Below are 72089 nucleotides of genomic sequence, written 5' to 3'. Positions count from 1 at the left end.
ATGCTGTTGAAGTGCAGTTCGTTATTAGTTAATGTTAACTATTGTAGTTAACTAATGAAACCTTATTGTAAAGTGTTTACAGTATTATACATAGTTATAAATAGTATATTTTTATGCCACAACAAAATTTATAATATTTAGGTAATTGTGGTTTTATATATAGCATTAAAACATTTGTAGAATTTCTATAATTAATATAAATTGTGTGTGTGTGTGTGTGTGTGTGTGTGTGTGTGTGTGTGTGTGTGTATATATATATAAATTAAAATGCTTAATATGTAATCATATCAAAAAACCCTAAATCTTTAATACAAATGAAAAAGCATCATTTGATATACATTGTTAATATATAATAAATTCATATTTTTTTTAATATCTAAATTGTACAAATATAAATGTTATTTAATTAAATTGTTATTATAATTTAGGTAACTATTAATCAAAAATAAAGCATTAAAACATTTTGTAAAATTTATCTCAAAACAGCCTAAAATTATTATATAGGCTATATATATATATATATATATGTATATATGCATTTACATTAAAAAAAACTAAAGCATAAATGAATACAAATTATATAAAACAAAATATAAATATATATTGATTAATTTGTTATTTTAGGTAATTATTAATTATTGTTAAATAAAGCATTCTGTCTGTCTGTCTGTCTGTCTAATTAATATATCTCTATATGTATTTGTTTTTGCGTGCATTTAAATTAAGTTATGGTAACGGCAAACTAAAAGTTTTTCTATCAGCACAGAGACTGTGTTTAATATTCCATTATAGAGATAGTTGTTATATTTCAAGTGGCTCAGACATGTGTCATACCTGTTTGAAGGCTTCATACACCGATGCTCACTTTGCTCTAGTTATTTTTGCTTGAAGGCACCTACCACAGGAAGAGGTGCTCAGTCAAATCCGAAGGTCACACAAAAGGGGCCCCACGTTCCCAGGGTCAGATGATGTCACCAGGCTGAGACAAAGGGAGGTGTTGGGCAGGTGGCGGCCTCGGAGATCTCTGTGTCATTTTCATTCACCACAGGGGCGAATGGTGGCCGTGAGAAAGCAAGGAAGATCAATACCGTTCAGCCCGAGGGGGCCGCAGGCAGACCCCCAAAAATGATGTACACATGTGAGAGGAGCTGCTTTTTTTTAAAGATATTTTTAAGATACAGTCCTTTTATTTTATTTTAAATACATCAACTAGAGAGAGAGAGTATATACAAGAATTGTATATCATTGATGATTTTTCCATTAGATGTATTTATTATTTTCAGCAGCTAGACATGAAACCTTTGCTGCTTGCGGGGGAGTGTTTTTTTTTTTTTTTTTTGAGTGAGCAGTGGAAAGATTTTTTTTAAGACACCTGTTTCTAAGTGAAGATCTTTTCTCAGCCTACACGCATACACAAAGACGTAAACAAGAATACAAACTTGCATAGAAACAAGATGATGTCCAAAAAATTCCACCACATTCTCCTCAAAATTCCTCACATTCCATCCACAAAAATGTTATATTTTTTTCCCATCTTTATTGTTGCATTCTCATAGTGTCATTTTATCTTTGTTTTCGTTTAATAGCCAAAGTATAGGCATATTTATATTTTGCGATTCATCTTTCTGCCACTGCACCTTCCATGTTTTGACAATGGCTGAACAATTGTCATGCTAAAGAGGTCTCTACATATGAAAATAGCATCTAATTATGGGTGAGGGGCCTCGGATGCATCATAATGACAGAACGCCTCCCTGTAGCAAAGGGCTAGTTTTATAGCAACCGGGTCGTAGCGCTATTAGCCCTTTTACGCGACAATGAAGCAGCTAACAATAGAAGGTCCATTATTGCACTTGTATGTTTGAGTTGGCTGTCGAGCCCTCTCTCTCTCTCTCTCTCTCTCTCTCTCTGCGCTCTAAGTAAGGGGAGGCGAGGCGTACTGCTCACAAAGACACAGGGCCTGGTGGGAATAAGGGGGTTGGCTGGTTAATCACTGGCCTTAAACTACAGGAAGTTGTCTATTCAAAGAGCCCCTCGGGCAGCAGCGCAAACCTTTAATCAATGCTGGGATGAGCCCAGCCTGGTGCCGAAGGCTGGGACGGGAAGCTGGCGTGGTGCTTGGTTACTCCCAAAAGAGAAATTGAAACCCCCTTTTTAAAGATCTATATTTGAACGACATGAAGTATTAGCGATTTATCGTGTCAAGTGTTACACACACTAAACGTAGGGTTACAGATTTGGACCGCAAGTGTTAGGGGTGCATTTATGCTATGGACATGAGTGTTTGCTGAAATTATGCGACTTGTTAAGGAAAGGTGTGTTGTTGTTGTTTTTCTAAGCACTTTTTTTGTTTTTAGCCTAGCGGATTATTAAACACGCAAAAAGACTTTCATTTTGAGGAAGGAACAGATTAGAATAACAGTCACTTGAAGATGGTTCGTTTTACTGTTATTCTGAATTTTTTTGTGGCAAAATCCATTTTTTCAGTGGGAATCCATGCTATCTTTGTATGCGGGCGAAAGATTTCATCCACAGAGATTTCGCAATGTTGCTTACGTGGATTGGTCATGTTGACCAATAGAGAGATGCTTGGTTTGAAAAAGACTTCATACATTGCTACACTATTCACAATTGACAATGGTCTTTTATATTTATGAATTTTTGCCATCATTTTTCAAATGTGACTGCATCTTTAAAGGGATAATACACAAAAAAATCTAATTTGGTCAACATTTACTCACCCACGTTCATTCCAGATCTACATGACTAGCCCTCTGGTGCAGTTCGGTTATTTTTTTACTGAAAATTTTTACGTTTAGTTAGCTTTTTCTTCGATTTTTACTTCATCGGAATGGTATGAAAGTTGGTAAAGGTTTTGACACTTTCAATCATGGATATGATTCGAAAAGGTTAAATGGTCCTGAAAATATAAGTCACACTTGTACTGTTCTTGGTCAAAAATGACCGCATTGGAAATGAATGGGGGTTAAACGTTTGGTACTGCGCACAAACAAAATCTTGCTGAAAGCTCATTTTTTGAGATATCAACTTCAAATTTGGAACACAGCTTGTTTAGATTTATGTCTTTGATTTTCTCACAGTTTTAGAGTAAAATGTGTTTTGGAAAATATATATTTCAAATAAAAATTTAAAATGGTATTTTTGTGCATTTTTCATAACAATAAATGGAAATGGAAATGGAGTTCACTTTTTTTCACTTCAGCAATAATTTTCCAAGTGTCGTCTTTAAAAAGACACCAAACTCAAGTCTTTGGGCAAAAGCATTCAAGATTTATGACCGTTTAAATTGGAAATTTAATTTTCAGGTCTATGCTCATAAAGTTAATACATGGATTTGAACTACTGCATAAATATAATTTAGTACCTTAAAATCCCCTAAAATATAAAATTAAAAATATCTTCGAGCTAAAATATAGTACAATCATTTCATTGAACATAAAAAAGAGATTGGTCAATTTTGAACGCCACGTGAACAGTACCAGAGGGCTAGGCTACTTCTTCATTAATCTAGATTCTTTTAAACAATGTTTTCACTTCAAAACGCTCTACATCCACACTAGCGTTTTCAAGCATTTTCCAAGTTTCCTTGTCCACACTGAAACATCGAAAATTGCTAAAATCATCTTACTGCGCATGCGTGAAACGTAATAAAAGCTCATTGAGATGATCTGGGCCAACACTATGTTGCTGTATGGGACCGGTATTAACATAGATATCAATTGGTACAATATGTGTCACATGACTAAACATGCATCGTTGTTTTCAAATACTGTTTTTCACAATCAACAATACAATGCAAAAACAGTGTCTCAGTATGGACCAAAGGCCAAAACGTACAGAAAAAGATGTTTTGAAATATATCCAGATTAGTGTAGCCTTAATTTCGTGTGAAACTGTTTTCAACTGTTACTGTAATGAAAGTCAGTGGGGTCCAATGTACGGACAAACAACATGAGGAAAGAAGAACTATCCTTTTAGGTTTGCACAGCTCTTTGTCAAAGGCTTTTCCTAATTATGACTGTCTGTGACCCTTTCTTCAGACCACATAAGAAACCGAAGAAGTCTTAAAAGCAAAGCAACAAAATGAAACAGACTCTGCCACTCTTGTTCTGTGGGACAAGAGAAAAGATGTTTCTGACGTTACTGTTCCCCCAAACGTCCACGTGGAGACCCTTTTAGTGTCGGTAAAGATCATTTGAGCAAGCATTTTTTGAAAGTCCTGCTGGGTAAAACGGTTTTATTCTCGCATTAAAAAATTACGAGCATGTGGGAGAACTGGGCTCGAATCCAAAAGCTTTTCCATAAAGACTATAAATACATTCCATACATTTTCTGTGGTAAACATGTTAAATGCACATGTATAATTTGACCTGGTATATATAGAAAATCATACAGTACGTGAGTCAGGAAAGACCACCAACTGAAGTCTTATAGGAGACCCTTGTGTACTGAACACCTAACCCAAGAGTATATTTATTAAAAATATATAAATACTGTGCAGTGATTTACTGTAGATTATATTATCAGCATAACAAAGTGACAGAAAAGTTAGATTAAATTGAAATTTGAACATGGGATTAGTTACCTTATGTAGAAATACTGTGGAATCTTTACGATTTTTTTTCATAATTTCTCAGAATCCCAGTTAAAAAAAAGTATTCTCTAGGAAGTTTCGCCATTAAGTTATGAAAGCGTTATTTCTGACGTTTTCGTTTTTCAATGTTTTTTGTTTATTGGTTTTGCTAACATTACAGAAAGCATTATGGGAACGTTCCATTTCGTCATTTTTCAAACATTAAATGAGCGTTACTTTTGAATGTTCTCTGAACGTTCTGAAACAAGTAGTTAGTAACGTTTAAAAAACATTACACAAACGTCTAACTGAACCATTTCAGAAAAACGTCGTATAAACAGTTTTGAGGACTTTTTCAAACGCCAGATAACTTTGAATGAACGTTCTATTGGCGTTACTTTTCATAATTTTGACGTTCTGAGAACGTTCCCTGTTAGATTAATTAATTTATTATTTAAAAAAAAACATTAAGCTTATACATCCTATCCTATACCATGTTCTTGCCTTATTTTGTTCATTTAAAAAATCAAACGCCTATCTCCTCCTGACTAACCCCTGCCATAATGGGTGGTATGAGATGAGACCGCCCAGAGGCCTGAGAGCCAACAGAACAGGAAGTGAGTTTCAGGACGACTGGGTCCGTTGGCCCCGGAGCCTCTGAGCGAGCACATGAAAGCAGGCAGCCATGAGAGGCATCGACCCAAAGCGAGATCTGTGCAGTAGCCAACATCTGAGGGCTGCTGGGAACAGCGAGAGGTGTTCAGCTTTTCAGGATACGCTATATAAAGGTCATAAAAACCTGAATCTGAAGGGTTTTTGCTGGCTTGTTTTTTCTACAATCAATATTTTGTATGTCAATTAAACAACAATTTACTGGTATGTCAATCAATTACAGAATTTAAAGTGACTCTATAGACTCTAGTGGTGCCGGTATGATGCTTTTTTGTAGGCCAAAACCCAGAAAGGAGTTAGCATTTTAGCCCTTCTGATTCCATCTGATCGTCAAGACGATCTGTTGAAGCTTAAACTGATTATCAGAATGGGGAAGAAAGGTGATTTCAGTGACTTTGAACGTGGCACTGTTGTTGGTGTCAGACGGGCTGGTCTGAGTATTTCAGAAACTGCTGATCTACTGGGATTTTCACTCACACAACCATATAGGATTTACAGAGAATGGTCTGAAAAAGAGAAAATATCCAGTGAGTGTCAGTTCTGTGATCTGGCGAAAATGCCTTGTTGATGTCAGAGATCAGAGGAGAATGACTGATTCAAGCTGATAGAAAGACCACAGTAACTCAAATAAGCACTGGTTACAACCAAGGTCTGCAGAAGAGCATCTCTGAACACACAACACGTCCAACCTTGAAGCAGATACAGGGCTACAGCAGCAGAAGACACACCGGTGACACTCCTGTCAGATAAGAACTGGAAACTGAGGCTACAGTTCACACGGGCTCACCAAAACTGGACAATATAAGATTGGAGAAGATTGGAAGTTTTGATTTCTGCTGCAACATTCAGACAACATGAAGTAACCAACATGAAAGCATGGCTCCATCCCGCCTTGTATCAACGGTTCAGGCTGGTGGTGTAATGGTCTGAGGGATATTTTCTTAGCACACATTTTGAGCCTCTTAATACCAACTGAGCATCGTTTAAACGCCACAGTCTACCTGAGTATTGTTGCTGACCATGTTTATCCCTTAATGACCACAATGTATAATCTTCTGATAGCTTACTTCCAGCAGGAAAACGCGCCATGTCACAAAGCTCAAATAATCTCAAACTGGTTTCATGACAGTGAGTTCACCAATGGCCTCCACAGTCACCAGATCTCAATCAAATAGAGCACGTTTGGGATGTGGAGGAACAGGAGATTCACATCATGGATGTGCAGCCGACAAATCTGCAGCTACTGCGTGATGCTATCATGTCAATATGGACCAAAATCTCTGAGGAATGTTTACACTTACAGCACTTTGTTCAATCTATTCCATGAAGAATTCAGGCAATTCTGAAGGCAAAAGAGACTCGGTACTAGCAAGGTGTACCTAAAGTGGGCGGTAAGTGTATGTATAAGGATTAGTTTTTTTTTTCCTACAGAGGCAGTTTTTCTCTCCATACATTTATGAAGATATGCAATAAATACTGGCACATTTAGCAAATCCTAAACACTCTTAGCACTGTCTTGAGGCAACAATGTGCTTTGCTGGTGAAGCCAAATATTGAGCTTCAGCACAGAGAGAATTCTGTTCTCATTCTGGCAGCTGGCAGAGTATAACCACAGTTGGATCATCCGATTACTCTGATGATAAGTCTGCCATTGACTGTCTATAGGCCCTTGTACACTGCTTTGAATTGTTGGTGTAAAGTGGGAGATGGCACAGATATATCCGCCTCGTCCTGACGGAGTGACTTTTGTGCAGAATGTGGACTATGCAATGGGATTTAAAAGAAATATTGTTGCATCCTTTTTACTTTAGTGTATACAATCAAGAACTTTTTAAAATGCTTTTTAAATGAATGGAATTATGGCATCTAATCCACTAATAATCCTTTTAATTAGTGAACTACTCCATTGCAGGCATGGCTTCCCAATTATTTCACTGCACTACAGTTTTTTAATTGAATGTAGAATGTAGAAATGTAATGAAAGGCTTCTTGCAATCCATCCGAATAATTGGCAGTACCCAAACTCTGATTCATAAACTGATTAGTTGGCTGAAATTAATGTCTAAATATCATTAAAGCACAAACTTGTCATGACCAGGGCATGTAATTTAATCAGTCCATCAGGATTTTACAAAAATTCTTAGTGTTCATTCTTAAAATTCTTAAAAGTGTCTTTTTTTCACTTAAAGTAAAGGATACAAAGAAAGCGAGGGGAAATAAAGTGAGATAAAAAAGGAATTTTTAAGTACAATCAACTTGGGTGTTTAAGTCATTTCAACTTAAATTACATTAAACTGACTTAAAAAAAGTGGCTGAATCTTGTAGAACTTAAAAAAAGTTAAAATTGCTTAACTCATTTTGATGAGTTAAACCAATGTAGCATATGTTGTCATAACTTATTGATCATATAATTTTTTACAGTGTACAAAACTAAATATACTAAAATAATGAAACCAACAACCCTTTGACAATAAATATGTATCTGTTTGAGCAAAAAAAAAAGAGAAATGTTAATCAATATAAAGGTTAAATATGTTTAGTGATTGTTATGTTCAGAATGAAATACTTGCATCCTGCACAGAGTATAGAATACTGTAGTATGTGAAACTATGTATTATGCAATGCTAAATATTTTGGTTGTTGTCACAGGACCTTTTAGTCTGATCAAATAAGAAAAAAAAAGATATTAAAAAGTTACTTCCAGTTATTTGAAACACATTGCATTGTGGTATACATGCAGAATAGCCAACTCTGCATGCTATGTTTTATACAGTATGGATCCTATGCACAGTACACATACTATATAATGCAGAATTAGTAATAGTAGCATGCTAGTTTGAATAAATTCGCCCTTCTTGTTACTGGTTGGGAACCTTGAACCGGTTTATCTGAACACATATAGCCTATTTAAACATTTGAAGGAAACTGCACATGATAGTCAGTGGATGAATGCTAAGCTTACTGAGCTTGTGGCTAAAGAGGGTGGTTTTCCAGTGTACATGACTCAGGTACGAAATGAAGCTCCGCCGTGGGCTAAGCTGTCACTCAGACCTGGGGTTAAAATAGAAAGATCTCCTACCCAAGGCAAGGACAACAGCGAGAGGATTCAATGTGTTATGTCATGCCTCCCAGACGGAGAATTACGGCAATGTTATTTAAAGAGTAAATATGATTCATTTTGAGACCTTCAGCAATTGTTGTACGTGCTGACTATTTAAACCAGTAATCTCCCTTGCAAATATTTACAGTGGTAGCTAGTTTACACCAAAAATACTATTATGATTATTATTATTATAGCTATCACTAATAAGTTAAATGGTTAGTTCACCTATAAATGAAATTTCTGTCATAATTTACTCAACCTCATGTCTTTCCAAACCTGTAAGACCTTCGTTCATCTTCGGAACACAAACATATATTTGATCAAATCCAAGAGCTTTCATCCTTTCTGACCCCCCCATAGACTGCAACGTTATTACCATTTTACCATATTACCATATATTCAAGGCCCAGAAAGGTAGTAAAGACATTGTTAAAATAGTCCATGTGACTGAAATGGTTCAACCTTAAAGGAGAACTCCGGTCAATTTTAACATGATGTTAATTCAGCCAGCGCTCATACCTGTATTTTCTTCCTGTTTTCGGTCGAAGTCCACAGTAGTCGATTGTCAAGTTCACGCGCATAGGTTATCATGCGCATGAACTCGACAATCGACTACTGTGGACTTCAACTGAAAACAGGATGTAAATACAGGTATGTGCGCTGGCTGAATTAACATCATTTTTATTCATATCTTTCACATCTACTGCAGTCAGATTAACCCGTGTTCACTCTGAAGGAATCACTCACATTAGCTGTGCACTTGTAATGACACATCAAGGATGTTAAGAGGCTAAAAGCAGGTTTAAAACTTGCCCCATTGAAGTCAACAGGGTGCACATTTTAAAAAGAGGATAACACGGTGTAGGCAACACCGATTTTTGTCGTTGTTCTCTGTATTGACAGCACTCCAAATTTACAAAAAAATGAGCTCAATGTTAAAATTGACCGGAGTTCTCCTTTAATGTTATGAAGTGACGAGAATACTTTTTATGAAAAAAAAAAAAAAAAAAAGACTTTATTCAATGATTTCTTCTCTTCCGTGTGAGTCTCTGGCGTAGAAAGTAAGTGCTGCACTGCATGTGTTTAGAATGTGAACAGCGCTCGGATTTCATCAAAAATATCTTAATTTGTCTTCTGAAGATGAACAAAGGTCTTACAAGTTTGGAACAACATGAGGGTGAACTAACCCTTTAATACAATATTGCCTTTAAACCAGGGTTATTATAGTTAACAAAGACACTTTTGTCACTTGAAATAAATTAAATCGACAACTATAATAGTGTAACAATTTCAGCTAGTTGCCAATAAAGCCATTCTCATTTTCTTTTAGGTTAACTAACTAAAAAAAAAAATAATCAAATAGTAGTATCTCACTAATATTAAAATAACACTGCTTTACACAGTATAAGAGTCATTCGGTATGTTTGTCCTTTGGTTTAATTTATTAAATTAAATTAAATGTATTATAATTTACACGTTTGACTGTAAAAAGTATATATATATCCTCATTTAATTTAATTTTAATTTAATATTTTTTAAAATATTATATTTCATCGTTTACTAATTAAAGGAGAACTCCGGTCAATTTTAACATTTAGCTAATTTTTTTGTACATTTGGAGTGCTGTCAATACAGAGAACAACGACAAAAATCGGTGTTGCCTACACCGTGTTATCCTATTTTTAAAATTTGCACCCTGTTGACTTCAATGGGGCAAGTACTAAACCTGCTTTTAGCCTCTTAACATCCTTGATGTGTCATTACAAGTGCACAGCCATGTGAGTGATTCCTTCAGAGTGAACACGGTGAATCTGACTGCAGTAGATGTGAAAGATATGTATAAAAATGATGTTATTTAAGCCAGCGCACATACCTGTGTTTACATCCTGTTTTCGGTTGAAGTCCAAAGTAGTCAATTGCCGAGTTCACGCGCGTGATCATAGGTAACTAAACCTATGCGCGTGAACTCGGCAATCAACTACTTTGGACTTCAACCGAAAACAGGATGTAAACACAGGTATTTGCGCTGGCTTAAATAACATCATTTTTCAATTATTGAATCATTTCATTCATCATTATTTTTCATTTTTCAATCTGTATTGACAGCACTCCAAATGTACAAAAAAAAGAGCTCAATGTTAAAATTGACCGGAGTTCTCCTTTAAGTGTAGTACTTTAATACAATACAGTTTTCCATTAAAATATTTCAATTTCAATATATCAATTATTTATTTATTTGTTTGTTTGTTTGTTTATTTATTTACTAGTAATAAAAATGTTACCACAATTTTATTGTTGTAACAATATCTATACATTCTAATTTAGTGGGAACTGTGGTTCATTTGGTTGTCTAGTTTATATATCCTGTGTGACTTCATAGATACGGTTTTCCTTTAGGAACACTCTAAAACCTCAGACAATTCCCAAGTTCTGCACAAAGCAAGGGAAATGTATATATGAGAGGCCGGACAGTTGCAGAGAGGCAAGGTTGTATCCACGCTGCAGTGTGCTTGAGCGAGCATGTAGGCCATGCACGACTGCTGATGCGTCGCTCGCCCCCAGGAGCGAGAGGGGGGAGTTCGTACACACGAGTCAAACAAGCCTCCCTGCATTCATGTGACATCCTCTGCCCCAGAGAAAGATAATGCTGGTTCCACAGTAAATAAAGTCATATTCAAGAAGACAGGTTCGGTTTTGTAGGATTAATGGTTCATTATTTCTGAAAATAATTTCAGTCTGGGTGATTTTGTCATGCATGAAATGAAACAAGTTATATAATGCGCCAATTTGCGTATTTTGGGCCAATGGCGAGTGGGCTGGGATTTTAAGGTAACAGAAATGACACATTTGACCTTTAAATTGACTGCTATCGAAGGTCAGAGAAATATGGATACAAAAGCGACGTGTGAGAGAAAACATTAAGGAGGCGAATTCTTATCCATCAATCAGGCGTCGCAACGTTAAGGACTGTGTTTCTTCAACGTTGGATTAACATACATCAGAAAGGCCAATTACCCTCGATATCTTAAGCTTAAGACGAGAGGCCTGAGGTGGTTTCGAATATGGAAGGACGTGGGTCTAATTATACAGTATGATCCCTCTCACTTGTCGGTGATGAATGGCTTCCTGCAAAATCAAAATCTGTGAGGGAGTCATGGATCAATCCGAGCTTTGGATTAAGAGTTCTCTGATAGCCCCCTGTCGAGATCAGGTTTAGAGAAGTAGGCTCTTACGGTTCTCGTTTTAATCGTCTCCTTTACGCAATCATCCTACTTTTATTCGTGAGCCTGTGATGGTCTTCAAATGAGCTTATCCAACGCCTCAGACAAGCAAGCACCTTCCCTCTGTCGATGTGACTAACCCTGAAGCCGCAAGGAAGGTGGAGGTGTGAAATTATCTTTAAATAAAAGTGCAAGAGCTTGCGCCTACTGTACTTTTCGCTTTATGTTAATCGTTGGTGTAATGTACTCTATGAATCAATTTATTGTTCGTTTGCTCCCTTCTTTTTGGCACTTTCCACAAATGAGCTACGCTTTGGTGTCCGATTACTTTATTAGAATTGTTCGATTTTAAACTATTGTCTGAAATAAAATTAGCCTAACATGAGAAGAGGTCAGTTTTAAACTGTGAATGCCTCTCCTATTGAAGTGGATTTTGGCCGGTCCCTCCTTAGAGGTCTTGTCCGTCGCGACTTTTAACTATTAAAATCACGTGTCATAATTGCAACACTTTCAACCCTGTTACCCAAATTATTGCAATAAAAATAGAAACACTTTTTTAGAAACATTTTTTATAGGAATTATAATTCCATCAGTTACTTCAAGCTAACATTGGATCCCAATCTCGCTTACTTCTTTGCAACCCTATACCTGCAACTGCGTTACTGTTCTGGCATAGTTTTTTTTTTTTTTTTTTTTATAGGTAAATGTAATTTTTATCACTATGAAGTTGCACAATCACCAAATCAAGAGTTTCAAACTATTCAAAATATGTCTTAAATTGTGGTAACAGGGTTGCAAAAACACATAAAATGAATAGAAAATGCATATAAAAGAACACATATAATATATAGTTTGGATTATTTAGAGATTTAAACGCATCAAATGCCTGAATCAAAATTTTGACGTCATCAACCCTGTTACCCTTTTTTTGTAATAAAATGGTCTAACAAACTTTTAATTCCTATAATTAATCACTAAAAACTACAACATTGAACCCCAAACTAGCTTACTTCAGGCTAAATTTGCAACCTTGCTACCCCGATACTTTTCTGGTTTGTATTCAGTTATTTTTTAGATAAATAAATGTAATTTTGATGTTTATTTAATGTTTGTCAAAGTCACATAAATCATAATAATGAATAGCAAATACAACATTTATAATATTTACCTGTAATCGCTTCTTTTCAATTTTAACTTGTTAAAAAAAATCTATGTAAACAGAATACAAAATTAAAATATATAAATATATATTTTTGAATTCTTCACCCTTGTTGGTAAAAAAATTTGTTTGAGAATCAAGAGTGTCTGCTATTGTGAGTGTGATGTGTCATTCCAGGCCGTATTTTGTAAAGTAAAACATGTATGTGAACCATTTAGCACGTTTTCAGAATGAACCTCCAGTCTTTCTCACCACCGGCTGGCTAAAAGAATATGGCCTGTATAGTTCTCCGTCTCATCTCTGTTTTGTTATGAACGAAATAGTGACTTTTACACCCAGTTAACGACTGTTTCCCAGCAGTGGCCGCATGACACTACCTCCTCAACCACGGTCTCAACGGTTTTTAACCACTTCCACATCCTCTCTGCATGCTCTACCTCCCCCCCCAGCCTTCGTGTTTTGGATGGCGCCTGCTAGCACAACGCAGCTGCCAGGACTGATAGCATCGTGCTGGGTAAAAAATCGCTGCCAGCGTTTATGCTAGGTGGCTTACGCTTCACGTGCTAGAATGTGTTTGGGGGTTTGTCGAGTTTTAATAATAGTAGACAGGCGGCAAACCAAGATGAGGACTTGCGTGTGGACTTACAAATAATCTGGTTGTCTTCTTAAACATCTAGCGCTAGTGAAAGTGAGGGCTAACATTAAAGTGAATTGTAACATTTCGATTGACGTAGTAATACAATAAAGAAGCCCTCACAGTAACAGCTAATAACACCTAAACAACTGTTTTCATGAAACACGGGGACGTAAAATGAGCTAGCAAATCAACACCACCTCTGTTTATCCAAGAGAACCCTGCAGTTATCTCAGTTATCTACAGCTACAAGTATATACTTTCATTGTCATGCGAAGCAGACATTTCTTCATCATGCATTTCTGAGTAAGCAAGTTTGGAAAGATGACTAAGTTCAACTTTACTGTAATGAATGATTCACCATCTTGTCTCATCTGAGAGTGTAAAGCAGGAACGAAACACTGATATTTTTTATCCGAATCTAAATTCTCTTTGTTACTGGAAACATTGGTGTAAGAATTAAATGGATTATTTAAAAATACAGTTTATGTTCTATGTCAATACAAGTTAAGCTCAATCGAGGTTACGATAACGGCGAGGTCACGGTGACGCAGTTACAATAGTCAATTAGGCCAATTTTAGGAAATTTAAATTAAGAAGTATGAAGTTCATTATTTTATAAAAGCACTTGCTTTAATTATTCTATTAAAACTTTGGAAGCTAGGAAGTTGTTCTCAACAATTTTACACGTTTTAGACGTTATGTTGTCATGACACTGAAGCAAAATCAAATATAACTACACAGAAAAGCTTTGTAGGCATTCTTTTTTCATGTTAACACACATATTGTTTACATCTCGTGACTGTACTATTGAAACACTGAGTATTTTAACGTTTATAGTTTGGCCCCTTTTATTTCCATTATAAGTGCTTCACAGTAAAACAGATTTTGCGGTAAAAAGTCACAAATAAATTTGACCACATTTTACTACAAATGTTGCTGTGCTACATTGTGCACTGTGCTACATTGTGCACTGTGCTAATTAATGGCTATTACTTTACCACATAATTAAAATATTAGAACTTTTTCATTTCATTTTTCATTCACAACTCTATTTTATCAGGAAAATTCATTAAGTACAAGCCTTATGCTAGAAAATATATAGTTTCTGACATGTTTGGCTAAAAGTACATTTACACAACAACAATGTAGTAAAACAGAAACGTTTTTCCTTTGCATTCTTGAAAAGTTTGCATACAGACGACAACGCTCCCAAAACAATCCCGTTCCCACAGATTTGCGAAAACGATTAAAAAAGCTGTATTATTCATGCCAGGCCAGTAGATGGCAATGTTAATTTGTAAAGAAACACTATGCGCCTATAGACCGAACACTTAAAATGCATGCTGTCACCGTTTTCACAAATGAGCATTTTTGTAGTTTACACAGAGACATTAACGGTACCTTTTTTTTTTTTTTTTATTGCTCTTTTAAACCCATTTTCAGCCTGCAAAATGCTATTGTCGGGTAAAAGAATAGACAAGATGCATAAAAAGTTTTCCGTTTTTAGTTGAAACGATGTAGTGTAAATGGCCCCTATGGTTAATAACACATGAATTTAGCATTATAGCTGTTACCATATTACATTTTTAGCATATCCACTTTATTTTTAATGTAAGAGCGGGCGTGGATGATTTTAACTTCAATGCTTTCGATTTCAGTCGCTTACAGTTATTTAATCTGTACAAACACAGTCAGTTATGCTGACAGATGTTGCAAACAGTATGTAGTATGTGTTATAGGATTTTTCATTTATTATCATAATCATAAACGCACTGGTTTGCAGTGCACATATTTTTTTTATAACAATAGCTTTGTTATTCTTCTAGTTATTTAGCAATATCGGCTAATGAAGTCTCGCACATTCACAGGAAATCGCTTACTTCCGCTTTGAAAGATAAGGTGGATTTAACTGAAATGCTAAACCAAACAGCATTTAGAAGCAGAATTACACATTTTGTAATTCATAATATTGTCAAATCCACTTGAATATCTCTAAAAATGTACAGATAAAGATTACTGTAATGCATCATGCTTGACAATGAGTATATTTTTCTGCACGACATGTGATTTTAATTTCTTCGGGGCGCAGCAGACTGAAATATTACATTACTCTGAATTTCTCAACTTCCCTTTATTGCCTCCTCTCTCTTTCTCTACTTTTTTTCTGTGGTGCTTCCTAAAGACCGCAGATTCTATTTTTGCCCACCTATTTACTTTCATATATTTTAAATGGAGGCGCCCAGAGCCCCTCCCTGTTAAAGACCCAGCCCTGGTTACCAAACCGGAGGCCGTGACACAGTGCTTCCATTCTTCAGGGGAACTGTGTGTGTGTGTGTGTGTGTGTGTGTGTGTGTGTGTGTGTGTGTGTGTGTGTGCGCCACGACCCCTCCCTAACCCAAACCCCAAAACCAGCACTGACTGTATCCAGGGTACGCTGTCATTTCCTGTCACGGGAGCCTGTCGTTCAGTTGGTTAGGGTTGGGATAAGTGTGATCTTACTTCAATATTGATGTGGATCTGAAACAAATGAGTTCCATCATTAAATTACTTGTACTGTGTGATTAATTATACAGTATGAAGGAGCTGTTTTTTTTTTGTTTTCATTTTTGATCAGCCTCTTAATTTATTCACCTAATGGTAGAGACATACTGAAAATTCATGAAAAGGAGTCTTTGATGGTCAGGTCATTAAAAGTGCATGTACTTGTATTCTATCCAAATCGACATCTTTATTCATTTTCATGAATTGGTTAAACACTATCAGCTCAAATAACGTTTCGGCAAACCACTTTAGCTGCAGGTGCTATTTGCTAAACATTGTGATTATTCCATTGCTAAACAGCGCAGTCTGTCGCTCACGCTAAAAAACATAATGTTTAGTCTCACATGTCTACGTTATATAAAAATGCTATATTTTATCTGTATTTCAGACTGACTAAAGGTAATCATAGATATGGCATCACGACAGGAATTCATGACTATCACTGTTTCCTCATATTTCTTAGACTGTCATCGTTTCACACCAGAACTTTTTGTTTGCACAGAGGGGGGCAAGAGAAATGGTGAAATGAAATAACAACATGGACTTGAGTCACATAGCGCCTTGTATATGGAAAGTAATTGCAAAACAATAGTTGAGAAGAAGACTATCTGTATGAACACTATTTTGAACTGCTCTCAGCTTGTGGTGAAATCAATTAAAACTCACGCTGTTTATTACCAATTGACTGAAATTAAGTGTTCTTGCAGTCGGAATGCGAGTCGATTCAATTTTTGGGGAATGAACATGTGAAATGAGGCATTACTTTTACAGCCATCTGATGCGAAGGAGGCATCTGGCTCCTTCAGAAAAGAGATTTAACCAGAGTAATAATCTGCCATTTATCTACTCCTCCACTTTTACCATCAACATTATGCTAATAGGACGACTTATTAGCTCGTTACACACTCCTCGTGAAAATCCGTGCCGCGAAATCCATAGGATTCGTCGAGTTCCTATTCTCCGGATTGCCTGCTCACTCTTGGACGTATAGATCTGCTTTGAGGTTCTTATCTGACTCTCCCAGCTCCCGGCGTAATGCGTTCACTTACCAACCGCACACACTCGTTCTTCAGGGGGAAAAGACAGAAAAGAAGGACTGACACTACAGTCTTAACTTCACAGTCAGCTCAGAGGAAAGCACACAGCTCTAAGCCGCCCCTGTTGCTGCCTGCAAGGTGGAGATATTACAACTCTGTGTAGGACAGATGCAAAGATCTGAGCAGCACTAGATAACCTGCGTCTGTCGCGCTTGTTTCCGCGCTTCCAAAATATTGGGAACATAGGCTTGATTTGAAACCAAAGAGAGACATATTTTGCAAATGTTGGTTATTGTGACATACGGATTTAATGTCATTCAATGTCTTGACAAAAAATTTGTAACATTGGCCCAAGAAGAGAAGACAAACCTTCTGATATCCGTGGCCATTAGTTTACAGTGTTAGCTTTAAAGATGTCTATATGCTAGTCTATAACTTTAAGCAGATATGCAGACTTTATTTTCTGGGAAAATATTCCAAAAGTATTAATGACTCACCACAAATCTTTTGTCCAATCAAATGCTTTCTATAATGAAAAGGTCCCTCCCCCTAATAAGGCCTTCTCCCACTTGAAATAGTTAACAGTGGTTCATTGTAAACTTCAGGTAAATCAGTGGAATCCTGGGTTATCTTCACGTTTCACACAGTAATCCTGGGATATTCAAAACTAACGTTTCACACCGGACATTCCTAAACCACTGGTTAATGCACTTATTTGCATATATGCTGTGTCATTGTCACTGATTGGACGAACGGCGTACATCATGTTTACATACTGGCTCTAGCATTGCACATCCTCATATATTGCCGACTACTATCAAATTTATTCTGAACTGACTTTTCTGACTAGGCTATAAAGGTAAGAATGAAAATGATACTTAATTCAAATTGTCGTGTTTTCAATCACCATTTTAAATTTTTCTCCTCAAACGCTAAAAACTACGGTTTATTCAATGTGCGGTGTTTCCGTGACTTCAAAGCATGTGAAAACGAGGCACGCGATTGGTTTCGGTTGCTAAGCATCTGCCGTAACATTCTAACACCGCATCGTTTCACATAGCCTACATTGTTCAGCAAGGTTACCAGTGCAAACGAGGTGCAAAAACCCTGCAGGGTTTCATAACCCCAGGTAAAAAGCGGCACTAACCCTGCTTCTAAATGAGTGTGAAGTGTGAAACATTCCTTTCCCCCGGGGTTAAAAGCGGGGTTTAGAACGACAATAACCTGGGCTTAAACACACTGTGAAAAGCTCTATAGAGTGCAATGGTCGCTGTGATTTTGCCAAGTATATATTGCATATATCGCTGATCCTGAAATGACATTCCTGTCCAAAAACATGGCCCCAACCCTATCCCTAATTTATCCATAGAATCAGAGGAAATTGATTGGTGAATAAGAATGGTGTAGAAGCCCCTAACCCTGGTTGTAAGCCTAAACTTGACATTAACAAAAAATATATATACCTCAAATCTGATTGGTTGATTGGAATGTTGTACAAGGATGTTGATCCAGGAACATGTTCTACTTGGGAAATCATCTTAGATGCAACAGTCGGGTTTCCAGAAGTAAAAACTCTGAACTAAAACTTAACTAAAACTTAACTCTTACCTTATTATTAACCTCTAAAGACAGACCTACTGTGAGGTTGTTAATCAATGCTATATGCTTTTGTTGAAGTCGTCAGTATGCATTACTTCAACAGATGTTTTAAATCGTGTTTAACAGTGGAATTCCTAGTGAAGAAACCATGATTCTGCAGAATAATCTCCACTAATCAGAGAACCAAAACAAGCAAACTACGCCAGATTCACCAATAAAAGCGTTAAGTACACAGTCTTGTACTTTTTTCCTTTTGGTCTGGGTTTCAAATACTTTTTTAGTTCAAATCAAAGTTTGTAATGTGATTCACCTCAACTGGTTGGTCTGGTTCATGGCTTATAACTTTTTGATGAAGACTTTTTAACAATCCTAATGGAAAAAACTTTGGGAACCACTTGGGAACCAGTGTGAGGGCACTGTTGCAGTCTATATCACCTGCTGATGACTAACATCAGCATGTAGCAAACGGCTTAATTCAAAATTCAATATTACTTTTACTTTCTTGTATACTATATGTATGGCAGAGATGGTGAGAGTAGTATGTCAGTATGCTCATTTGAATTCAGCCTATGTGCTACTTGCTAATTTTAGCAACAACAAAAAAACTTAGATATGCCTCATCAAACATTGTCAACACAGTAAACAAACTTCTCTTGAGTTTAAGAATAAAAGTAATCAAATGACTTGGCAAGCATCATCAACAATTTTTACTTGCATTTCTGAATGAATCTACTAGGCAAAATAAATCAAACATTCCAGGTGGTGCCATTATAGTTCCGGCAGGCTGAATCTATAAGGAGATCATGACTTGATTTCATATGCACTTTCATGTGGCTTGCCATTTAATAATACATTAGTTTAGGGCCTCGGAATGAGACCCCGTCACTTCACAGGTACAAACAGTTGAATTATTGAGCAGCGTACATGCTGGAAATGCAGCAGCGTAGCTGTTTCGGTTCAAAAACGGGAAAGACTGCAGGGTGATGTATCCCTTTATTCTTACACTCCCAGAGTTACTCTCAGCTCTTTGAGTCAACTGAGCCGCTTTTCTATCACATTCGGCTCTGGAGGGGTGCGATTAAACTTGGTCAGACAGCCTCGCGTGGATTTTTGTCGTTTGCATTTTGGTCTTGTTCTGTGTTGCCTGAATATCCATGAATTTTCAAAGCACTGAAGCAGAGACTTCGAAAATGTAAGACAAAGCCTTTTGACAGATCAATTATGAGGGTACAGCTTGAAGTGGCTAAATGTGCCACTGACTCTAGCAAAATGAGGTTTAATTCAGTTCCACGGTACTATGTGAGTGTACAGCTAAACCTACAGTAAATACAATTAAATACCCTGGGTATATATCTTATTGGATACAGACCTCAAGGAACTGTATGCAGAAAGCGTTGACATGGAATTTAAGGAGATGAAATGTGGAATGTAAATGTGAAATTTAAAGCTGAAGTGTGGAATTATTTTTTTATGTTTAATACTTACTCATATCCATGCTTCATATGTAGATACAACTATAAGTAAGCCATTTGTAGGTTGATTCACACTAAAAGTGTAAACGCTGCAGTGTTATCAAAACATTGCACTGTTTGTTTCAGCATCCCAATCAGCCTGGCATAGCAACTGTGGCTGGACCAATTACATGAGCTTGGGGCGTGGCCTTTTGTTTGCAGACCCATTTTGCAATTCCTTTTATAAATTCTGTGATAGTGGAGCTGAAATTACATACCGTTAACTTTAGAATTTAATTTTTTTTTAATTTTAAGTAAGTTTGAAAATGACATTTTAACTTCTTAAATTGTAATTCTTTCAAATTGCCATGAAAATTCCAACGTAAATGTTTGCATGCATCTATCAGAAATTGTCTATTGAGAAAATGCACTCTGAAGCCATTTGTGGAATGTAGCCATCGAGAATGCATGTCTTGTATGCTTGTCAAGGCCATTTTAAATTGCCAATATACAGTGCATGTGCAAATGTGATTTTAAAGTCCCTGTGAACCAGAAGTTGCAACCAACTTTACTTTATTTTAGCACACCTCCTCTCCATTCCTTGCTCATAGCCAAGCGGCAACCTTCCGGTCTCTCCCTTGAAACCAACACGGAAGTGAATTAAAATGCAATTCATCGACTGGCTGCTAGAGACAGGCTCCAAAAGAGAGTCAATCCCATAGACCCCCATTTTAAAATGGCCAACTTTACAGCGGGAAAAATATGTTTACAGCCTGGACTGGTACAAAAAGTGGTTTTGGTCTATATAGCTAATATTGCGCTTCATGACAACTGTGAGGGGGATGAATTTTTTTATAACTTATATTATATTAAGCCTTAAAGTTCTGCATAATTAAGGGCGTGGCCACTTGAGTGACAGCTGGATTGCCGCTGCTTCACTACTAGCCGTTTGTAGCCGTCTCGTCACCTCAGCTAATCCCACCTCTTTGCCCATTTTTGGTTATCCGGAGTGACGCGTGGTAATGCGCTGCCAAGATGTCGACGGCCAGCTCCTCCCACTTTCTGTGCTCATAGAATGATGGAGGGGAGTGATTAAGGATATTCAACCCAAGCATTCAAACTGACGTCATCAGAGAAGAAGCAAATTTTCAGATTTCAATCAAAGATTATAAACAAGAGTAATTAAACAAAGAGTATAAACATGGGGTCCATTTAGATTTCATGCCGACTTTAAATCACTTAAATTTTGTTGTAATGTTTTAATATGTGACGTTATTTTGCATTGTGCATAACTTTTAAGACTGAAATTTTACATTTAAATTGTAACCTCTTAGAAAAAGAATTATGTCAAATTTAAAAAATGTACTCAGTTGACTGAAGACATTTTTTTGGAAGGCAGCCACCCAGGACACATCACTGTCTTTAATTTACACCTCCCGGGCTTCAGATGTGCGATATACAGCTGATTGGGTGAGGGGAAAAAGAGAGAGTGAGAGAAATAGAAGGGTGTAACAGAAGCTGACAGACTGAGTGTTTTTCGAAGCCGGATACGCATGAGTGGGCTGGTTAAGTTGATATCTACTGGGGGTGGTGGGTGAGGGGCGTGCGTGTGCCAGGCAGGAGGCCTTATGCCCCATGACAGGTGAAGCCTATTACTACAGCTGAGACCTCGCAGCTGACCTGGATCTACTGTGGATCCTCTCTGCAGAACACATGCCATGTTCCCAGGATTACTACGAGCCCTTTGAGACAACAGTATGCAGCTCATGCTTTAAGAATGATGGCAAATTGAAGTGTGCGTGGTCAGCCCCAGAGCTTAGTTTTAGCATGATGCAATCATTAATAAAACTACAACTTACTTTGAAGTCAAAAAGTCAGCCCTGAAGCTTTGCATCAAGTAGGTCGGCTTTGAGGTGCTTAAAATCTGGAACGTGACATCTTCTTGCACTCATTTCTCTCGAGCACTGCTCAGTGTTACATAAATGAGCACATGAACACCTTTCTATCGTTGACGTACTGTAAGTGCTTTTGAAGGTTTATCCCTTTCAACTGTACCTATCCTCTGACTGTACGACTACAGGTTTAACCTTCTTGGAAATATTCAAGACTTCTCCACAAGGCATTAAAAAGGAGAACACCGAAAGTTCTGCAGAGCAACTAAATATTGAATAAGCTCTAAAATCTGATTGTATGAGACAGTTCTAAATTGCCATTATAGTCACAGCAGGGATCACACCTCAAATACATTTTATAGTAATGTGTCAAGTTGCGATATCTCTTTGTACTGTGCTTAACTTTCCTGGAAATCTTCAGGGCTTCTCAGCAAGACACCAATAGATAAAAATAGCAGAACAATCCAACCTTACAACTGGTTTTGCAATGTATTAAAGAGTCTCTTGAATGCGGTCTCAAAAATATGATTGTGTGTTCGAAGCCATTGTAAATTGTCAATACAGGGTAGGTGCAAACGTGACCTTAAATTACTATTAAATTAAATTGTATAGTAATGTGCCAAGTTGCAACATAATTTTGCATTGTGCCTAACTTTCATGCAGATCTTCTCTGCAAGGCATCAAGTGACAAAAGAAGACCACCAAAAGTTCTGAAAGCAACCCAACCTTATGACTGGTTTTGCTAAAGGTTTTGAAGGGTCTCTCGAACACTGTGTCGAAAAGATTATTATATGTTCGAAGCCATTGTAAATTGCCAATATACATAAACAACAGCTTGGAACGTGCATGCAAATGTGACCTAAAAGGGGACATATCATGAAAATCTGACTTTTAAGTGCTATAATCCGGTCCCCGTTGCATCTGACAACCCAGAAAACGTGAAAAGAGACAACCCAGTAACTTTGTTTTAGTAAGCCTTTGGGCCCTATCTTACACCTGGCGCAATGAAGCGCCAAGCGCGACGCAAGTGTTTTTTGCTAGTTTCAGCCCGACGCAGTTATCATTTTCACATCCTGTGCCAGGTTGTTCAAATAGCAAATGCATTTACGCCCATTTGTGCGCCCATGGGCATGCTGGTCTGAAAACGAGGTGTGTTCTGGCGCATTGTTGGCGCGTTGCTATATTGAGGCAACTGAAATAGACTGCGCCAAGTCAATGGTGCAATATATATTTTTTGTTATTTAAAGAGCGTGTTAGTAATGTGCGCCTATATGCGGGTCCACAGCGTGCGTACACTTTGCTTATTAAACACACAGGGACGCACAGCAGCACACAAACATGCCAAATATTAAAATGAAAAGGATTACAATGTAAAATATTATTATTGTGTACATAAAAATATGGTGGAATCCGGCTTGTCCCGTAGATGGTCTGCTTGCACACTTTTACCTCGCGCACGAGCAGATCTGTTTGCGCTCTGGAGACGCGTTCAGCACCTTTCCACTATCAAATTCCGTCATGTAAATAGCGAATCTGCCATGGCGTGAGCGCAACTGGCATTTAAAAGGAATGGGAGATGAGACTCTGATTGGTTTAATGCACGTAAATCCCAAAACATACCCATTACTCATTAAGAGAATAGGGACAACCCTTTTAGACCATGTGCCTGGCGCGCCGACCATTTTTCCCGACATTAAACTAGCAAAAGTGGATTCGGACACACCCCTAAGTGAACTTGCGCAGTGCGCTTTAGACCATGCGCTTAGATCGTTAAAAAGGGGATCTTATTATAATATTACTGTCCGTTAATCTGCACGTTTCCACCCACGGCGCCACCATTTGGTTTCGCAGGCCACAACAGTGTAACCAGTTCTAACGCAAAAGCAGCGTTGGCTGCACAGACGAGCACAGAACACTATTTGACAAAAAAAATGTCACAGCTGTCTTATAAAGACCTCAGGGAACTGTGTCAGCTTGTGTAAAAGTTAAAGACGACAGTACACAGATGAGATGAATCAATGTAACTCCACAACAAGTAAATAAATGTATCCACTAACTATTCAGAAATGTCCAGGTGCAGTCTAAAGGTTGCAACCTCTGCCTGAGTCTCTCTGTAAGGCTGCAGTCCGCTACTGGTTATTTCTGAAATTTTGGATTATTCGCATGTTTTGTTATTGCCAGAGTATCCGAAGCTCGTGTAAAGGATTGGTCGTCTTCTGAACGGAGGCGGGGAGCAGCAGCTCATTTGCATTTAAAGGGACACACAAAAACAGCACGTTTTTGCTCACACCCAAAAAGGGGCATATTTGACAAGCTATAATAAATGATCTGGGTGGTATTTTGACCTGGACACATTCTGGGGACACCAAAGATTTATGTTACATCTTGTGAAAATGGGCATAATATGTCACCTTTAAATCAGTTAAATTGTGTAGTCATTTGCGCATCCAAGTTGTTTTCATTCAAGTTTTGCATTGTGCCTAACCTTCTTAGAGATCTTCTGGAGTTCTTGCAAAGCTAGGGCGGAAAGTATGCAACATAGGCCCTTTACACCTGGTATTAAGATGCATTTTGGTCGATCGGATCACAAGTAGACGAGGGAGACAAATTCCTGTTTACACCTGGTGCTTTAATCCGTCTCTTTTGTCTACTTTCAACCACTATAGGCAGGTAAATGTATGGGTTTTTCCAGATCTTTTCATCTAATGGACGAAATAAGCTTGCGCAATTTACATATGAACACGTATGATGGAAAAACACATGGAGTGCAGCAGCTTTCGTTTCTGCTCTGATAGACACAAGACCACAGCGAACACTGTGAGTGTGTGTTAGAAATCAGGAATGGTGTGAGAACATTGTGCTTGGTGCATTTTTCGTCTTCAAACCAAACTTGGGTCTTCAGTCGACAAAGTTTAAATCTTGTCTGGCTGGAGCGCTTCCCGTAATGTATACGCTTTAGGTCAGTGGGCGGAGAGAAGACGGTCTTTTGTGGCTGGTAGAACTCATTCGACCACAGGAGTGTTTACACTACAAAAGCAATCCAGTCGAATGCGTTTTCAAGTACCTCTGGAAGTAGTTGAAAGTGGACAAGCTCAAAATGTTTTAGACCCCGTTTGCACCTGTATTTAGTGTTGTCCACTTGTGATCCGATTGACGAAAACGCTTCTTAATACCAGGTGTAAACAGGGCCGTATGTGCTGCATAGGTCAGTAATTTGAAGAGGGTCCAAAATCATCAAGATCTCCCACTCCATTCAGCTTCTCCCTCAACATATCCATCTGATATTTTATTGTTGCTGCGCTTAGTGCTTGTCATCAGGAGACAGGGACCACCCAAATTTCTGCAACCTAACCTGGTTTTGCAAGTTGTCAAAAACTCTCTTGGAGCCCTTGCTCTAAATTCCAATTGAATGGAATTGTTAGGTCATTGAAAATGCTCAAAAATCCGGAGAACTGCCCAAGACATTGCGGAGTTAAATCTATCTGTCTTGACTTGACTTGACTTGACTTTTTTTCTCGTTTGGCCTGAAATAGGGAACACCTTGCGCTTCGACTTTCTGAGAATGATGATTTTCAGTTCCCACATGTGAATCATCATTCGGTGTCTTTATGAAACCTGACTGACCCAAAATGACAACCGAAACCTTTAGCTCCACTTCGTCATCCATCAGTCCTACCGAAATAATTACAGTGGCTGCCTGAGACCCAAATCGAGGGGTCGAATCTAATAACCTCCATTAACTCCTCAGACATCTCAGACGGCAAGTGCAGTATAATGAGGTTAGGTCTCCTGCGTAACAGATAATGCTCGGTCTCTAGGCATATTGAGGCTGCTTTTAAGGCCCTGGCCGTTTTTCTGGAGAAATGGCATTCTTTGAAGGTGTCCACAGGCAAACCCGGGTGGATATTATCAGCATCTCTCAGCTGAACCGTGATGCCTGCCAGGGTCTTCAGTGCGGTCGACTGGCAGGCTGTCGCTCTGAGCAGTAGGGTTTTTCTTTCCTCATGTTTTGGCACGGAGTCCGGGGCAGATGCCACACTCATCCCTCAGGGTTTTGCGTGCTTATGTGCGTATGTACGTTTGTGTGTTTGGTATGAAACCTGTGGCTGCCGTGTCGTAAGGCAGAGGAGGCAAGTGTTAAATAGCTCATCTTTGGCATCGTGGCGGCAATAGTGAGGTCTTCACAACAGATGGAAAGAAAAGCAGACGGTGTAGCAAACCTCCGTGGAGTAGATGTAGGGAATGTTTTGCACTCAGGATTGGATTAAAGCAGACACATTTGTGTGGAAGCAGTGCCATTTTCCTTTCTTCATCTCTGATTTTGAGTGAAACTGCCAGTGCACCACTTGCAAAACATACTCAAATCTTGAGGTTTGCCATGGAAGTTATGATTTTGACTCATGATTTTGAATCTTGGTGTGTTGGTTTAAAAAAAAAAATCATGATCGTGTTTGGTAGGTGTTGGTAAGGAAAGTGTGGTTCTGCCACACATACATTTGTTTCCGTTCGGAGAGGCATTGGTACGTTCAATATCAACATGGATAGACGATTTCTAATATCTCATTGTTGTTTTTAACTTGAGATATGTAAATACAATATGCGTGTTTCACTTGTTTATTATAGCTAGTGAGCTTAATTTACTTTGATTGATTAACCCCACCTGAATTTCATTTAAAAATCAATTTGCCATTTCAAAAAGGTGCATATGAAAAGTTTCTGCATCATTGTCGTGCGTCTTCAGAGTATTAATAATAGCGATTTTTATCTCTAAAGTTTTACATGCTGTACATAATCATTTGTTTTATTCTCAGTCTGGATGTTGATATTGTAGGTATGTATCCAAATGTACAAAAATGCATAAAAATACCTATGTACAGTATATAAACGAGATCCACCATTTTTTTTATTAATATTTTTCATTCCCTTTCACATTGTTTCCATGGAAAGAACTGAGGTTGAATGGTTGGAATATGAAACTGACTGATATCTAGATATTTCTCAAAGGGAAGATGCATATAGCACGAAACCTATGCTGCAGCTCAAGATAATGCAATTCATGTATGCATTGCCAGTGCAAACACACACACACACACACACACACACACACACATACATGCCCGCTTGAACTGATTAAACATTAATATTCATAAATATGTGCACTGGTTTTTAAAGGTGATAATCACACATTGTAGAAAGTGGAAAATTATCATTGTGCTTCCAAAAAAGTCAAAAAATGAAGCAATAAATATGTTTTGAAGCCTATGCGGGCAAGAATGTTTTACGTCCTTGCATCAGAGCTAAGGTTAAAATTAGACCTAAATCATCGTGCATTAACGGTTCTCTGAATCCTCTTTGCTCTCTACAATTTATGCTAAGCATTGCAAAACGTCAGTCTAAATTTAGGAGTGGAACAAAGATAAGATTTTGCTCATTTGTGATGAGCTGAACGCTTTGCTGCTGATCTTCTTTATTTTGAATTCTGTTTGTTGATTTGTTGCCCCCTTCAAACACACACACACACACACACACACACACACACACACACACACACACACACACACACACACACACACACACACACACACACACACCTGCATCAGGATATTGTGACACATAACTGACAAGCCCTCATTGAGTGAATAAAAATGAAAGCAAGAAGGCCATTCCAAGTATGACTGTGATGCTGATTTGTGATTGCTGGTAAAATATCTCCTTAATAAATTTGCACAAGCCTGTTCCTTGACATGATACGTGACCATCAACTGGAAATGATGCTAGCTATCCTTAGGCAGCCATTTTAAATGCAGCTTTAAATGTGGCGCTGCTACAGAAACTTCACAGACAACAGCTTTTTCACAGCTTGCCTTTCAAAATAATATTTACTCATTTAACAAAATCATCTACTGTTGCTATAAATTACACACTCTCTTTTACAGAACATTACCTTTTAGTATATCCGAAGGGTTTCAAATGAACCTTGATGCATCATGTTACAACAGGGGTCCAAACGAAAATAGGCCTAAGTAGATTTTGCTATTAATTAAAATAGCTTTATTAGCACCTGCAATATTGAATTGTGTCTTTTTGTATCTTTTTAAAATGTTCTTTTTCCCCATAGGGACTTTGTCTATGATCCATAAAGTATATTTTTTTATCTAGAGCTCACATATGTGGAAAATTCTTTGCAAATGAAAAAAATGAAAATATGAGAAGTTAAATTACATTTTCATGACAGATGCATGTATATGATGCAATAACCTGCACTGGCTCTAATATGCAAAAATATCGCTAAATCATAAATCACATAGGCTAAATTATATTTAAATATCTCTCTCTCTCTCTCTCTCTCTCTCTCTCTCTCTCTCTCTCTATATATATATATATATATATATACGTAAGTGTCAAACCGATTAATCGTATAAAATAAAAGTCTGTGTAAATATTAGTGCTGGCGAATCGATTAATCACATATAACATCAAAGTCTCTTTGTGTGTGTGTGTGTGTGTGTGTGTGTGTGTGTGTGTGTGTGTGTGTGTGTGTGTGTGTGTGTGTGTGTGTGTCTGTGTATGTATGCATCCGTCAAATCGATTAATCGCGATTAATCGCATCTAACATAGAAGTCTGTATACATACAAACATATTTTTTTTATGCACACATACTTTTATCGATTTGATAGCACTAATACACACACATTTTAATGATTTATTGATAATGTTTTCGGTTGCAGAGATTAGGTCGAAGATGCGTACTCGTACATGCACCTATATGCACGTTTCATAACATAATCCTAGAATATTTGTTTTCCATTTGAATCGGTTTATTTAAAAATAGACATTTCAAGCTTTCAATAGATGCATTTCTCTTGTATGTGAAGAAAGTTCACGCTGAATTTTGGTTTATTTTTTGACGCATTCAAGTTCACAGAGGTTCAAGTTCACTAATATATACAGTACAGACTTCTATGTTAGAAGTCTGTATATATACAGAAGTCAATATACAGATTTCTTTGTTGGATGCGATTAATCGCGATTAACCGATTTGACGAATGCATACACACACACACACACACACACACACACACACACACACACACACACAGAGACACTTTGATGTTATATGTGATGAATCGATTCCACAGTACTAATATATACACAGATTTTTATGTTAGATGCGATTAATCAATTTGACAGTACTATACTATATACAAAAACTCATGGCAAAGTCAAGTACTCAGTGAGGGACAGATCGTTAACAGCGGGTTCTTTGTTATAACAGTATGTCAGGCAGAAAATCCAAACATTTGCCTATCATCATCAAATATGGCTTATCATTTGAAACATGTAAGTAGCAACTTTACATGACCGCTTGCTCTAACCTAGATAAATGTATATTTTTAGGTGCATATCCAAGTGTTTGTGCGGAGTGTGGAAGCTGAAGTATAGCACACATGACATGGAGGCGCCGGCGTGATCACTGGCATTTAACTTAAAATACTCAGTCTTTTTTGGTCTTACATCAAGAGTAGCATAATACGTCATCCGAAAATGACTAATTTTATTTGTGTGCACTCACAATAACTAAATGTTGTGCTTTTGTAAAATAAGGATGCACTTTCTGCCGTCTCGGCCTCTGTGAACTTGAGTGCGTCAAAAAATAAACCAAAACTCAGCGTGAACTTTCTTCACACACATGAGAAATGCATCTGTTGAAAGCCTGAAATGTCTATTTTTAAATGAACCGATTCAAATGGAATACAAATATCCAAGGATTATGTTATGAAACGTGCATATAGGTGCGTGCACTGTTCTGTGGAAATGACGAGTACGCATCGTCGACCTAATCTCTGCAACCGAAAACATTATCAATAAATTATTAAAATGTTCAGGCTGTGGCAAGCTTTATGTGTACGCTTGAACGCTGAGAATAGACAATTAAAGGCTCATTATTATGATTCATGGCTTATTAATATACACCTGCGATTAGTCGACTAATCGCTTAAATGAATAACTAATAGTCAACTAGAAAAATATTTAGTTGAGGGCAGCCCTAATATATATATATATCCAAAAATAATGCCTGGAAAGTTCTCTATTCATTAGCAGGTATGACGGAGTGTTAATTTTCGACTCTGTTCACTAATTCTACAGTATGTGATCCGTTTAGTTGGTTGTACACAGTTGCAATTTTAAAGAGGCTTAAATCTTGAAAGGAAATGCAAAGCTAAGTTCTGGTAAACATCTCCAAAGCAGGAATGCTTTTGACACCACATGCTACAGCGGATACCCAGAGCTAACCAACCAACATGAGAAACACGTAATTCTGAGAGCGAGAAAAACAAACACGGATGATCGTTCTGCCAGTAGCAGGTGCGGTTCGATTCAAATGCCTGTCAATGCTAATGTACGCTAATCAGCTGTTGGATTTGCCTTTTTTGGCTGTCACACGTAATGAAAGACAAAAATATGTCATCAGACACTTTTTTTCTCCTCTTGCAGAACTATCAAAGCATGAAGGTGGTGGGCCATTCAGATGAGGGAGAGAGAGAGAGAGAGAGAGAGGGGGCGTCACAAAAATCAGAAAACAACTGCACAACCCACGTGGTGGATCATGACAGCAGTCAAGTGAATAACTCAAGATGGGGAAGCTTTGCAGAATATTGATTTAATGCTGCATCCGTGCAGGGAGGGTGTTCACCCACATTACGCACGCTCTAATATTCCCAACATACCTTGGGCCTTTGGTTTTCCAAGCCACTCAGAGAGAAAGACAGAGGCTGAAATATTCCTTTCGCATGAGCATTTCAGAGCCGAATCGAGCCGCCTGTGCTGGAGTGCCAGTGATTAGCACTCGTTTTGTGGAGAACGGGGGTGATATGAAGCATCCCAAAGAATTATTGGTCAAAACTGTGTGTATTTGGTACGTTCACCCAATTAAAAACTCGGTGAGTAGAGGTTTAATGTTAATAGAAGCGCTAGATACACAAATAAAGGGATCTTATAAAGAATATGTCAGTCTTAAGAAATGGATATTAATTAAAGTCCCATTTACTGCAGGATATTTGATGCATGGTGACCCCTTTGTTTAACAAAAGTCATTTTTTACCATTCAGGAAGTGATGTTACAACCAAACCACCATGAGATTTACTTTTGAGTCTTTCTGATCAAAAGTAAGCATTTTCTGAACCTCTTGATAGTATAAATTCAACATTTCTGATGAAAGTTGAATGTGGTGCCCCAAATAATATACATATTATATATATATATATATATATATATATATATATATATATATATATATATATATATATATATATGATATTCTATTGCAAATACATAAAAATGTCATTGTTAGTGATTATAGAAAGATTCTTAGAAAGGTTATATTCAGTAAAAGGTCATTTTAACAGGGAAAAAAATGATAAAATGCTAAAGTTAAAACCTGTTTTGGTTAACCTTATTTAATTAATTTGCCTTAACATATACAATAGATATGTAATGGTTTTAGAGTTGTTGTCTTTAATTTTACATTACATTTCTGGTAATAGTTTTTTTTCTGGTAATAATTCCTTTTTATATTAAACTAAAAAATGTATACAGTGTTGTTTTGAAGTAAAAAGAAACGTTTTTTCTTTCCTCAGAGAGTTAAAAGTGTTTACTGAAATTGTGTCCATGCAAACATCACTGACAGTATTGAATATTTAGCTTATTCCGTTTAAAACATATTGTAAATGCATGTTATAGTTGAATTGCTTAACATATTTGAATACTAAAGACTTTATACGTGTAGCTATATTTAAAATGCACGAAATCAGCATTTTTATCAGTAATGCAGACGATTATCAATAAGCAATCAATAAATCAAACTACCAATAGCTGATTCTTACTGATGCATTTTTTTTTGTTCCAGGAGCTTTGAAGCAGCATTGACCTCGGACATCAGAAGACATTCCCCGTTTTTCTTCTCACGCATTCTTGCGCACGGGACTCAGCGAGGAGGAGCGTCTGTCCCTCCGCGTGCGCCCAATGGAACAAAGAGCAGCGTTCTCAATGTGCACGCGTTCAGCCAATAGGAGCGGCTCCCTGCTGATGACGCGACGCAGCGGCTCTGGTCTCTTCCCACTGCGCAGGAAGCGAGACGCGCAAAAGAATCAGAAGTTAAACGCAAAGGTAACGCGGCGCTCTCTCGACAGAAGCAGCAGCAGTTTTTACTGTAACCGCTCGGAGTTTCCCCACGAATGCAAGAGGAACCCGGCGTCTAGAGCAGAATGAATGGTTAGTATCGATATTACTTTTTTTTTTTTATTATTCTGCGAAAAACACTTTGCAAGATGCGTTAGATGTTTATCGTAGTCGCTCGGAGTTTAAATTCGATTTTGCTTTGACGTGTAAATTCGGATTCTGGAATAACAAACCTTTGAGAGAGCTAATTATAATAGAAATTCAAAATGATTATTTTAGAGCACTGTTTTATAGTAGCCTTGTGTATTCACGCATGCTTGAACTTTTTTTAATATGATTCTGTTGATTTCCCTTAATTCGGATTCTTCTTGTGAAACACACCTTTATTGTATTATAAAACGTATTTTCAACCTAATCTACATCATCTTAAAACCACAGACCCGTTCAGTTAGTAATCAAAACAAGATGATATTTTGTTGAAAATATTTAAAATATAATATTATATAGTATTTAAATATAAATATACAAAGATTTATTATCATCCCATGTGAAAATCTTCTGCATTTTGTCTGTTTTTGTTCAATTTTTGTTCGATTTGACGCGTGTTGTAAAGTTGTGACAGCCGGTGACCTGTGTCAAGCAGTTGTGTGTTTGTTTTTTCTTCATTAATCATTTGCAGACTTCCATATGCATGTTTAAATGTAGCTCATAATTATAAATAATGCTTGTATTAATATTAAATTTACATCTTGAGAGCTGGGCTATCAAGAAACCTGAGTTCAGAAAAAAAGACTCGTTTAGATTGCAATGCAAGACTTTGATGTCTGAGGGTCTTCAGATGTTTTTAATTAGGACCTGTAAAAAAAAAAAAAAATTCAGTCTGTCCTGTTCTCTAGGGCGATGCTTTGAAAAAAAAAAAAAAAGGCAGGAGAACACAGAAAGTCACTTCAGTGGAGGATCGTCTAATCAAATTTTTATAGCGTTTTCTCATTTTTTTTCCCTCTCTCTGTACCCTCCCTCCCTTCTTCGCTTTCTTGATCCCGGTGAACGAGTTTCTCTTTGTCTGCCTCTTTGGTAACCACACCTCCCCCCAAAACACAGCCGGCTCAGACACCTGAAGGCTAGACATAATGATCAACGCAGTCCCCATGAGTCTGGATGCCTGCCAGTTGTTTTCGCTCTTTTTTCACTACTTTGTCTCTTCTTCTGTTTTTTCCTCTTGCATCTTTTGCCCTGCTTAATCAAGGGGCCGGCATGCAATGTTGGGGGCCAGTATGCAGTATGTGAGGGGCCAGCTCTTCTGCAATGTATGGACCAGGGAGAAAGAAGTCTGGCACACATGCGAGGAGAAGCATGAACAACAATGTCTCCTTGTGTGTGTGTGTAAGCAGGAGTCTTTATTCAACCGTGCTGTTCAAAATTGCATATCAGGCTTTTCTTTACCATACACGACCTGTCAACTTACAGTATTCGTGTGTTTAAAAAAAAAGCAAAGATTTATTTTTAGGCATGTTTTGTGACTCTTTTTCAGTGGATAAGAGTGAGCGTTGGATTCTCAGCTTGTTTAAGTGCTTTGTCTGTGTAAGATTAGGTTTACCTCATCTGAAATTACATAAACTGAGGCGTAATAATGCAAGAATGAATGTTGCGATGAGGAAAGCTGTAAGATTTTTTTGCACAGTATCCTAATCCTAAGAATTATATTTTGAGGGCCGTTTAAAATCGACAGATTTAACATAAATAGCTTTTAAAGTAACAAATTAATGTTAATGTTTGTTTGATTTCAGTGCAGGATTCATATGATTTAATGAGAAGTTGGATACTGATGTGTTAAAAAAAATATATTATTCATTTAAAAATGAAATTTTTATATGTTTTGCTGCTTTCCATACGCAGAACTCGAAATATAACTCGCACATATGAATATCAGTACATTTGGCTTACATTAACGTCTGTTTCCTTGTATTTTCATAGAAATGTGCTTCCTGAAATCAGTGTCCCATTTTGTCTCTAGCTAGTGCACTTTGATTTGCTCGACGTGCGATATTTTGGATGAAGTCTGCTTGTGTTTTCTCACAGAGCTCAGAGCCGACATGTTGGGAGTACAATGGCACTAAGTAGACGGCAGATCCTTTCTTTCTCGCTCTCCTCCTCTGCCATAAGCCTTTTAAGGGGCGTAATAAAAGGTTCAATAGAAGCAACAAGCTGTTTTTTTCTCTCCTCTCACGCGTTCTTTAGGCATTCTACCTGCGCATGAATAGGAGGCCACTGAGACCCTCTGACAGAGGAAGAGTGTTTATTGAGGGCTAAAGGGCTCAATACAATCAGACAGCCTCACGTAGAGAACCGCACGGCTTGGGCGAGAGGCCATGGGCGCGAGTTCTCCCTAGTGTCACACCCATTGACTCCGTTTGAACCAACGTTTTTGAGCTGCTGAGGGGAAAATCGTATAGCAATGCACGTTGTGGATATAGATATCAAGTATGTTTTTAATAGATGTATATCATAAAGACTTAAAATTAAGGTTCTTTATTGGCATGGATGGTTCCATGAAGAACCTTTAATGGAACCTTTGCATTACACAAAAGGTTCTTTATAGTGGAAAACGTTTTTTTAGATTATTAAAATAAGGGTTAATCTATGACATCACTGAGAAACCTCACTATGGGAATTTTTAAGAGACTATTTTGAAGAGCCAAAATAGAAGTTAAAGAAAAAAATAAACTCATGTCTTTTTAAATGTCTAAGATGGTTAAAGGAATAATTCAGCTAAAAATTAAAATGGTCATCAAACATTTTCAAAATATATTGCTTTTTTTTTCCCCAGAAGGAGGAAATTCATTCAGAATTTGACAGAATTCAAATTTTTGGGTGAACTGTCCCCCTTAAACCTTTAACAATCATTAAACCTTGACAAGTCAAACAGTATCAGTACAATTAGGAGTTAAAGTAATCCATTAAAGTAATCCATAAAAGTAATCCATACGTACATCAATCCCTCTAAGGAATATCATCTTTTGTATAGCACACATACACAATTTCAATTTGGTATGTATAGAAATACCGTCCATTATGTCAGCTAAGCTTAAACCTTGCAGCCCAGCATTAAAAGAAAATATGTAATAATATTTATGCTCGCTGAATTATGGGGTGGATTTTGAATGGAGGGTTCTTGACTTATTCCTCTTGCGCTCAGTGTGAAAGCGCGTTGCCGGCTAGAGGTTAATTGTTTTTAGATCTTTATGTGTCAAGAGAAAATGGAGAAACTGGTGCATAATTGAGCTCCTGGTCGTTTGAGTGATTATGGATTAACGCGCCTCTCCAAAGGAGAAAGACAGCGAGGGAAGGAGAAAAAAGAGAGGACGAAAAGACCCATGTTGTGAGCTGCAACCACAGGGGCTGTCTGGCCTTTTCAGAGCAAGAAGGAGTGGAGGCTTGTTTAGTCAGAGTCCCTTGGAGGCTTGACCTTTGACCTGTGCCGTGCTCCAGGTGCAGGTCGGTTCACCACGGTGTTCGTTGCACACACACATTCGGAAGGGCTGAGGGTAATGATGCATGATCTTTTATTTTTTGTTTGTAAGAGGTGTGGCTGAGCCCAAAAGGGTTGCAAGGGTGGGCGGAAGAATGTACTTATCCTGTAGTATTTGTTAAAACACCCTTGAAGTTCATGGTTTAAGAACGGAGGGCGCAGCTAAAGATAATGCAGCGTTGTAATATTCATGAATGCATTAATCAGGAGGTTGTCATGTATAATTATTACAGTGTTTGATAATGCCAGAGCAAATCACCTCAGGCAGTGGTGATTGCTGCCTGATGCTATTAATGTTCTTTAATAAAATGCCCGTGTGGGCCGAACCATCAACGCAGCCCGGTAGTTAAGTGCTGTAAGGTTAATGAGGCAATTTACATACGTTCTGCCGCCATCTGGACGCAGTAAGAGACAGCTGCTTGCTCTTATTTCATACTGTGTTTTGGGAGCTAACCCGCAGAAATGTCATTCCAGTACATGCAGAGAGCTTGTTGAACACTTTTGACTTTTGTCCCGTCAACACGGATGAATTCTGGTAGAGATCCGCTATGCTAATGAGCAGTTTTGCTTCTCAGTTGCAGTTTTCGTTTGTAATCCTCCACACAGTAGCTGACTTTCAAAAAGGAAAAAAAGAGGAACTGATTGGTTTTTAATTTGTTTTTAGTAGTGTATGCTCTTTTATTTTTTGCTTTAGCATGTGGTATCTGTTATACATACAGTTACTTGCTATAATTAGGTATGCGAGAAATATGCAAGCATAAAACACAAGAGCTTTATATTCATTGAGCTCACTGTACACGCCATGTACGTGCTTAGATAAGTCTTTAATGGTTTTATAAGTCATTAATCACTGATTAAATGAAAGTGAAGGAAACTGAAGTTGCGTAATTAAAACTGGAGGAACTCTTAAAGATATGACTCACCATAAACTTAAATTTCACCAGTATCCCATGTTTTTTCTTCTGAAGCTCTTTCACTTAGTGGTTTTCAAAAAACAGGAAACCACTTAAAACAGGAAAATAGGAATTGCAGACCTACTAGCACGCTTACTACCCCAAAACAATTACATACTGTTTTAAGTAGTGTACAAATTATCCTTCATTTATACCTTTAATCTTGAAATTCTTTTTTTCTGATCAATAATGTTGCCAGATGACTATTTTGTTCTTATTTAATTGACATTAACTGGACCGCTACTTTTAGCTAAGGAGCTAAAATGCTAAGCTAAAAAGTTCGCTAGCTTAAGCTAAGAACTTGCGCATATACAATTTTTATCAGAAATTGTTGTTAGCACAATCACTTCATGCTATCAGTTGATTAATTAAATGTTGGTACTTTTCCACAATTATAACTATTTAAGTCTTGAGAAGCCAATTGACTGGCGGACCATTTGCAGTCTTTCACATACCATCGAAAACAGTTTGAGAAGCGCTACTCTAACTAGATGTTCCTAAAGCCTTTGAAACGATGCTGCATCTTTATTGTCTTGGTCAGCCAGCATTTTCACCAAACAGCATTATACCAATTGCAGTCGCTATCTTTCCTTAACAGCAGCAAGAAAAAAAGGATACATGGATCATTTCACAACACTTCCTCCAAGGACTGGACAAAGAACAGCCACTCTGCAATCGATAACCAACGACCGCGGGCTGTTAAAGATTTGCAGTTTGGATTCGAAATAGGTAGACACAACCAGGATCCCCTCTGACAGCTGAAAGCAAATAACTGTTACTGGGCTATCCGTAAAATTGATGAGATGGACCGTGAAAGGGAAAGGCAGAACTGTGGAGTTGGTGGATTCCTGCTGGCTCTGTTTCAGCCATGGTAGACTGACGGGTTTAAGCAACGAGCATTGAGGGCTTGCCGGTGAAACCTGACTGCGTTTTCCGGCAGGCCGAGAAGGTGGTGGAATTAATTTGCTGTCTCCTCTGTGTGCCTATTGAGAGCTTGATTCTCCGAGCTTCGCTCAATCTCGGCGATTAAAAGGTGATCCTGCTCAACAACGACTGTGTTAGAGTCAGCGGACGTGTTTGTTCCAGTTAGAAAATCGTGGAAAAAGGAACATGGGAATTAACTCTTATTGTCAGAAGCTCAATCCGAGATGAAAGCCGTCGAATGCACAGTTTTTACAAATTCAGCATTTGTCCGGTTGTGTGGCTCTATCAAAGCTGAGCTGCACCAGGGAGCCTTTATTTGCCGTCAATTGTGCTGCAATCCCTAAAAGATATAGTATCATTTTATTGTTCGGCTGCTCTTCATTTCAACTCGAGACTCTGTTGTGCGATCCATTCAGTCAAATTCTAGGGACCGTTCCAACTTTCAAGTTGCGGTTCATTCATTTAATGTCTTTGAACCCTATTCATGTGTTTGCAAAGTGAGCTAAAGACCTGCGAGCTATAAACTTCAAAGCACTTCCATATTGTACTTATTACAAGAAGTGCATCCAAGCATTAGTGGCTCTCGTATCCAAAGCATTTATTCACAGCTAGCAGAAAGGAAGCTTAAGTTGGCAAGCCATTGGCATCAACAATTTGTGCTACATTTTGCAACCCTTCCACCATGAATATACCACCAGAAGGTTACTTTGTGTTATCAATATGGTGGCACAGTTTAATTTAGCCAAATTAGCCTTCACCTTCAGTTTTAGGGCTCTCACAGTTGTCATAGTGGCATCTAATGGTGGATAAATGGGGACGAGTGATGGCAATCGCTTTCTGACCTGACTACCTTGCTCATACATGAGAACATTGATGGCGTTGTTTGGTTTTCCTTTGGTACTAGATGCCAGTTTGATGGATGCGTAATTGAGACATGGTGGACAATGAACTTGAAGTCCCCAAGGGACCACTCAATTAGTTTAGCACCATTGCCGAAGCCTCCCTGTTTTATCAATGCGAGTACTGGGACTAGTAATCTCAAGAGGTTTTCATGATCTGTTTACAAACTCCCTGTGGTCCTGCCCTGGTCACCTCCTAATTTGAGTTAAACAGTCCTTTTAAAAAACATTAGTGCTGGAGTAAATTTGGCGTGTGACCATTGTCAAGCTCCCCCCATTGACTTGTGGCATTGCTTTTGTTACCATTTGCATTAGCATAGCTTTAGCTTGCACCTGAAATCAGACCCCCTTAGAGTTCCAGTTATTAAAGTTGACTTGTCAGTGAAACATTTCACCATTCCACCATTTCTTTCTAGTAAAGGAAAATGGACTTAGACTCTCTTTTTTTCTCAGCAGCGATTATATATTATATTTAACTGTATTGAACTTCCTCAGGCCTAAATCTTTATTTTGTTAAAAATTGTTCAATATATATATATATATTTTTTTTTTTGTATTTTTGTATTTTTGTCATGTATTGATGTAATAAAATATGATTGATTTGGAAACCACCTACAATTTTGCAAAGAAGTCACAGTTTAAATTTTGGATGGGGGAAAAGTATGTGCTAAAGATCAGAAAAGTCAAACCTGTAAAATCATTATTAGATGTCCGTGTTTTTCAAATCCTTCTTATGTTAAATACTAAGAATGTTAAGTACTATCTTGAATGAATTATTCCACTCAAGGTTTATCTAGGGATTGCCTGAGGATTATTATAGAGTTAGCACATCCACTTCAGGAGCGCTCATCTTCAGTCCAAATATTTATCTTCCTACTCATGTGTACAAGTAGATCTGAACAATATGTCTTGAGTTATGAAAAATGCTTGTGATTTAAATATCTGCAAGTACAGCCCCTACATGCTCAAAATGTACAAACTAACATACTCTGCACAAGTAGTTGAGCGCAAACGCTTCTAGCTATGCAATCTTTGCAATCTCAGCATTGCCACAAGGGGAGCTATAGCGAGCATTGGCATAAACTGTCTTCTTCTACTGTAATATTGGACACATCTCATGTTTATAGCTAGCTACCCGAGACATTTGTAAGTAACTACGTAACGCACATGCCTTGTGTATTTTTTGGGCCTACTCATGCTGTTAGGATTTTGCATGGATCAAATTTATATTATTTATACCTCAGCGTGTTGTTGAAAGGTCTGCCTGGACTAATATACAGGACTACTATAAACATGGCCATAAAAATAAAACAAACCATAAAATGTATACTCATCATTGCTATAAAACGGCATTACAATGTGCATAATCTTAATTGCATCTATACTTATTATTATCTAGTTATTTTTAAATTCATGTGTCCTTGTAATATTTAATCAAAAACAATAACTTTCCCTCCCTTCTCTTATTTATGACTTACGATATCTCAACAATTAGCAAACAATGATCCAATCAAATCCCGATAGACAAAATCAAGTCCAGCCCTACATTTATTCTTGTTTGCGAAGTCATTTCACTAGTATATACGTCACAATCAGAATTTACTTTAATGCCAGCTTTAATGGCAATAACATTTAAAGGTAACTCTGTCGCCCCCTAGAATACTGAGGTGTGTTACCACTAAAAGTTACCCAAGAACGCACATTATGTATGTACAATGCATCTGCATACTAAGTTTCTGGCCTGCCCTTGCCTTTTGTACAGACCAAATTGATGTTCCAAAAATATAGGCTACATAATGTGAATGTTAATGCTAATGTTCATTTATGTAACATATAAGTATAAAATGCTCTACGTGTTTGTTTTTGAACGTTTTCTTAATTCATTTAAATATGTTCAGAATCTGTCTGCATCTTTCCCAAGACAAATGGCTACCATAAACATGGTCATTAAAATAAAACAGGCCATAAAATGACTATTTAAATTAAAACCAGGGAAATGGTTGTTATGATCTAACGACGAAGGGAACAACTGTGCCACAGGCTAAGAGAGACACATCTATACAGACTAACCATCTAACTTGAATGTCTACCTTGTAAATGGCATGTTATGTATGTATGGTGAGGAAAAATAAAGATCCACATTAGGGATATAGTTGTCGGCGAAGCATGTTTTAGCCTTGAATGTTTGCTCAAGGCGGATGCTAGCTGAGTTAAGCAATGCATAGCTGAATCCCTGACTCTTTACGTATCTTTCTCTCGTTTTTGGAGGGCTTGTATACTGGCGGTCGCCTCATCTCCTAACCCCTTTTTGAAGCCCCCTCTGGTATTGCTGAGTTGACAGAAATGCAGGAATGGTAGGAGCTTGAAAACGAGAGACCCTCCCCGTCGCTCGCTATCTCACTTTTCACAGTCTTTCCCTCTCTCGTCTTTTTGCCGAGCCTGTACAGGCATGCCTGTCAACTGAACGGAGGGTGGATGGGGGCGCTGAGGGAGAGGAGTGGTCTGGGGTGAACAAAGGAGCACTGTCACCGCTTTTCAGGGGTTCTGGGCTGTGCAGGGTGAACGGAGAGCTGGGTGGGGGGTGGCGAGAATGGCAATTAAATATGGACGGGCGAGCATTGAAACCGAACATAGAGAAGGACAAGCATTGAGTGTTCACACATATAGTCAAGCTCGAAACGGAGACTGTGGAAGCTCTATGTTTGTCGCTCATTGTGCAATATTTGCCCAACCCTTTATCTGTGCAGCTGTGGCCTAAAAAAAGAGAAAGAGCGCGTTGAATAGCCGCACAGCTGCTGGCGATTTTGATGAGCGTCTAATACCACTACAGAGTCATCCTCTTGCGCTGAAGTCACCTCTCCACACAGTGTAATATAGAGCAGGGCAGGGCTAGATCAGGGCAAATGTTTGATTTGTCAAGCCTTGCTCATCCTTTCAGAGCAAAGACACAGCTGGTAGCCACACAGTCACGACCCCGATGACTGGGAGGTGTTGTACTGTCGTGACTTTTCTCTGTAATACTCTTTGTACGTCTTGCGGGTGCTGCGGGAAAGATAACGAAAAGTATTTTAATGTAATGATTGGAATCCGCGACCTCGTCTCATCTTGTCAAATTGAGTTTTTTAAATGAAATGCGCTGCCTTCTGCTTTCGCCTGACTTTAGACAGTTCCATCTGGTGAAACGATTTCTTTATCATTCTTCCTTCCCCCTCCCTCTGCATTTCATAGGTTATCAAGGCGCCAGAAACAGAGCGAGGGAAGCTGTGAGAAGATGCAATGCTAGGAAGTCTTTTAAAGCCTGGTTCTTCTGGTGACTTGGCAGAGCTCAACCATGGAAGTCAGACTGTTGAAGGCCGAAGACGACCGATAAAGGTAACGAATTTACCTCTGAGGGTTTGTGGTGAAGTTGAAATGTACGTTCTGTGTCCTAGAATGGCTCCTCGTTACCATCTGCAAACGTGTGTATGTATGTGTGTTGGGCATTTTGCCATGTGATCCAGGTGCAGAAACGTGTCGTTTCATCTCCGGCTCATCCTGCACACTCAGGCGTCAGTTCCTTGACTCATTATCTGTGCCTTCATCTAACCTCGTCATGTTAAACCGACATCTGAGACTCCCTGTATTTTACTCACTGCAATTACCTCACCGCAAGACACTATCACTGCTATTATGAGCGAGTCTGGGACAATATGTCATCTTTAGGGTTGAGATGCAGTGCAAGAATTAAATTTTCAAATATAGGTATTCCACAACCTTTTCTGACTATGAAGATGTCCGGCATGATGTAAAAGTTGATTTTCAGGTAGTCTGAAAGAGCAACAATTAAACATAAGCATGCAATGATTTGTCATTATCAACAGTTCAGCCAAAAATGAAATTTATTTATGTCAAACCTGCGTGCTTTTTTTCTGCCGAACACAAAATAATAATTTATGAAGAACCCTCATAGTGAACGTGTCTTTTGAACACCATAAAAGTCATCCATACGAATCATGTGCTATAAAGCCTTCTGAAGCCTTATGATTCAGAAATTTAAGCTGTAATTCAATGAAAGTTTTGTCGCTGGTCTGAGGATTGCTTTTGTGGTGTTTTTGTCCTTTTTTGAGCTTGACTGGCAGTCTTTGTTAAAAACGTGGTGTTCCACAAACAAAATAACAGCGTGACGGATCTGGAAAGACATGAAGGTGAGTAAATGACAGAATTTTAGTTTTTCCGGTGGACTACTCGTTCAAGTTTAAATGTTGCTTGTGTACATGGTTTTTACGGCCCTTACCCTTAAATCCACAAAGATCAGAGTTACCGATCAGCCGTTTCATTCAAAGTGTTTGCTTTTCTCCAGGGCCAAAAATGTTGCATTGTACTGCCAGTTAGTATTCCCAAGACGAGCTCTCAGCCACTTAAACTAAGAGCATTCTTTATCCATACTAAAAGCTTGAGTAAATGATCTCTAGTCTGTCAAGTGGTTAGACAGACTGGCCCTGTAGGATTATAGGTAACACAGTTGTAAATGCTGAATGGCCGGAAGGCTATAATTTCTCCTTCCTTTTCTATCCCCCGTCGGACCCCACCCTCCCTCGCTCTGGTCTGTTTTAAAAGTCCTAGCAGACTTTGTCGGGAGACTAGTTAAAGACACTGGCTGTCTCTTTTCCAGTGGACACTTGCTACATTATCCTCGCTCCGCCCTTTTGTAGACCCCCACACGCCTCAACAAGTGTTTAAAAGCTACTTTTATTCCCTCCGGCGACAACCTCTCCAGCTGTTGTCTTCCTGGAGGTGATTCACTCGGCCGTTTGATTCCTTTTCTCTCGCACCTCTGCCTCATCCTCTCCTGCTGGGTTAACAACGCACCTCCGGCCTTTGACTACTGTCGCGTGGCAGGTGAATCCAGCAATTTCAAGTGGACTTGAAAGCAGGGGGTGGGGTCTGTCATTGAAAGCACTAATATAGAATGCAATTTTAGATCTCTCTCAGTTAGCACAATCTACCCCTTTTTTGTAGAAGTTTTCCCTCATGTCTCCACTCCCATGCTGGGAAGTCCCAAGGTCCACTCACCCTATTCTGCGTACGCAGCAGGTGGCTAGTGGTTAGCAAGCTAGCTGGTTTTTGCGAACCTAACAGTGCATTACATGCCGAATTAGCAGACACGGCCCTCAGAGCATTTATAAAGTCGCACTGTGGAGAGATGGCTAACGTTGTCCTTTGGTAATTGGCACAAGCTTTGTGGGATTTAGAACAGTCAAGGAGGATTTTAAGGAGAGTTTAACTGTATGGCAGAGTGCTGATAGATGAAAATTGTGTGATTTATACTTGCCTGATTACATACAGTCACTGGTTCTTCGCATTTGCCTCTAAAGTATAGTAGTATGCTCTACATAGTATTCGTCCTCTGTCCAAATTTATGTGATACAATGCATAATTGAATATTTGAAGTATAAAATACACATTGCATGTCGATGCAAATTGTAGTCTGATTAACATTTACACATACTGGGTGAGGCTGAGGTAAAATCACATTATCAGATCTGTTAGTCTGACTGGTATGATTTCAGTCTGACGTAACATTTGCTTTAGTCTGACTAAAATCGTGCATGTAAATTTACTGATTTCAATTTGAGAACAGTATAGAAAAGAAAGGAAAGGCTGAGGACAAAAGGAAGGAACAACATTGGGAAAATAACACAAACCAGACTCTTACAGGTTTGAAACATGCAACCGTTGCTGTAGCTCAACTGGCTAGCATTGCGCTAGCAATGACAAGGTCATTTTGTCAAATGTTTATCTTAAATAATATATGCAAATGTCATAACACACCAATAGGCTACAAAGCATATTCATGATTCATCCTCTCCTCGCATTCTGTAACAAATCCTTCCCTCGTGGGTCACAATGACCCGAAGCCCTAAAATTATACTTTTTTTTTTGTCCAGAAAGCTTATATCATTTCATTTTTATTATTATTTTTTTCAAATTAATGTGATTTCTTTAGAGATTTTTTATTTATTTTTTATTTATTTTTATGTACCTTTTAAATTACTCATTTAAAAAAAAAAAACTACATGCAAAACCAGCCGAAATCAGCTCAAAATATATCACATTGGGTCAATAAAAAAAAAAAACATATATATATATAAAACATGATATTTTATGACTTTTGCCACTAAATGGACTTATAGCTCTATATGGAGCAAATGAGCTGTTCCGCTGGGTCCTAAAGTCAGTTCTTGAGGTTCTCTTCAGAATGCATTCTGATACACATGTAGACATTATAAAATTGTTTTTGGTATAGTTTTAGCATTTTTAGCTTTCATTTCGAGAATTTTTCTATGTATACTGAAGCATTCCTCGCATTCCATTCATTCCTAAGGGATCGAATTGACCCGCGAGGGAAGGATTTGTTACTCTTTTTTAATTTTTTTTTATTTATTTTTTGTATTACGACCACATAAACTCCTTGAATCCAATATTATTATAATTTTTTTGGCGAATTCGTGGTTCAAGTGCGACGGAAGTCCAAGGTCTTAGACTCCTCCGATGAACACTCAATTTAATTTTTTTTTTAACAAAAATGAATTTCTGGTTAAAATGACCCGAGGGAAGGATGAGGGTTTATCGAGAAATGTAATTGAATATTGTCCGGAAATTGTGTGCATTTACGTAAATATTGTCCTGAAATTGTGTGCATTTACGCAAATGAGGGAATAGTTTACCTGCTACTTCACAGAATGCTAAATGAGCGTGTTTCTATGGCCCATGCTAATTATGTAGCTCTGCTTCAGGACCTGAGTGATAGTTACCGGTATGAAATCTGGACAGCTTTACTACCTCCGAGAACAGTGCCAGGGCCACGGGCACTTGACCAGAGAGAGATTATCTGGGCTTTCTTTCCTCCCTGCCTGCCAATATAAGCACAGCCAGCCATTTCACTTATCACCGGAGGTTAAAAACTACTGGCTAACCACATTGTGTCTCAATCTTCATGGTTCGTACTGTAGAGCTTGAAATGATCTTAGCATTTCAGGGAAACCTGGATGGAATTTGAGAGCGTTATTCCTACTGGGTTCATGAACCGCTTGAAATCCTTGGCTCTGTGGAGGCTTGTTTTGGACACAATGGCGTTCAGTACATTCCCCACTTGTTTCTTTCATAAGGTGCTGAACCTTCAGGTGGACTGAAAGCTCTTTAGAGCCCAGGGTTTGCGACTGGACAAAAGACTCTTCACATGACTGTATTGATAGAAAAGACCTGGGAAATCTCCTGCAACGGCGTCCTTTCTTTAGGCAACATGCACATTGCCCTGTATTTTTTGAACTGAATATTAATAATCGCCACATAAATGAAGTCATAAGTTAAAGTGTCTGGCCCAAACAAGCAACATTGTAATCCAAGATTGATATAACAAGCAATGTTACAACAGGCCCTCCTTGCCTGTAATGTATTTTGAGAGATAAATGGTCTCAAAGAGATTAAGTCGGTACAACCACGAGCCAAAGCGGTATAAAATGTGTTCATCACACTCAATTTGCCTAGCAAATTTGTAGCCGTTAATGCTGCTGTGGGAAAATATATTGAGTTACTTACCACCTTGTGTCTTTGCTGCCCAGGAGCTGCTCACGCGAGTTCAGGGTCATTACCCTCGCTGTCAATGACAAATGGAGCTTGATAGCATCTGCGCTTAGCTACAATGGAAACAGATTAATACCTCGGGGTGAAACTTTGCATATTACGAGGAGGAAGGAGGGGGGGCGTTTGCACCCTCTCCTGTTTTCTTTCGGCGTCCCGTGTTTTGCAGCCCGAATAGTTGTTGCTCTCAAATGAGATCCGTTTTAATGGATCATTTGGAGATTTCGAGGGGAAACGGTTTGTTTGGATATGCTTAGAAGATGAACGCTTCTGAGACAAAGGATGAATCATTAAAGTAGGAAAAAACACGGCTATGTTCTTCTCCCGCTACCCTGCACTTTGCCTCCCGCTTCGTGACTGTCCCTGATATTGTCATTGTAAATTACAGACTATCAGGGGCCACGAAGCGTCTTGTTTTAGGAGACAGTCTTTTATTACAGCGTCTAAGAATTTATGACATCCTTTCATCTTAAAAACTTAACTCTGGATGCTCCCGCTCACAACCTATAACATTTTCTACCTCAAAGGTGTTTACATTTGCATGTAGGCCTGTGCATATCCAAAGCGACTTGCGTTCAGTGCATACTTTTATTTTTTTTTCAGTGTTTATGAGTGTTGCCTTCAATCATAGCCTTATTTTTAGTTACGAGTCTCTCAGATTTTTGTACTTTTGTCTTGGTTAATGTAGTTGTAAATGTTGGAATTGTACATTTTCGATGCAAGGTTTGAGTGTGTAATGGCTGGTTTTCAGTGTGGCGAATTTGTACTCTGTATAAGTCTCAAATGAGGGAGGTTTCTGCTGTTATGACGACGTACTTTCAAGTCGATGGCACACCCTGAGGATGGAGACAATTAAAACATCTAAAGCCTTGTTTAGACGGCTAATCTGGGTGGTCCAGAGCTTGGGCGACAAGTTACAACTGGTTAGCGCCACAATAAATTCTAGAAAAATGAAGGCTGGTCTGGAGAACTCATGCCACTGTGGAGATATTTGAGGTTTTGATGTTGAATGAAAAGTTAGAAATTGGCTCCGTTTCATGCAGACATTGATATTATTAAATTAAATGTATTTCTAGTCCGTGGTGCACTGTAAGACTTCAGATGAGTTTGTGGGTGGTCCTCATTTAGGTCTCAGACTTGTGTATACATTAGCTTGTTGAAGACAAAAATTGTGAGCCACATGGAAGTTTCTAAAATAAAAATGTTCATCAAGTTGTCAAGTTGGAGCAAGACTTGGAAAATGAAACTGGATGACTTGACATCGTGCAATTCAGTGCATTACATCGGTGTTAGGGTTGAAGGAATCTATACAAATTGTGTAAATCTTTATTAAAACTGAAGGTTTTATATCCTAAAATCTGTATTTCAGTGTGCCTGGAGAACTAACATTCCATATACAATTAGATTCTCAAATGTTTCTCCCAAACAGCAATGCGGTTAAAGGAACAGCAGTCTTTTATTTTTATCCCTTTTTCCCCCAAATGTCTCCTATAGAGTTTCAAAAGAGATCTCAGTAATGTGCTCAAATTTGTCAAGATCCCAAAGTCTGCTGTCAAACGTCAGAACATTTCTTAATTTAAAATGATCCAAACTAATATTATAGATCTGATCTCTCTTGCAATATGTAAACAATTGTCTCTATTTCTTCTTCAAACGAATTCTAGAAGAAACATTTGTGACGTAATTTGTGGGAGTTCCATTTTATCTCCCGAGCTCTGATCTGAGCAATGCAATTTTCCTCTTATTTTTTTATTACATTTATTGGTCAAGGTCAATTGATAAAAAAAAAATTCAGATATATTTTTGCTAAAATGCAGAATAGGCTGACTGGATGCGCAACATTACCCGCTAGCAACAATAATAGTCATTATTATTATTACGGTATTATTACTGCTTTCCTAACGTTTAACATTTAGATTTTTACTTTAAATTAGAAAACATATGTAATATATTGACAACTCCTCTTTACAAATTTGACCTTAAATTGTTTTCAACAGAATTTTGTCCTCAGTCTTTCAAAATGAATTTATTTAGTTTCAGCTCTTTAATCCAACAGCACCGTAGAGACGTCAGTTTCCTCGGTTCCTCTCTTTTCATCTTCTGTCACTGCTCCATGTGAGATTGGGCGTCACAGTGTTCTCACATGTACCTGGCCTTTGAGATATCAAAGGTTGACTGCCATCTGTCCTAGCAGGCTAACACAGACGCGTGAGACAGAGTTTCTCACTCAGGTGAAGCCGTCTGGCTACAACCAGCTTTATCTGTTACACACAGAGGTAGAATGTGTTACAGGAACACACTAGAAAACAGTTCAGCACAATGAATTGCCTTTATCTTACAGATAAATAGACATATATGACCAACAGACACACTGATAGCGGCACGTCACCCACAATATTCAGATTATCATAGGTTTTCGGTGACAATTTTTTTTTTTTTTTTTTACATACACGCTTCAACACGCGGTTGCAATTTCTTCAAAAACTGTGTAATTTTGAATAAGGAAATCCATGCATTTGAATTGCAATTGCGTATGCAAATTTTGGTTGAATCGGTTGAACTTGCAAAGGATACCGTAACCACATTGATAAGAACAGATATAATTTACCACTGCTACCTAGAAGCATTCAAATCAGTCATGAAATTCAATCCAAGTGGTTATTTTCAAACTGCCTTTTATATTGTTCTGTGATGTATTACATACATTTGTTAGACAACTAGTCTAACAATTTATGGTCTCAAATTATGCTGCAAACATGTTTAATCAGTATTTGTTTTTTATTTATTTGTTTAATTATTAATTCATTCATTTGTATCTTTATCTTTTTTTGTTTTATTCGCTTATTTTCTATGGAAGCTTGTTTCCGCCACGAAAAAAAAAAAATTAAAAGATAATTGCGACTTTTTATCTCGCTATCTTTTTCTGCTATTCTCACTCTTTTCTTGTTTATAGTGTTCATATCCCACAATATTTACTTTTTTCTTGCAATTGCGAGTTTATATCCCACAATTCTTACTTTTTTCTCACAATTGCGATTTTATATCTCGCAATTCTGACTTCTTTTCTCTGAATTGTGAGATATAAACTTAAAAAGTCCAATTATGAGGGAAAAAAGTTTATATCTCGCAATTGCGAGAGAAAAAAAGTCGGAATTGTGAGATTAAAAAGTCGCAATTACCTTTTTTATTTTTATTCAGTGGCGGAAACCAGCTTGCATATTTTATTTCATTGTATCTTTTATATTATGTTATATTATATTATATTTGTTTTAAACTATATTTTTTTTTACAAATATTATCTGAAAAATGCATTTGCATGAGAACCAAAATTTTGTGAGATATTACGACTTGTTTTTAGAGATTATATCCTTTTGAATGAAGTTTACTTTTCTTGCCCCATTGGCAAATTGTTTAAGCATAACTCTTACAAAACGTAACGATTTAGTAAAGCAGATCTCCTGCCAAGAGACGGGAATCACGGGCTACCCTCACACTGACCCCTCCAAGTGTAGAATTTGTACACACTGTGAGTGTTTGCTAAAGGAAGTCCAGAAATCTTTCAACTTCCTTCCAAAGTGCTTGGAGAAATCCTTCATGTCCTACACACCCTTAAATAATTTGTTAGAAAAAGAGAGATGACCCAGAATGCTCCAGCTCTGCAAACTCCACATGCACTTTTCCCTTTAAACTACAGATATGGGGCCTAAATCTACCCAGTCTATATTCAACTACCAAACATTCTGAAAGAGATTTGATAAAAAGAGCACAAGTTTGGCATTTTATTGATTTTTTTTGGTTCACTCTCCCTGTCTCTCTCAGGTCCAGACATGAAGGAGACCGCGTCTTGTCTGTGGCATCTCTCAATGAGAAGAGCTTTCAGCGTGTCGCGAGGTAATTACTCTCCTTGAGGGAGGAGGGCGAAAGCTGTTTATTGTAATTATGTCAGAGAAATGAAGAAGCATGCTTGTGAGATGCTCAAACATTGTCTCAACATATTTGGGGGGAATTTATCCGAGTTATGTGTCAGCATAATATCCCAACATCACATTCCCAGCCAGCTATAACATTCATTTGTGTTTAGAGCGTCAGGATAATGATGTGCTAACGCTTGTGAAACCGTATCGTAATGCTCGTGTGTGCACGTGTGTGTGTGTGTGTGTGTGTGTGTGTTGTCTACCCTGAAACCCTTGGCCCCATACACTCGACAGTGACCATTCCATCCACACAATAGAAAAATATCCTGCTTCTGTACATAACAACAGCTCTGCTGAAGTGGCGGGATTAGAACATGCCGGCCCCGGCCAGGGGTTGCCATGGGAAAGAACCTCCCTTCTTCTGGATCTGTTTTTCATTTACCCCGCCGGTCTGGGATTGAGGTTTTATGTGCTTACACTATCAATGTTTGGCCCATTAATTCACATCTGCAATTATAATGTCCAATTAGAGGCCAGGTTGGCTCGCCTTTTTTGTTATGAAGTCAGAGGGGGTTGGAAAATAGTGCAATTTTACACTGAAAGGGGTATTTGCTGGTATTGCGTTCCTGGTTATTTTATGTCCGGAGGCTAACAGTTAATTGTGAGTAGGTGATAGTAGGGTAGTAGAGATTGCAGAAAGAAATGAAGGAGGAAGTCACAACAGGAACCGATGTATTGAGGCACTTGAATGTAATGGCTTGCTAGATCGACCAGTGCAACATGCAGAGAAATGACAGTCAAAAACAAGGTTTTGCTACAGTAACCATAGCTCAACTGTTCTTTGTTGAAAAAGAATACCTAGAATAACTACAAAAATATGTATGTATTCCATTAAAACCATGATAACTTACTAAATTAACCATGGTTTTACTACAGCATTTGCAGTAAAGCCACAATAACTACAACACTATGGTTTTGCTACAGTACCATGGTGTTTTTTTGTTTTTTTTTTGTAGAAAAACGACAAAAATAACCTTGGTTTTACTACAGCACCAGAATCTTAACAATAGAGTTTGTAGTAAACCATAGTAAAAAATACAAACTTGACTATGGTTTTACTAGTTCTGACTCATTTATACGTTGAGGGAGAACATTTTGTTTCCAAAATTAAATCATTGGATTTTATTGTCACTGTTGATGTCACAGCAAATTATTATCAGCACCACTATTAGACTTTGTGAAACCTAATAAAAACACAATAAAATATGATGTAGTACGTCTTAGGATATGTCCAAATGTATGAGATCACACTGAAAACCTAGGTTTTATTTAAGCCTAGTGGGTTGCACGCATGCTCTCTCTCTCGCTCTCTCTCTCTCCACAGTACCTACTGTATGAATAAAAATAGCCAAAAAAGCACTAGTGTGTATAATATCTCTCATCTGAGATGTTAGAATCGCAGCGGTAGGGGCTGTCGAGCCATGCGGTGCAGGCCTCTGAGGAAACCCTCGGCAAATGGATGTTCTCTTTCAGTGCACAGCAATAAATAATCCAGAAAAATGATCGTGTCTACGGAAGAAGAGGTGGGAGACTAACGAGCCCGCTGTTACTCATACTGTCATTAGCTTCCTTCTCTCTAAGTCCCACCCACACCTCACTTGAGGGAAATTTAAATGCTAGTAACACAGAACACATCGCCTAGTGCGCCTGCTGCTCTTCTAGCTTAGCCGCTAATGTTGTGTTGTAATCTTAGCTCAACAGCTAAGGATAATGGGTGATGCAAGCACAAGTAGTAGACTCATTAAAGGTAGTGGTGGGCTTAGTGGTTAAAACAAATAGCCTGTATCTTATAATTGGTCTGTTAGCATAGAAATAGCATGGCTGCTAATCTTCAAGAGAACATTTGATCCATTATGATTCGTTTTATTTTTTCACATGCTTTCTGCATGACTACTTCATTTTGAGATTTATAGATTTAAGTTCATTAGCGACAAGCAATATGTCTGTTCCAATTAACATTTTGAAGATGGCTTTTATCACTTTTTTGCTTTATCACATCATGGCTAAAGTAAACCAATTATCAAAAAGACGGTTTTCAAAGGGGCTCTTTTAACGTAACATCAAAAGTTCTATTCGTACAGTAAAGCTGCCATTTTATCAGTCCACGTTCTCTCACCGTTGTTTTTTCGTTGTTGTGCGCATGACATTTCGCGATTGGTTTTTTATGCTAGCAACCGCATTGCCTCGTAATATTTCGCAGTTCCAAAAGCGTCATAGTCTGTAATGACATTTATGACTTCAGATGTCCATTATAGACAGATTTTCATGGTTATTGAGAGACTAACGTCGCATGCTTTGTTTGAAAACTCTTCATGCTTTTGACAGGCCTGCGGTCTTCCTGCCGGTCAGTAAGCTTTAGTTGGACCACTCATCCAAACACACGCGCACACACACTATTTGTTTGGTCCTCAGGGGTTTAAAAGGCTGCATGGTTGGTGCACATCAGCACAGATACTTTTGTTTGCCTGATATGTGAGGAAGCTATGTTTTTCGGTATCACCAAAGCATGCAATTAGAAGCGGTGGCATATGTGTGTGTGCAATGTCCTCCTCCTTCGTCCTGATAGAGGCCCCTTGTGTGAAGATCTTACAGACCCAATTACTGTAATCACGATGATCAAAGGGAGGGTGTTGAAGAGAAGAGAGCAGCAGTCAAGTCAAAGTCTGGCTAAGCGTGTGTGTGTATCATTTGCGTGGGGGTAGGGGTGCGGTTTGCTGTTCGATTCACATCCATCATCTGTTTAATGTACGGATTCGTTTATACAACTCTCAATCTCTTTCTTTTTGTGTGGATGTGTGTGTCTTTTGCAGTTTCCAAGGTTGGTACAAGGGATACACTGGATGAGGTCGGAAGCCAAATCCCTCCTGGGCGGCTGACCCTCTCCTGCACCACGGGAAAGGGTGAGCGTCGATGTTCGGGTGCATTCAGAAATGTTTACGTGTTAAAAGTTTTACAGACACAGAAATAGTACTAAACAAAAGTAAATGTCGGTCATATCAGTAGCCTAATAAAAACGGTTTTATTTTACATGGAATGGGTCGCCTCATGGAGGCCACCATTTTGAAAGATTTTCCTGCTGAAAACTACTCGCTTAACCGTCCTATTATTACAAACTTTTGCTTGCTAAATATATTATTCAATAGGAAAAAGCAAAAAAAAAATTGCATTTCAGTCATGTTTTTGCTAACTAAATGCTTTTGGTTTTGCATGATTCTACATCCATACCACTAGGTGTCAGTATGTCATGTTAGGCATTGCAACCAGCACAATATAAACCAAAAAATGACTGAGTGCTTCTTTTAAAGTATCTTTTAAATAAGATTTCCAAGATAATAAATCGTATAATGCCCTATAATGAATCCTGTTCAGTATTAATTTAATTATAAATGACACATTTCATGGATCTTCCATATAACACCTGTTCTCTTTTCTTGTTTCCTTTTATTTATTTCTGTTTCTGTTTGTGTTATGCTTGCTTACACTTGGATTAAAGCCAGGTTGCTGTCTAAGACTTGTGGATACTGAATCTAATACCTTTTGTTAGCAAGACTTTGTTTGATTTATAGAGAATGCTTTTTATTTGGCCATCAAAAGAAATGAACACTTTTACATTTTGTATGTTAATTGTATTTTTAATAATTGTATTTTATTTTAAAAAAATTTGTATCGTATTTTTAAGTGAAAAAAAAAAACATTCATCTAGAATAATGGAGGGCAGAACGTGTGATATTATTGGTTAATATTTTTGCCCCGCCCACATGGCCTTGGTTACATCAGTAAGAAATTGATGCACAATAAGACAAGGGGCAATCATGGAAAAAATGAATAGTCAATTTTGTTGTGTAAAAATGTTTGAGAGCAGAATTCAATAAGTTGTATTTTTGGAGTAGGTGACCTGTGATATGTCCTTTCAGCATTGAGAGGTGGGATGCACCCGCCCGCTGCTTGCCTTGTCTCCACAGCGACCTCTGCGCAGACTGTCAAGTCGACTCGCCATCAGGCCATGTTTGCCTCAGTGAACATTCAACGCTGTCGGTGAGTTTGAGCTAAATAGAAAAAAACCATCGACCGTTGATTGTACCCTGCGGCCTCTCCCTACCGAGCCTTGCCTCTCCCTACCAGCGGCAAAAGAGGAATTTGAGCCTGGACTCCTGGAGACACGACGGCGCGGTCTTCCGATGCTAGCCTCGAACTTCGCCTGAAAAGTTTGACTTTGAAAACTGCAACAAAGGTCACAATCAACATTCATTGCTGTCGGTGGGTTGGACTGTAAAAGAAAGCTCACTGAACAATGAATGCAACTGTGTCCCAGATTTCCTTCTCGCAAAGTGGCACCGGAGATAAATATTAACTGACAGAGCTGGATATACTCATTTGCTCGCCTCTCTGAGTTTGTTTGTGGCTCTTCGTGGCAAAGACGCAAGTGGACTGAGAACACCATGTCAAAGGCCCCTTTAAGGCTGATGAATGTTTCCTTTGTATAATAAATAAAGACAAGACCTATCCAAACCCAGTCTAATCCTGTGAATCTAAAATGTATTAACCGGAGCTGTGGTACAGTTGTTAAATTATTTTCATGATTTGTTATCACAAATTTTTATCTTTTGGTCAAATCAACTTAGATAATTAATGTGATTCAGATAACATTATATTTGGAGTTTCTATTTATTAAATCAGTCTCCTTAGTTGTAATAACTCAATTTTTTTATTTCAATGAACTCAAACATTTTAAGGCAATCAGGTTACTTACTTTTTTAAGTTAAACCAACAATAACTTTTTAAAGGACTGTTTTATGTCTTGATGGCTAAATGTTTTCTATATTTGCAATAATTTTAGGCCTAGGCCTACTATATAACTACATCCCCATATATAATATATAGGCCTATATATTATAATAAATGATTGTACATATGGTACAATGACATAAAAGTGTGTTTTTAATTTTTCATTTATAGCCATAGCCATTTATGACCCAAGATCCTGTCTAATAAATGTATTACATTTATAATGTAGGCTATTATATAAAATAAATGTTTACATTATAAACATTTATGGCTGATGGAAATGTAGACTGAGACTATGTGGTTAGGAGCTAAGTAAACAAGGTTATTTTGAAAACATCTTATAAAAGAGTTTTTGCAATTCACCAATAAATCCACGGCTTGTGAGATCATAGGTTACACGTCGCGTTTGAGCTGAACTAAACCGATCACGGTGAAATCGGAGAAGGATAGCGCTCTCGCGCGCTGCATCTGCAGGCCGTATCTTAATTAGAGGCTAACGGTTTTACTGTCCGTTTCTAGGCCAATCCAAGATTATGTCACATTGCTGGTAGTTTATGAAAAATTAATCCAAATTAAATTTGTCAAAAAGCTGAAGTGGCTTATCGTGTCGGTGTGGGTGAGAGCCCCTCGGCACCTCGGTGACATTGCTGACAGAGATTATTGACTCCCGCTCGCCGTTGATTTTTTTTTATTATTATTATTTTTTTTTTTTTTTTTTGAAACGACAGTCAATTCGCGGGATTAATTAACATAAGATTACGGCTCCATCAGAGACCTGCTGTGTGTGATTTCTTAAAGCTGGGCTACTTTACTTACTGTGGCGGTGAGGACGCTGGTCCTGGGGATGATTAGGCTATATAGGCTAGGCCTATAAGAATTATTTGATGAAAACTGTCACATGAAAGATATTTGGAGGCTGCATTAACAAATGCGAAGCAACCTTGTAAAGTAATGCTGATGGCCGTCATGTTGTGAAGTCTGGCGGTTGTGATTTGATCCCTGTCATAAACATTTTCACATTTCATCAGGCATATAAATGACTTCAAATGTAATAGGATAACCTTAAAACACATAAGTAGCTCTGTAAAAAAAAAAAAAAAAAAAAAAAAATCATTATTTATCACAACTTTATATCTTTTGTCAAATGAACTTAGATAATGTGGTTCAGATAACAACATTTTGAGTTTCTATTTATTAAACCAATCTCCTTCATTGTATTAACTCACATTTTTTCATTTAAATGAACTAAAAAAAATGCAAGGCGACCAGGTAACTCACTTTTTTAAGTTAAACCAAAAATATATATTTTTTTTACCGATTACTGTTGGTAATACACTTTATATCTAGCTAACTTCATTTTAAATAACCCAGCTTTAGTGATTTTAACCTGCTTTTCTACTTGCTAGTTGGTTGCAGCCAGGGGTCGGTTGAGGGGCGGGGCATTCTCACTAAAGTGAGCTTTGATTGGACAAAAATCTGTGCAGGACGATTAACCATGCTGTCCAAGAAGAGATCGTTAAAAAAAAACTTTAATTTGGCAGCTATTGAAAAGTGCACATTTCTGCTTTTCAAAATATTAATTTAACTATATAGTATTATATATAGAAGAATGATATCTGCTCCTTATGTAGTGTAAACCTATGGATAGGCCAATCACACTTCAGTTTGCAAATAAACAGTACAAAGTGGGCTACTAAAACAGTAGGCAAATATACAGTGCAAACAATGTAAGAGTTTAAAGTTCAAAAGGTATAAAATATTTAAATATATATATATATATTATTTATTTATAATATAATATTTGATTCACAGAAAATTATTGAGAAAAACAAACAATTACATTTATTTTGAAGTATCTGGAGTCTTTCAACTTTTGTAACAGTGAGCAATAGGCTACTATTCAATATAGGCTATAGGCCTATATAAGGTAACACATCATGTAATTGCCTGGAAAAACGTAATATGTTGTGAGTTTCATTTAGTTTGTATTTGCACATTCTAACTCATTGTGGTGTTTAAATTATTGTTGGTTTAACTTAAAAACGTTGCCTTAATTTTGAGTTCATTGAAATAGAAATTTTGAGTTAATATATCAAAGGAGATTGGTTTAATAAATAGAAACTCAAAATATTATCTAAACAACATTAATTTTCGAAGCTGATTTGACAAAAGATAAAAAGTTGTGGGGATAAATCATGAAAATATATAGATACTGGTTTTACAGGCACTTTGAATAGGCCCATTTGACCCTCATAAAATGGCTATGTTATAATGTAACTGGCCAAATTAAATAATCATAAAAAAAAAGAGGTAACTGAATTTCACTAGTGTTTACTTATTCTAGTGCCCCTAATGTTATTTGATTCCCATTCCATGGTTTTATGTTTAGTTAAAAAATCACAATCAAAGAACATGAGACACATTTCCGAGCTTCTACTGTAGGCTACAATTCCTGTTTCCTGTTCTCCTCGAGACATCACAAGCTTGTTGGCTTTTGTATAGGCCTAATAAACACAGAAATGACAATTCTGTTTTACCGTCGCCTCCTTTGAAGGCCCTCATTCGCTCATTGTGTGGGTATCTATAATTAAAGCCTTGAAGCTTTCCAGCTCTTGTTTTCAAAGCGCCAATTCAAAGTTACAGACCTCAGCAGTATTTTAGGACAGAACGTGTTCTGTTTTTTTTTTTTTTTTTTTTTTTTTTTTTTTTTTTTTTTCTTCTGAATGTCACTGTGGTTTAACTGGCAACAGGAAAGGTGAAGAAGACTGCAGGTGTTTTGAGAAGAAGAGACCCGAGCATCAGTCAAGAGGATTAACTCAAGCGAATATTCGCGGTTAGACGTTTCAAACTGTGTACATACTCGGCCGTTTCCCTCAAATATGACACTATTTTGAGAAATACCGCAGTGCTTTTATATTTTCCTCCTGCTTCAATGGCTTCCTTTTGTGGAGTTGAGGAACTGAAAATAATCGTGACACCTATCAGCACGTAAATTACATTCAAGTTGATGTTCAACTAAAATATCAACCTCCCTCAGATGAATTACTGAGTTATTGCTCAACGGTTTGACGAAAATGGCCGTGTTTGCTAAATCGTTATGCTAGCGAAAGCTCAGTGGAAATTATAGAAGGTCCCTGTTCACTTTCGGCCAACATTAACATTTGTCAGGTGTTATTAGCATGTGTCAACATTTGAGTTGGAAAACGTGAAGGTTCAGCGGGGTCCTACAGGAACAATGTATACCAACAGCAAAACGAGTAAATAAAGAATTTGATTTAAATAGAACCACGTGTTCTCAAGGCGAAAACACGTCTGGTGTTTTTGGGAGAAAAATAACACTGCGGGAAGTCATTTACATTTCTTCTTATTATTAAATATTTAGTTTAGGCCTGTTTTTAATATTAGTAATTCCACGTGGAGCTTTTTTAGTTGAGAGAGTATTCAATTTCAGCCTATATGTAGGCCAATATAATAGATAGACTTGTAGAAAACTTCTAGATAACTTCATTTCAGTCGTTTTTTTATTTAAATCCACTATTGTTTGACACCTAATTTATTTTTTGAATATTGGTATGATTTTCTGAAATACTTCATAGGTGAATTGTCTTATAGTAGCCTAGAATAGAATATAGGCCTATGATACATTTAAATCATATATGATTTATTTTAAATAATAATAATACCACTTCATATTTGTTGTCTAAAAACTGTTCAAAATATTCAAATAAAAAATATTTTAAATAAATACAAAATATATGATAGCATGTGATTAAAACTAAACAAACGCTGCCACCTAGTGGTTATACTGTGACCTCGGTGTGTGTGACGTCAGCGACTGGTGATTTGTAAAACATTTATAGTTATCAGAGGATCAAAGAGTTTGTTGCAGAATTCACAGTTCGACTGTTTAAAGATGTCCTTCTATAACATGATTATAATTTTTTTATTATATAATAAATAATTAAATCTGACATTCCCTTTAAAATATCGAGAGATAGGCCTACTTTTGAATAATGTTAAAAACAAGTAACGTCTGAAGCTAAAATTCTGCTATAGCAATAAGTTTATATGATATGGGTTGGTATAGAATGTTGTTTGTCGCAATGATTTTATCGGCATAGCGGTTGGGATGTGATTGTGATTGTTTGAGGGGCGATGACCTGATGATGACCCCCATCCCGAGGTCAGACGTGTCAGGTTCCTCATTTGTAGACTGTGTGTGCGTTGTTTGTTGTGTGTGTGTGTGTGTGTGTGTGTGTGTGTGTGTGTGTGTGCCTTATTAGCACCTAATGATGCAGAGGGGACAATCTCCCTGTTCCAAAACACTGAGTCTATACGTGCAGTCGAGCTGATTTACGGGCCTTTCAGGGCTGAAAGATGGAGTGTTTTCACTCATATTCTGTTCTCTGTTCCTCCTCCTTTGTCTGTCTTTCATGTTTTGGATGGCGGGACGGGAGGCTCTATTATAGAGATCAGAATAGAGAATGCATTCTAATGCTCCTGACTTTGTAATAAAACGGTCATAGAACAAACTATGAGAGTGTTCAGTAATTTAGACATAGGTAACCAAATAAAGGAGTTTTTTTTTTTTAATTTTCTTTACTGTTTTTGTAAATTGATCGGTATATAATTAAATTAACGATCAATTTACTAAAACAATATATATATTTATATATGGTACAGCAGGGCTAAAGGCTCCACGGGGTAAAAGGCTCCTTAGATTTGATTTTCCTCTAAACCACTAGATGGCACAAAAACACACTTTTTGTTGATCAAAAGTTGATGCTGCAAAGTTGATCTAATATTTGATGTTTTTTTTTTTATGTAAATTTAAGTATGCAATTAGAATCGATACAATTATTGAATCCATTTTGAGAAAAAGGTCTTGTTAATGATTTCCAAGGTAGTTAAAGAAACAGTTTTTCAATAACAGAAGAATATGTAAAAGTATGGTATTTGGGGTAAAACGCGCCCCTGCTGTTAGGGCGAAAGGCACAGTAATTAACATGATAATAAACAGCCATAAATTTCAATGACAGTATATTTATTGGAAAAATAAACCAAAAATAGTACAAGCTTTGCTACAGTGGTTGTTTTGAACAAGTATTAGCTTATATATTATTAAAAACATATTGTTTTAGTATATTAGTATATGTAGTATATATTTTTATAAATTCTTTGTGCTTTTTAAAACTAAATAAACCACTTTATGATTTATTTTTACACAAAATCTGTTGCTCCATAAATGTTTAATACAAACATATATATTTTGCTGAAATCATACACTATATTGAAAAGCATTTTTCATAAGGTGTGCCTTTAACCCCGTTGTATCAATATATTAGTGCTGTCAAATTGATTAATACAGTTATTTATTAGTCCTAACACATCATGTATGTGTATATATTTCCAGTGTTTATCATTGAGATACTATTAGTTTTTTTTTTTATAATTTTTTTTGTTTTCCGTTTTCATTTTAATTTTCCTTAAAGATTTTGTAATTTTGTGTGATTTTGTCATTTTTATTAGTTATTGTTTTGTAAATGTCAATTTAACCTTTTTCTTTATATATATATATATATATATATATATATATATATATATATATATATATATATATATATATATATATATATATATATATATAAGAGTTCAGATGCAAAAGCCTCTACGAGCTTGATAAAAATGATCATTCTAGAAGAAAATTTCAGATGGCACTTAGAGGCTTTTGCATCTGAACTCTTCATATATATATATATATAATTAAAACTGAAGTAAAATTCATATTTTTCATATTTCATATTAATTAATATTTCATTCATATTTAGGCCTATATAGCCTATATTTTTTTTATATAAAGTAACAAAAATAATATTAGTTTTAGGTAACCCTGGTCAGAAGACAAAGACGCTTGGAAAAACAAAATATCAATAAAAATGTTTTAACTTGCTTACAATTTTTTTTTGGGGGGGGGGGGGGTGTATATACAGAATTCATGCTCTCAACCACTAGGTGGCAATATATATCTGAAAAAGGCATCGCTTTACCAAGACAATGTTCATATCTTTAATAACACACTGTATATGCACTGTTATCAGTCAATATCAGTTAACATAAAAGTTGATTACATAGTTATTACTAAAACTGGTATAAAATAATTCATATTTTACTAGAAATATAATGCACAAAAGTTGTAAATTGTCACTAAACACTCTAATTTGAACTACAATCTCTGTTTGCCAAATAAATATTCAAGGTAACAAACTACTTCTAATTAATTTGCCATTAGTAAACAACCTGCATGGACTGTTCATGTGTTTTACCAAGGTTGAATCATTTACAACCAAATAACATATTGCCGACAGAGCGCGGAAAAAAAATTCCAACAAAATCCCTGACCACTGAGACTCATATGGGAAGGTCACTGGATTCCTTTATGCATCTCACACACCGTGGTTAGTGAGGAAGATGAACCTCCAGTGGTGGAAACATGCCTGTCCCAGCGTCTGAAGCTGCCCTTTGACCCACAGCTTTATTTAGGAGGTATAAATGACAGAGAGATGAACCAAAGAGAAATACCCATCCATCTGGCACTGTCGGAGTCTCCGGTCCCAGATCTGTCTCAGCAAATGGTCATTAGATGGATCATCCTTCAAAGCTCTGATGCATTTTTGATTTGTCTTTATTAATGCTTTAATTGCAAAGATAAATTATTAATGTAATATTTGAGAAGTTGAGCAAAAGAGAGGTGAATAAATAATACATAACCCTATAGCATATCTTCACGAGAGTGTTTGGTTTGATTGAATTCTGTGCTGCTATGACTCGTAAATTTTGATCTATTGATTCACACACAGTGGCTCAACCCGGCCTGAACCGAATGTTGTGTTGCGCTTTCTGTCTGACAGGTGTGTATTCTCAATTAAATAATCATCGCCTTCTTGTTTACACTTTTGACGGGCCGAGACATATATACGAAGGAAGCATCCAAAATGCATGCATGAAATTAAAAATGAAACGCAGCAGCTCCAAATGAAGTCCCCTGCCTAAAAAAAAAATGCAAAATTCAGATGAGAAATATCTGACAGTACTGGAAACTGCAAACAGGACTGCAGGTGGAGAGGTGGTTAATATTTGACTTTCGTCCTGGGAAACAAATTCAGCAAACATTTGTTATGTTTTGCAAGCAGTAGTCATTATCGTATTCAAAGACATGGACTGTTGCTTGTCAGTTGATGTGTCGAAACCCTTTTATCTTTTAAAAATAATGCAGCTATACAGTAAGATTACTAAGTGTGAGGATTACTTTCTGCAAGTTATGAAAGAACAGGCTCCCTTAGGCTGCCTAGATTTTAAATAATAATAATCATCATGAAACACATTTAACACAAGGTTAGGAGTTGTAATCCTTTCACATTAAGGGTTACTGGAAGCTTTCACAATCAATAACACAAACATGCCACATAAAAAGCAGGAAATCACTCATATTACAGCAAATCTCCAGAGAAAAAAACAACAACCTTTGCTTAAGTGGGAACCTTCACTGTATTTTATAAATAAACTCTATAGCCTATTTCATATAGAAAGTTGTCACTCTATGGAAAACGTAAACATTAATACTCTGAAGCTTGTGCCCTTTTTTGAAATGCTGTTGAAACACTGTAGGCCTACAATACGTGAAATACATTGTGGGGTTCAACCCTTCTGATTGTGCAAAAAGCAGTAAAAACACAGTAGTCCTAAAAAAACCTGAAGATGAAGTGTTTGAACTGTAAAAAATTATATAGGCCTATTCAATAAGTTATGACAAATTTTTTTTACAGTGCTTTAACTCATCAAAATAAGTAATTTTCAGCTTTTAGATGAAAGTTATACAAGATTCAACTCGTTTATAAGTCAGTTTATTGCAATTTAAGTTGAAATGAAGTTGATTGGACTTAAAAATTTAAGGCAGCAACTTATTTTTTACGGTGAAGATATTCTGTAGTGTGAGCCGAGGCTTTTTAAAGTAGGCCTACCAATAAATTAGTTTCTCATAATTAAACTGTACTTTAACAACAATAAAGTTGCGGTTGTTATATGCAGTCATATAGCCTAACATAGGCTATACGAAAAAGTTAGCCTACTTAAAGTCAAAGTTTGTGTATGGAAAATAAGAAAAAGTCAATGTACCTAGCCTACTAGACAAACATTAATTACTTATAAACAGACATTCTTTGAGGCAGAAGGCAAAGCTATTGTTTGAGCATTTTTCTTCTTTCTTTCCTTTTTAATCGATGGTCTGCTTTTTTAATGAGACATACGATATGCACGAAGCATGTTGGACTTGACAGGATCAGTCACCGGTGGCAAGTGTGCTGATACATCAAGGATACCACCTTTTACCCTGACAATTCTGCAAACTCAGGAGGCCAATTAACACCTTCGCAATGAGGGCCGGGAGAAACGCGTCGGATTCCTCCCTCGTGAGCAGAAGAGCTCGGCGCGCGGCGGTGCTGGTGTGCGCGTGGCTGAGAATGGAAAAGCGCGGGAAACTCGCAGGTGAAGTTCTCCTCAGGGTAATTGTGGCGAGACCTCAGGCGAGATTCGGCTGAGGCGATGCGTTTTTTCCTTCTTTCTCCCTTTGTTTTTGCTTTTTTTTTGGATGTTTACCCCATTGTGGTTCGAATTAAGTCACATGAATTAAATATTAAACGCACATCAGAAAATATTCATCTAAAGGTAAGATTTCTGTCAGGGGAACCGTCTCAACTCAATTGATATTCTTCGGACTGATGGCTAATACATATTCATTCATCAAAACAATCATTAAATGAAATGATGCGTAGGTACTGAGATTTCCTTCTGTTAGTCTGTTGGTTGATTTTTATTTGAAGCTAAATTAATAGAAACAAGAGAATCTTTTAAGATGCATTAAAATAAGGGATAATATACATTATCACAAAATAAACTTCATTATCCCTACCCTGCAGCTACTTATTAATAAATTCATGTAGGCTACATTAAATATTTATTTGAGTTTAAATTATTTTGCCTTATTTGTAGAAATTAGGAAGAGACATTGGCCAGCAACAGTCATAATTCAGAAATATTTGATCAGTGAATGTCACAATTGACCAGGTTTGATAAAATCCAAAAGAAACAAATATTAAGCTAAAAGAAAACAAACCCTGTTCATATGGCTATTAAGGTTTGTTGAAAACAATCATATAAATAAAAAGAAAATAGGCCTATATAACTGTGTAACCTATAAATAGGCCTATTTATATATATATATATATATATATATATATATATATATATATATATATATATATATATATATTTCTTTTTCTTTTGTCAAATCAACTGTGGTTCAGATAACATAACATTTTGAATACATTTGAGTTAATACAATGAAGGGGATTGGTTTAATCAACAGAAACACAAAATTTTAAGACAACCAGTTTGCTAATTTTATACGTTAAACCAACAATAATTTCAGTTTTACATGATAAAATAATCTCAATAGCAATATACATTATACTGGGTAAAATACCCAACACAGCATTTAAGGTGGTATTCTAAAAGCTGTTTCACTGTCTGCCAGGTTCACATTAATATCCTCCTCACATCACTGGAGCAATGACAGAAATCTGAGGAAACAGACAAACCAGGACAGGTGAGACTTAGTTCAGCTCGGTTGTCTTCTCTATTCTAAAATCTGACGTGGTGTGAGTTGACATGGAGGAGCCATTGTGTCCCATAAAAAGACATCTCAAGACCCTCTGCTCTTTGGATAGAATGTAAATAAGATCCTGGGGAATGTACTGGGAGAGCGGCATCGGGGGGTGAACACCGGCAGCCGGGGTCGCCATCCATCATGGCGACTTGGGCCCGGTGCGGTGGACAAGCTCGGCACAGGCCAAGAAATCTGAGCCACTACAAGACAAACACATGCTCTCTCCAAAATAACAATGGGCTCCAGTGACACACGCTGCCTGCTGTCAGAGCTTCACTGCAGGCTCACGACACCTGACATTGTTATATTGAGCGTATAGTGTTACCAGACCCACAGTTAGAACAGACGAAGGAACAAATGCCAAAGATAATCGCAAGTGACAACTTTAGGAGACAATCCTCTGGTCTTTTTAGGCAGGAGCTTGTGAAACTTAAAAGAGTAGCAAATAAGGACATTGAGAGCGGTCTAAATATATGTCAGTATGGGTGTACTTTACACTTCACCTTCTATAGCCTTTATCACAAATGTTATTACGGATTCTTTTGTGGATATAAAGTGCTATCACTTTTGACATATGATATATATATATATATATACAAACCAATTTAATAGAGAATCTGTTCAAATCAAAGCCAATTTAGGACAATGTTACTCATTCACTGGCAACCTTCATGAGCTTAGTCCAAAATTTGTGTCTTCTCTTGGGTGAGGAACTTTTTTGCCAGTCAATAACAAGACCACAGCTATAGACTGATGTAAATGTGTCTGTCCAGTGCCAGTTGAGTTCATTTGACACATCACAAACACTCAGGCACTGTTTACACCTGGTATTAAGAAGCGTTTTGGTTGATCGGATCACAAGTGGACGACTCTAAATACAGGTGTAAACGGGGTCTAAAACATTTTGAGCTTGTCCACTTTCGACCACTTCCAGAGGAACTTGAAAACGCATTAGACCAGATTGCTTTCGCAGTGTAAACGCTCATGTGGTTGAATGCATTCGAACAGCCGCAAAAGACCGTCTTCTCTTCGCCTACTGACCTAACGTTAAACATTATGGGAAGTCCTCAAGCCAGATGGGATTTAAACTTTGTCGGCTGAAGACTCAAGTTTGGTTTGAAGACGAAAAACGCACCAAGCGCAATGTTCTCACATCATTCCTGATTTCTAACTCAACTCACAAAGCTGTTGTCTCCGTATGTTTTCCCGTCATATTTGAGAGAGTTCATTGCGTGAGCTGATTTCGTCCATTAGTTCGAAAGATCTGAAAAAGCCCATACATTTACCTGCCCATAGGTATGGAGCTAGAATTGTCTCTTTATTACATGCGAGAAAATAAATGATCTGAGAGAGAGAAAAAAGTTTGAGAGAAAAAGTTATCACACTGAAAGCAAAAAAGCATTTCATGAGAGAAAAAAGAATATTTGAGAGAAAAAGTTTTCATACCAATAGCAAAAAATTATAATGTTTGAGACTAAAAAAAGTTTTGAGAGAAAGTATTTTCTCATAGAAGATAAAAAAAGATACATTTGAATTTTTTTTTATTATCTCTCTCAAAATACTTTGAAAAAAACTCTCAAATATATATTTTTTGCTATCAGTGTGAAAACATTATCTCTAAAAAAAAAGTGTTTCTCTCAAAACGCTTTTCTTTGCTCTCGATGCAATTTCTTGCTCTCGTGTCAGATTTTGCTTTAACTGTGAAAATTGTGTCATGGGCGGGGCCACGTTCCTATTGGCCATTCGGGTGAGCATCATCTTGTCTTGGGAGTCGAACCCCTAGGAGTCGAACTGAATCATTATATGTTCGGTTCACCGGCATAGATGCCGCCTCTGCCTTAGTTGAGCACGGACACTCCAATGTTTGTGTAAGATGATGACACACACAACTCGATGGGTAGCTGGCTGAGCAAGTTCAGCAGTGCTCTTCAGGTGCTTTGAGGCTAGCAAGTGCAAAGGTAGAAACTAGCTCACTACTCATTAAATAAGGAGTGAAACTATCTAAATCAAAGCATTTGTTTGGCATTTGATTTAAAAATAGTATAAACCAGGCGAGTTTGCAAGTTTACCTTGCATGATGGCTAAGTAGCGATTAGCTTTAGCCTACTAGCGATTAGAAAGCTAATAATATAATACACATTCATTCTTGAATATTAGTGCTATTTTTTAATGTTTAATCTTCAGTGATGCTGAACTTGCTAAGCCAGCTACCCATCGAGTTGTGTGTGTAGGGCTGTAGTCAAGACTACCTTTGTTGAGTCCAAGACCAGGTCTAGTCGAGTCCAAGTCAAGACCAAGTCCAAAGAGGTTCGAGTCCGAGTCAAGACCGAGTCCAGGACAGGACAGGAAAAAAAGTCTTATGCATGCATGACATTATCAAGACAATCATTTTGGGTTAATATTTGTTGATCTAAAAGCAAAAACAGTGTCACAACACCCAGGATTTTTAAGTATAGATATTCTCCTTGATATCATATAATCTAGTGTTAGAACTAGGGTTGGGTATCGAGAACCGGTTCCATTTTAGAACCCGTAACAAATTTCCAAAAACCGGGTATTCGATAAGACGCACGCATTACGATTCCTCTTATCGATTCCTGACTATCCGTTATTTCAAATGTAGGCGCGCGGCAAGCACGTTCATAATAGAAGCGACATGGGCCCTGTAGCGCGACGAGCATACGGTGCGTGGCGCTCGTTTTTGCAGGCGCGCCTATGCCTCGGCGAGATGAGAACATCTCAATTTTCAGAATGGCGCAAGCGGTGCGCAGGTCAAGTGACAAAAAACAACCGACCTTTCTGTAACATCAAAAGCTCGGGTGAACAGCTGATCATAGCTGAACAGGGCGGGTTTTTATTTCTCATCTCCATATATCTAGTAGCCTAGTAAATGGTTGGTTGCATAGCAACGACAGACGCCATGGGAGCGCAAGCGCTTGTGGAAAGAAGGAGAAAGCGGCGCGGCCGTGCTTTTCCATGCATTTTTAGACGCGATATGTGAACGGTCCCTAATTCAGGAATCTATGTGGCTTAAAATCATTTTTGTTTTGTTTAAAATGGAGATCACGATTACATGCATCAGACAACTACTCAGAATAACATGTTTAGTCTATTTTTTTTTTTAAATAGTTTGAATAATTAATTCAAACACTAATTAATTCAGTGTCTCATAAATACTTGTTTAATGAATGAATGATTCAAAATGATTTTTTTCTCCCTCCAAAAAATATTGGAATCGGAAACAAGAATCGATAAGAACCGGATTCGATAAGCAGAATCGGAATCGGTAAAAATAAAACGATACCCAACCCTAGTTAGAACTGATATACAAACACTAACCCACTACTATTACCACTGCTAGGTACTAGTACTGAGCATTTGAGCAACTAAATGACAATAAGCTTCACTCGGAAGCTCTGAAGCTTCACTTCCAACCGGACTCGAGTACTACAGCCCTCATCATCTTACCCAAACATTGGAGTGTCCGTGCTCAACTAAGGCAGAGGCGGCATCTATGCCGGCAGGGCCGGATTAACCATTAGGGCAACTGGGCACTTGCCCAGGGGCCCATGACATCTAGGGGGCCCTGACAGGTAGGAAATACACAGAAATTTAATAAAGTTATCAAACTCTTTACGATCTTCTTCACTGCATAAAGTGCATACGCGGGTTCACGCGACTTTCCTCCCTCCCCGCTGAACGCCAGCGATTACTAATTCGTGAAATGCACTCCAACTGGTTGAGCGCGGTAAAGTTCGTTTCAGGTTCGATATTAGCCGGACATTTGTTCTATAGGGTCTGTAGTCTAACAAAGATATCAATAGCAAGATTAGTTTTAACATTATGTGACCATTGTATATCGACATGATGAAATATTCGTTCAAAATCATTCGTGCATTAATGCTGCATAATTATACCTGAGAATGCTTTGACGCGTTTCCACAGCGCACGATGCTTAAGGGAACGTCTGCCAATTCCACCAACTGCGTTAAACGTAGTCTATAATTTGTATTATTTAAAATTACTTTTAACATTTAAGAACAGACGTTTTCAAATCCCAAAGCTTGCAGAAGGTTCCTAATGTCAATACTGACTTTACAGCTATACAGCTTTCCTGGTAGCCTTGAGTAAATTAACATGTCTAAGAAAATGATTCATAAAACGTATAAATATCAGTTGAGCCTATGTTTATTTTCGTCACTGACACAGACGAAAATGAAAAGACTATCAGTCAAAGTTCAGCTTTAGGAGAGGTAGAAATAGGCCAGTATAAGAATACTGAGAGAATAAGAAATATGAAGATGAGAGAGCAGACAAATAATCTAATGACAAGGTTTTAAAGCTAGCCTATTTCTTATAATTTTTTGGCCTTCAAAAGTCCTAAATTGCACACATGTAGGTAAGAGAAATCCAAATTTTCTCGGGGGAGCATGCCCCCTAACCCCTGACTACAGGGGCCTTGAGTCTTGTTGCCCAGGGCACAGGAAATTGTTAATCCGGCCCTGTATGCCGGTGAACCGAACATATAATGATTCATTTCGACTCCTAGGGGTTCGACTCCCAAGACAAGACGATGCTCACCCGACTGGCCAATAGGAACGTGGCCCCGCCCATGACACAATTTTCACAGTGAAAGCAAAATCTGACACGAGAGCAAGAAATTGCATCGAGAGCAAAGAAAAGCGTTTTGAGAGAAAATGTTTTCACACTGATAGCAAAAATATATATTTGAGAGTTTTTTTCAAAGTATTTTGAGAGCGATTTTTTTTCTCAGAAATAATTTAAAAACTTTCAAATGTATATTTTTTTATGTTCTATGAGAAAATACTTTCTCTCAAAACTTTTTTTAGTCTCAAATATTATTATTTTTTACTATTGGTATGAAAACTTTTTCTCTCAAATATTCTTTTTTCTCTCATGAAATGCTTTTTTGCTATCAGTGTGATAACTTTTTCTCTCGAACTTTTTTTTTTCTCTCAGATCATTTATTTTCTCGCATGTAATAAAGAGACAATTCTAGCTCCATACCATAGACCCTGCCTTCGAAAAAATCAGGACAGAAGTGGATGAAAGTGGACAAAAGAGACGGATTAAAACACCAAGTGTAAATGGGAAAGTCTCTCTCGTCTACTTGTGATCCGATCGACCAAAATGCATCTTGATACCAGCCGTAAACAGGGCCTCAGATGAACACATCCAAACCCTCACAGTACGCATGAGCACTTTAGCTAGATCGTGTGGGTGTTTCCAAAGCCATTCCCTGAGATTTTCCTGTTCATCCACCCCCATCATTCCTCAATGGTTGTGTCTGTTTTGGGGGGATGTGAGGGAAGGTACTTTAGGGTCCCTTAGTGCTAAGCCGCCGAGGTCCTCACAGCTGCACCGTGAGACCACAGATTTACAGGTGCCACTGACCCTTTCATCAGAGGAAGTCTCCTCAGCCGGCTGTTCCTCTCTGTTTCTCTCCGTCTTTCTCTTTTTCCAGTAGGGGCCAAGAATCTTTGATGAATCTTAGTTAAGGGCACAACTTACTACTAATGCTGACTGAGTTCTCTGGACATATAGCTAGTGAAAGTCTTTCCTCTTTCAATCATCAACAGTCTCGACGTGAGCACAACTATTCCGGAAAAGCCAATTAATCTAAAGCTTTGTGTGAGTTAGTGCGTATTAGTCTAGTAAGTAAGAACATGTTCTTCATTAAAAAAACAACTTTGCCTTGAAAAGATAAAAAATTGTTTAGGTCGCAGAATGAATAAAATATGAAAGATGATTTTCAGCTAATCAATTATTTGAATGCACTGCGCTCCTGACAAGGAATGCGTGCGTTTCTGAAATACCACTAATAAACGCGCGGCCCTGAACATAACAAACTTTGCAAGAAAAATTTAATTATTCAGAAATGTCATGCTTTTTGTTATGCTTTCAGTTTGTGTTGTCTTATCCCAAGACTACATGAACTTAAAAAAAAAGGACAAAAAGCATGAAATATTTTAGAATGATTGAAATTTTAAACAGTTGGTAGTTCGAGTTTGAACACACACACACACACACACACACACACACACGCACACACAGACACACACACACACACACACACACAATATTTCCATCCAGAGGACACCATATTTTCAAATAAATGTCTATTCGCAAGATGTCCTCTATTATAAATTCATTGAACATTTCAGTTAGGACTTTGATTTTAGAATGATGAAAATTTTAAATAGTTGGTTATTAGAGAGTTTTAAAAAATACACACACATAAATGAATTTAATATTTCCGATAGGATTTTGAGAGTTTCATTTTGAGAGCCTTAATGAGACCTAAATGAGCCAGTGGGAAAACATGTACTGTAAGTGATAAAAAATAGTTCAGATTATTGCCTGAAAATATCACAAAGCCACCATAATCTAAACATTTTTGAACAAAAAAAAAAATAAAACTAAAAACACTTGCATCCTTAGTAGCATCCATCTTTATCCCAGAGACTGTTCTCAAGAGTAATGTACATGAAGACCAAGAAGATGGACAGTTACACATTCATATATTTCAGTCCCATCTCAATGGCAAAAGAATTAATCTGAGATTGTGCCTCACTCCAAAAGACATGTAGTACAACGATTAGCTGGTATCGATTGACCCCTAGAGGACGATGGAGAGTTGATTGTCATCCACCTCTATCAGAAAACATTGTTCCTCTTCATCCTTTCAATGGGATCAAGGTCCACTAACCTGACGTCTATTTAGGAAAATGAATCCGTTGAATATAAAAATGCTATTAATGCAATGGGCTTTGGTTTAAAATGGGGCCACGTTTTATTGATCAGAGGTCAACTCCTTCTTCTGGAATAATGGCAAGTGCCATTGGTCTGCTTTATACATGCATGTAGAGATAAAAATTGTGGTATGTCTAAATAGACTGATAACCGTAAGCAATATGATACAATAGTAAGGGAACAATCACAATTCATCACATCTTTGGCAATCAATATGAATTGACAATGCACATTTTACTTGAATATTGCTATATTTTTAGGTAATGCAAATGTCAGACTGGCTTGTATGAACACTTGAATTGAAATTGTTTCAAAAGTAAAAATTATTTGTGCCTGCCAGAGGTTAATAAATATGCGATAAATATGGCAAGTTCTCACAGTTGCCGCTTTCCATTCTTAGTAAAGGCTAGCTTATCTAACTATTACATACTGTATATATATATATATATATATGAAGACCTCCAATGCAAAAGCCTCTAAAAGCGACCTCTGTCAAAAATGAGATAATAATATTGAATGAATATATATATATATATATATATATATATATATATATATTAAACAAAAACTTTATACGGACTGAGAGACTTTTGCATCTGAAGTCTACATATATATATATATATATATATATATATATATATATATATATATATATATATATATATATTATTGTTTATATATATATATATATGTTTATGTTTATATATATATATATATATATATATATATATATATATATATATATATACACAGCACTTGTACAGTATCTATTGTCATGATACTTGAGCCACAGCTGCAATCCCAAATCATGGTTCAAATCAAT

At 37.4% G+C, this 72089-nt stretch overlaps 1 protein-coding gene across 2 annotated transcripts; it reads left to right on the top strand.

The window, feature by feature from the left end:
• The first annotated feature begins 17711 nt into the window (after positions 1 to 17711).
• Positions 17712 to 54492, top strand: LOC308701555 (uncharacterized protein). Of its 2 annotated transcripts, none has more exons than XR_014031471.1 (6): positions 17712 to 17823; positions 31816 to 32180; positions 41621 to 41764; positions 52797 to 52886; positions 53901 to 54021; positions 54109 to 54492. XR_014031471.1 is itself a non-coding variant. In XM_081383913.1 (6 exons), exons 3-6 carry the CDS (start codon positions 49840 to 49842, stop codon positions 54125 to 54127), a joined length of 294 nt encoding a protein of 97 aa, XP_081240039.1. In that variant the 5' UTR covers positions 32046 to 32180; positions 41621 to 41764; positions 49832 to 49839; the 3' UTR covers positions 54128 to 54492. The 2 variants fall into 2 exon arrangements, 1 of the variants encoding a protein (XP_081240039.1); XM_081383913.1 differs by lacking the exon at positions 17712 to 17823 and adding an exon at positions 49832 to 49903 and having other exon boundaries at positions 32046 to 32180.
• Positions 54493 to 72089: the final 17597 nt, after the last annotated feature.

This window comes from Scardinius erythrophthalmus (genome assembly GCF_964197995.2).
Source record: "Scardinius erythrophthalmus genome assembly, chromosome: 14".
NCBI lineage: Eukaryota > Metazoa > Chordata > Actinopteri > Cypriniformes > Leuciscidae > Scardinius > Scardinius erythrophthalmus.
This window is presented reverse-complemented; position numbering and strand designations above follow the sequence as displayed.

Bases quoted from the DNA above. Each gene is read 5' to 3' on its own strand.
- LOC308701555 (XM_081383913.1), top strand. From the start codon at position 49,840: ATGAAGGAGACCGCGTCTTGTCTGTGGCATCTCTCAATGAGAAGAGCT. The intron at 49,904-52,796 runs GTAATTACTCTC...TGTCTTTTGCAG, and splicing joins AGCTTTCAGCGTGTCGCGAG to TTTCCAAGGTTGGTACAAGG. The intron at 52,887-53,900 runs GTGAGCGTCGAT...ATGTCCTTTCAG, and splicing joins CTCCTGCACCACGGGAAAGG to CATTGAGAGGTGGGATGCAC.